This window comes from Nuphar pumila, chromosome 9, assembly GCF_984573655.1.
Source record: "Nuphar pumila chromosome 9, dmNupPumi1.hap1.1, whole genome shotgun sequence".
Classification (NCBI taxonomy): Eukaryota; Viridiplantae; Streptophyta; class Magnoliopsida; order Nymphaeales; family Nymphaeaceae; genus Nuphar; species Nuphar pumila.
This window is the reverse complement of record NC_143257.1, coordinates 123988746-124060834: the sequence shown is the minus strand read 5'-3', so window position 1 is coordinate 124060834 and position 72089 is coordinate 123988746. Positions and strand designations below refer to the sequence as shown.

General features: G+C 37.9%; 4 protein-coding genes across 8 annotated transcripts; all 4 read left to right on the top strand.

The window, feature by feature from the left end:
* Nucleotides 1-11900: 11900 nt before the first annotated feature.
* LOC149829254 (ETO1-like protein 1) lies at nt 11901-18685 on the top strand. Its single transcript, XM_090018004.1, has 5 exons — nt 11901-12754; nt 13335-15053; nt 15167-15458; nt 17201-17510; nt 18218-18685. The coding sequence occupies exons 1-5, from the start codon at nt 12636-12638 to the stop codon at nt 18436-18438; spliced, it is 2661 nt and encodes an 886-aa protein (XP_089874130.1). The 5' UTR covers nt 11901-12635; the 3' UTR covers nt 18439-18685.
* Nucleotides 18686-34913: 16228 nt separating this feature from the next.
* Nucleotides 34914-38737, top strand: LOC149829253 (heat stress transcription factor A-2b-like). 2 transcript variants are annotated; one of them, XM_090017996.1, is made up of 2 exons: nt 34914-35901; nt 37906-38737. In XM_090017996.1, the coding sequence occupies exons 1-2, from the start codon at nt 35599-35601 to the stop codon at nt 38620-38622; spliced, it is 1020 nt and encodes a 339-aa protein (XP_089874122.1). In that variant the 5' UTR covers nt 34914-35598; the 3' UTR covers nt 38623-38737. The 2 variants fall into 2 exon arrangements, with proteins under 2 accessions (XP_089874122.1, XP_089874121.1); XM_090017995.1 differs by lacking the exon at nt 34914-35901 and adding an exon at nt 36070-36283.
* Nucleotides 38738-43545: 4808 nt separating this feature from the next.
* LOC149829252 (uncharacterized) lies at nt 43546-55668 on the top strand. Of its 4 annotated transcripts, none has more exons than XM_090018002.1 (18): nt 43546-44029; nt 45427-45663; nt 46671-46737; nt 46834-46963; nt 47053-47194; nt 48594-48842; nt 48929-49013; nt 49566-49668; nt 51054-51179; nt 51271-51384; nt 51727-51845; nt 51997-52084; nt 52196-52288; nt 52448-52537; nt 52667-52786; nt 52954-53045; nt 53259-53316; nt 55381-55668. In XM_090018002.1, the coding sequence occupies exons 1-18, from the start codon at nt 43843-43845 to the stop codon at nt 55432-55434; spliced, it is 2154 nt and encodes a 717-aa protein (XP_089874128.1). In that variant the 5' UTR covers nt 43546-43842; the 3' UTR covers nt 55435-55668. The 4 variants fall into 4 exon arrangements, 3 of the variants coding, with proteins under 3 accessions (XP_089874128.1, XP_089874126.1, XP_089874127.1); XM_090018000.1 differs by having other exon boundaries at nt 53259-53322; XM_090018001.1 differs by having other exon boundaries at nt 43725-44029; nt 46674-46737; nt 53259-53322.
* Nucleotides 55669-69094: 13426 nt separating this feature from the next.
* On the top strand, nt 69095-71258 carry LOC149829251 (protein indeterminate-domain 7-like). Its single transcript, XM_090018003.1, has 3 exons — nt 69095-69388; nt 69489-69885; nt 70279-71258. The coding sequence occupies exons 1-3, from the start codon at nt 69229-69231 to the stop codon at nt 71057-71059; spliced, it is 1338 nt and encodes a 445-aa protein (XP_089874129.1). The 5' UTR covers nt 69095-69228; the 3' UTR covers nt 71060-71258.
* The last annotated feature ends 831 nt before the right edge of the window (nt 71259-72089 follow it).

Below are 72089 nucleotides of genomic sequence, written 5' to 3'. Positions count from 1 at the left end.
TTTACACATCCACGCATGTGTATATGTATGTACCGAACACACATATAGACAATATGGATGCACTTTAACGAAACTATTTTGTAACTATCTATTTTGGATAACACTTTATACAAAGAAATATATAGGGTTAAAGATTGGTAATGACGCCATTACGTACAAACACCTCAGATCTCCCCATAAGCAGGTTTTTTTACTCAATCCAACCTCATGGATGGATTCATGTTTAAAATAGTGAGAACCAGCTTTTGGATCATGTTTTTCCATGAAAAAACATAATTTTATGACCCAGGAAAGTATCACAAATTGTAGGCCATCGGTTTTTGAAACCTTTTAAAATCCTAAGTGTTATAATTGAATTATTCAAAAGCCTATTCCTACTAAGTTAAACATATAAATCATATCCGTAAGGTTGGTTTTATGAAAAACAACAAAAGGATGAAAAAAAAGGAGCGTTTGCAGGTAATGGCTACATGACCAAATGTGGCCCCATACAAACCTTGTAACAATAATATTGATCCAACACCATGTCACCGTTAGAACCATCTTTGATCATGTTTGCACAAGCTCATGCATTGTCATTTGATCTGAATAAACATAGAAAAAAAAAGTTGCAAATTAACCAGCAAGCTTCCTTAAGCATGCAGTAGCCATATTGTGCTCATACTTGGCTGCATTAGTGAAGGTATCCCAAATGCTATGGCATCTCCTAACTTCTTTATTAGCACCCTCATAATGAACAAAAGAAATTTTGTTCTCCTTGGCAAAAAAAATATTGCTTAAAAACAACTTAAGTTGATACAATAAAGCCAAACCTGGTATGATGCAGTTGCATAAAAATGGGGCTACCATGGTTAAAACTTATAAGAGTTAAATCCAAGCACCACCCCATATAAGAAGGGGGAGATAGAAATATTGGTAAATTTATAGGAGATGGATAGTGGTTTATTTTAATAGGATCATGCGGTAATTTATTTGATAGAAAGACATTTCAAAGGGAATGAGAGAAAAGGAAACGTTTTTTCTTTTTTGAGAGAGAAAAGGAAATGTTTTTTTCAATGGGAGTTGGAGAAGATTGGCTTGTGTGTACATGTGAGAGATAGGGATTGCAGTGGATGGAAGAAAAATGGAGCCCCGCCTCATTTGGACCGGAGATGGAGGATATGAAACTGGGATGGAGGTTAAAATCAAAACCCATGCCGGGATGGAGGTGGGAATAGACTTGCACTTTTTTCCGATCCGCCCTACTTCGCCCCTGATCCCTTTTAGAAAAATAACTAAAATGTCTTTAAGAATGGCAGTGGACTGGGACCGAGGATGGAGGACATGAAATGGGGATGGAGGCCGAGATGGAGGGCAAAATTTTGAGATGGCACAGGGGGGTGAAGTCCTTTTTCCAGCACAAGGTGAATTGCACTAACCCCCCTTTAGTGATTTAGGAGAGATTTTACTAAAAACCTACTTCATAGAAAATTTTTAATGTGAATCATTATGAGAGTTTTTAGTAGTCATGAAGTTTTTCTGGTTGTTTGTTTTATAAAAAAATTGCCAAATGCCATGTAAGTAACACGTTGACTTGCTTGAAAAAAATGTAAGCATGTTTGAAGAAATTTTTAATTATATATCAAGACCATCGCTTATAAAGATGTCATTTAAAAAAAATTTTGTAGAGGGAAAACTTTTTAGCCACTTGTATCCATGCTTCTGCTTTTATAATATATATATATATATATATATATATATATATATATATATATATATATATATATATATATATATATATATATATATATATATATATATATATATATATATATAGAGATAGATAGATAGATAGATAGATAGATAGATAGATAGATATAGATATATGGGTTAATATTTGGTGTTTTCCAAGGCACCAAATTATATGAAATTATTGAGCTATATTCAGGAAGGTTTGTTTGCTAAGGATTGGCCTTGGATCATGTTATTTAGATTCAATATGATTTTTTGAGTCATGATATTTTAGTGCATTGTAGTTCACTTTTTAAGCCATTAAAAAACCTGCTTATGTGTCACAATCATATGATTCAAAACTCAATTTTTACTAAATAAACATTATAAATCACATCCACAAGATTTAATTTACAAAAACAGAAAAACCTGAAGTGTATGATTTTTAGCTCAATGGTTCCGTATAATTTGTGTCGCATTGTACCATGTTTGCAGCACAAAATAGCCCTCTTTACGAAAGCACAAAAAAAAGGCTGAAATCACGGTGGCAGTGAGGGTCTCAAAATGCACCAAACTATTCTAATGATCACACCAAACTCGTACCTAAGTTAATCATTCTTCCACCTAACTAAATGCAATCCTTAATTTAATGGGCCCATCCTTTATATGCATCTGAAAATAATCCGTTAGAACAAAAACAATAGCAATAAACACAGGAAAGAAAAAACAGCTTGTCATTTTTCAAACAAGTAGGAATATGAATGCTTCCAGTTTGTCAAAACTGAATCCTCTCACATGTTGAAGTATGCTTGCGTTGAAGAACTTATAAACAAAATTATTTGCCACAAATATTTGTTATTTTCTTTCAGTATCATCACTACCACAAGGTCTCAGATCATCTGGTAGGGGCAACATGTGAATATCACCAAGTTGACAAGACATCACAAGTTTGAAACCCATGAGTAGTGTCCCTTGCCACAAGGTCGAAGCTAGGTGTACTCTCCCTTAAGCGTGTTTTACCAACCGGAGGCCAGCCAATGTGCGATGGAGAATTTTCCCTTGGACTATCCAAAAAAAATGAAAAATGTTATCGATGAACAGGTGGTTTACTTCTTGATTATTATCTATGCAACAAATTTCCATGATTTTCTTCTCATGTGTAGTAAAGGTTATTAATAAAACATCTCCATGTATTTATAATTTTAAATTGTTTTTGTTGAACTTTTTTTACTACCCGATCTGCAACTATCATGATGCAAGAAATGCATTACAACATGTTTTCTTGTAGGTTGGTTAATTTTTAGGTTGGCCTGAAGTTCACCTAATATTAGGCCATGTTACTTACATTACTTGGAGCCATCATGCATGGGTGCAATGCCATCTAGGGCATTGTTGGAGTGAGCTAGCAAACAGGCTTAAATGGACCAGACATACACTCAACTCACTCACTAAGTAAGTTGTGTTCATCACAGTTTGTTTAACAGTACATATAGGCTTAGAACTGATAGACCTGTTATTTCCTTGTCTCTAGGGCTGGTAAACCAACAGAGTAGCTTGTGACTCGGCTCGGTTCAGCTTGTCACAAACTTGTTCGTGATCGGTTCATATATTTGGCGAGCTGAGCTACGAGCAGCTCATTTAGCTTAAACAAGTCGAGCCCCAATACAAGGTGTTCAGCTCAGCTTGAAGTGCTCCTATAGATAATATATATATACTTTTATGGATAATACATATTTTGTGCAATATATAAAAGAAAGAATGCATTATATATATATGAGGATGAATGAAAAATATATACATAAAATATATACTATTAAGTGTAATTTATAAAAAATTATATATATTTTCAAGGGCTCAAATCGGCTAAACATGAACACGAGCCTGTCCACGAGCTCAATCCACTAGTAAACGAGCCCAGCCCGAACATTTTCTGTTGGGTCGTTTACCAGCCCTACTTGTCTCCAATTCTTTTCATAACCTTTTATAAATACAAATGTTTCTATGGTTTCTTCCAATTATGCCTTAGCTCCTCTCGAGAAGAAAGCTGCTCACCACTTGGATATAATTCTTGTAAATTGGAACATAAACCACGATTGAAATATACAAGATGAAAAAAGAAAAAAAATGGGTTTTTCCATATTGGTCCCTAACTTATTAGCCAAAAGACAAATTCATCCCTGCCTCGTGCCTATTTGCAGAACCATCCTCACCTTTATTCAAGAAACTTAGGACAACTACATCCTGCAGTCAAACAGCCACTGAACTAACCATGGTCATTGATAGACCATGGTTAATGATCATCAGAATGACCAAATTACCCCCCCCCCTTTTAATTCTAAAGACTTCCCAGTTTCCATGACTCTCTCTCTCTCTCTCTCTCTATATATATATATATATATATATATATATATATATATATATATAGATAGATAGATAGATAGATAGATAGATAGATAGATAGATAGATACATTTTACTGACCCTTCTTTTTATCTAATTGCTCTCTTCATTCTTTCCCAACCTAAACATTTGAAACACAAAAGAAAACATGAATTGCTGAACATTGGTGGTAAAACAAGGGATGATAGCCTGTTATAGCAGCCTGTATCTACTATTTCTTCTTCAAACAGTCTCGTGCTTGCCTCCTTTATTTTATCGGGAAGTTGAAATTTCATAAAGATTACTTGACAACCATAGATCCCAGTAACATTTAAATCTAAAAATTTTACAAGAATCGAATATCAAAACCTTGCTTCAGTCAAAGTTGCCCTAATCTGTCACAAACAGGAAGCCCTTGAGGGCGAAATGGGCATTTACATAAAGAATGGAAGTTTTCGTCACCTCGGATCTTTTTGGTAGGGTTATTAATAAGATGAGGATGATTATGGAAATGGGGTAAGGCAGGGATGAATTTGTCTAATGGGCTAATAAGACAAGGACCAATATGGAAAAAAAATGCAGATTTTGCTACCAAACGATGTGCCTACATCCACCATAATCTTGAAAGCTCGCTTTGAAAGCATGAAAACCATACGGTTCTTTCACGTTTCCAAAACCTTATGAGAAACTCACTTGCAAATGGTAGAAAACGTGCTTTGTTTTTACCCCAAAATGAAATCAAACCATAATTATATCCTTGAGATTGATGTATTCTCTATTGGTTTATTGTTGATTCTACTTTGATAAATTGAAAATGATCATGAAAGTTATTTTTTCTCTCACTAAGGACTTTTTTTTTAATATTTACACGGAGAAACCACCCCTAGGATCATAGACCTGGCCGCGCTGAGTCTGTCTGCCATACTTACTATCATTGTCCTAGCAGCATAAAACTCCCTGAGCTTACCCCTTGCCACCAGGGAATCGCCATATCACTACTAGCAACAGGTTGAACTTCGAAAAATCTGACAGGTATTGCCAAATTATTGGCTAATTCCACCCACTTTGTTTATTTTACATAGGTATGTCAACAGATGGGAATTAGATCCTATGTCCGTCTGAATCAGTTTACAATTAATCAGATTTAGCAAGGCAAGTTGAAACCAATCAATAATCAGATCCAGATTGCATCCGAATCTGAGTTGGATTCCAAATGGAATCTGATTCTGACAGATTATCTGACCCAATTACATACAAAATATATTCGATTAGGGTAACTAAAATATGTTTAACAACCAAATATGTTTACTGGTATGAACCAAAATTGTCAAATGTTTTGTTGCTTTTTTCAAAAAAAATATTTTATGAATGTGATCTAGACGCTTGATTTTATAGAAAGAGACTCTTGGGTCATCCACTTGCGACGTATAAGAAGAATCTTTTAAGGTTTGAAAAACAATGGCTTAGAATTTTTATAAATATTCAAGCATAAAAAATCATAATTCTTGATCCAATTACAATGATCTAACAGTAATTTCCTAGCAAATGGACCACGCCGAATGCATCTTCAAGGTTAGATTTGCAAAAACAACCTATGAAATTCTTGGTTCATACCAGTAAACATATTCCAGTTTCCCTCCGATTAGGTAATGGGGGTACATATTCAGTATTACCTTTTTTTTATCCAACTCTAAATCAGATTAGGTTAGATCCGACAAGGTCCGCTTCAGAAATTCCTAGATCCAACCCATTTACATCCCTAAATCTATATTAAATCTGTTAGGATATTGGTAGAATTCAGATTTAGACCAAAATGTCAAGACCTGGTTGAGAGAGAGAGAGAGATGTGTGTGTGTGTGATAAAACTTGTCATTATATGACTGCACTAATCGAGTTTCAGAGCTTGATCAACCTCTCCTTTATTATGTTTAATGAGCTTGAGCTTCTGTTCAAGCTCGGTGAGTCCACCCCCCTACCTAAAAGCATTCACTTGACCCTTGTTTAGTTTAATAAAGTAACTAAAATGCCCTCATTATTGATTTGTTTAGCAAAAGGCCGTAAGATAACATGGTTCTATAAAATGCAAAACAATACCAAGGCATGTTTGCTTTGATCACATGTGATGATAAACAGTCATAGCTGACAGAGTAGTTGCAGTGATCGTTGATCACAATGTCAATTTTGTGACCAACTTTCACAATATTCAAAGTTGAAACAATCAAAGTTGTCAATCACAATAACTTGTACTTTTCTCATGCTTCACTGACCTTGAAAAAATTTGTGTTTGTGATTTACAATCACAAGATCTTAAGAAAATCCAAGAATCCAGGGCATTTAACATGACCCAGACTTTTTATTCAAATGGGTTTGAAATGCATTAAAAAAAAAAAACAGTTGAGAGTGCTAATGCCAAAGTTGGGCAGCCTTTGTAAATGACTGATAAGTCAGGTAGCTTTATGTAAATTACTCAACAAAATCACATGAATGTTTTGTTTATGCATCAACAGCCAACTTATATAGTTCTTTTTGTGGGATAAACAACTTATGCAGTTAATAAATTCCTTTCTGTATATATATATATATATATATATATATATATATATAGAGAGAGAGAGAGAGAGAGAGTAATGCGTTTCATCTGCCCACTTTCTGGTTTTGCCCCATTCTACTCCCTCAAAAATCATAGTTTTTTGTGTTTTTTCTCACATCTAACACTATAAATGAGATCTATAGGTTTTGTTTAGTGGGAACCGACTTCTGAATCATCGGAATCTGTGATGTATACAAGTTTTTCTGCTGATCTAAAATCAATGGATATGAAGGTATCAGTTTTTTTTGGCTTATAAAAATATATTTTTTCCTCAAAAAATATGATCTAAGGGTCGATTCTCACTCAATTGAACATGCTAAACACATCTAACGATTCAAATCTATCATAAAACACTCAAAACCTATGGTGTTGGACGAGAAATGGGGCCTAATATGTTCAGTTCTCTATATGTGGGTAGGTGAGAAATTGATGTGTTAAATGGGCTTTTCTGCTCTCTTTTTTTTGTAGTTTTGACCTCATAAATGTGTTGGGTATGATTGATTTATGAGGAATCCACACTTGGGTCATGTGTTTTCTATGAAAAAAAATGATATTTGGAGCTTAAAAAATGTACAAAGATTTTGGACCGTTGAATTTTTGAACCTGAGATGATCCTTATAAAATTGAGCACATAGATCACATTTGTACGGTCCAAATTTAAAAATAGAACTGAAAAAGATCCTGAAAAAACCCATTTAACACATATCATTTAGCATATTTCATTTAGCCCCTACCCATTAGTCAGATATGACCGAACGTTTTAACTCCAATAATGTTGGCCTCAAGTTGGGATGAACAGTGGCTGTCCTGGTTAGCTACTAGTTCTAGTACTTGGACGAATCCTATGTGGGGTGATGCACAAACAACTGACATGACATGTAGATGGGACAAGACTTGATAGTGATGCTGTCCAGATGATATTAGACATGATTCATTATTAGCACTAATAAAACAGATTAATAATATGGGAACTGATTGAAGCACGGTTGCTAAGGACAAGCATGGTAGCCGTGTCATTGTGACCAAGATCATGAGCACCACAATTGTTACATTTTGGAGTATGGCATGTCAATAGAGTGTTTAGTGAACCCCCAATGTCATGTGGGGGGGGATTCATGAGCTTCATCCAGTTCACATCATAGTACATAGAAAATATCGCCGATATTTTAAATTTTTGTCGTGATATTTTTCATATATATGATATTATAACATATTGTTTATATTTTAATGAAGAAACTGGGCCTGGTCGAGTGACCTAGCTGCACTGGGTTATCCTGCAGAGCTCACATTCACAAACCCAGCTGCATAAAACTCCATGGTCAAGACCCCCACGGCCCCACCCTCATGGCCAACTTGCTTAGGCTTGCACACAAGCGCCACCTCCTCAGGGTTTCCAACTCATGACATATGATAAGAACCACTCCCAAATTCTACCTCTTAAGCTAGAAGGATGCCCTTGGAGATATTATTATTATACCAAACAAATGCATAATTTTTTAAAACATTACATGTTTCAAACATATTGCATTTTTAACTGGATAATATGTCGTAAAAAACATTTTTTCCTGGTTTTCTATTTGTATTTGTATATATATTTTCAAAACATCATGAGATTTTCCCTCGCTGATGTTTTCTCGAGAATGAGATACGTACTACATAGTGACAAATATCGTGAGATTTATGAAAATCTCACAATAATATCATGAGAAATTACCTGAAAGTTTAAACGGCAATTTCTCGCAATATTTTCAAAATATCGGGATATTTATGAAAAAACATAAATACCATAAATTAAACGCGATATTTATGTTTTAAACGGTTATTTATCACTAAAAACCCATGTATTTTTATTTTTAAATAATTTTTATTAATATTTTCTTATAAAAAATAAATTTTATAATTTTTTATTGCCAAGATTTTGCCCAAAAATGTGAGATTTATGAAAAAAATTCAATTTCTCATGAGTTTTTGAAAAATGAGATTTTGCCAATAAAAATGGTTGTCACTACGTGTGACTATGGCTCATGTCCAAACTTAAATTGTCCATATAGATGATCTTTTTTTTTCTTATTTTCTTTATTTTTTTAAGAACCCATTTAGATGATCTTTTTTCTTCTTCTTCTTCTTTTTTAAGAACCTTGTAGTTGATCTTTTTATCTGTTTTTCTTTTTCTTTTTTATTTTTTTTAAAGAACCCCTATAGATGATCTATAGGTTTTCCTGATATCCCGTTGGAGCATAGGACCGACCAATTGTACTGCTAACTTTTGGTTTTCATACAAGGAAAATTTTTTATTGGGACACCAATTGGCTGTGTAAAGATTATAAAGATGTGGAGGCAAGATATGATGCATCAAGTGGACTTAAGTGGGTGAAATCTAGATGCTCAAGGTATTGATGTTTTGCCTGCCTTTTTGAAGTAGTGCTTTGCCACAAGGATGTGTCCTTTAAGCACGTGGGTTTTTACTTCATAGGGAAGGTTTATTGCCCTAAAATGTATCAAACTTATCATAGTTGATTTTCTAGCCCTAAAGGGGGTTAGCTTAGTGGGTGGGGCCTTGGCTGCTAAAAGGACAGTCAAGGTTCGATTCTCATGAGCATCGCCCTTCTGCGCAAGCCAACGTGTAGCATAGGCCATGGAGGCAGGGGTTCTAGCCTCGGAGCCACAACCAGGTCTGTGTCTGGGTGCGGTTACTTCGGGTTACAAATAATTGTGCAATTGTATGGACGCCATTTAAGAGGTGTTTGATTGCATGGACAGCAGTATCGACAAGTTGCTGCTGTTTGCACCGGTACAAACGGTGAACACACAGGATGCCCGGAAGATGGTGTTCTGCACGCTCGGTGAGATACTTTTAGGTGTCGTGCGATGTTCTACCCCTTCTCTTGCAACAGTGGTATTCAGAACACGTGGGACAAACAAACTCAAAATAAAGGTCCAAACACCTGGAACAAAAACTCAGCTTATTAAAAACTGTTCTGCACCTGAACATCAGTGGCCAGATAAAACTGTTCTGCACAGTCCTGCCCACTCAGTCAAACGGGTTAGGATTTGCTGTTTAGAATCTAGATAACCCTGTTGCGTGGTTATTAAAAATCAACTATTGAAAAATCTACCCGTATCCATGTGTTAGATACTTAGATGGCATCGAGGTAGATCTTGGATCCTATGTCACAATGACGCAATATTTAGAGGGTGTATCACAGTGACACGAGTCGGACACCCTACCACAATGCATTTTTATACATTAACATATCAAAAATAGTTCTTTTATTTTTTTGATAAAAAGTAAACTCTATTTTTATTAAAACAAGTTAAATAAAAAGCTTAGGGTGACGAGGAATACACCCCCCAGCTGTACAAGAAGATCGGGACAGGCAAAGATGGGTGGCAACGAACCCAAATCGGTCGCCGGAGATTTCCGGGTAACCAAGCCAAAAACATCTAACAGAATATGAGCAAGCAATGAGGAGGTTCTAAACCGCCTACCAAAAGGCGAACAACCAGCATCTCCAAGCAAAATACCACATGCTGCCCCTAAAACAGCAGGTATGGGGTCGTACCCGTATCTTTGTGATATAGTTTTTTTCGGGTACGTTGGAAGGGTTAAAAAAAAAAGGGTGCTTTGAAATTGTTAAATAGGCTGAGGGTTTTTACGTCATCTGGTAGCTTGGTGTGAAAGAGAGAGCCGTATCCATAAACCGTAACGTCGAGTGGTGGGGCCCACGCACCCATGTGCGTTCAACGGCCATAATTTTTATAATAAATTAAGTCCGTTATGGTCTGCCCTTCTTTGAGCCTCAATTTTCACCAACTTGCCACTCTGCATAAGATCACCTCCACAAATTTTTTTCATTTTTTTTATTTTGAAAAAATTCACCACGTTTTGATGTGGCATTGCATTGCACATGATGTTTGATTGACCGTTCCCATTATTATTCTCATTAAAATATAATAAGGCGTACTAAAAGGTGGTAGTTCAGTAAATTTAAATTTGGAATTGGGTATGTATTATTTTATAGAGAATATAATTCTTGGTAACAATGCAATAAAAGTGAAATAGAAATGACTTGGTAAGGTCTAGTCCACTGATTCAACAGTGTGAACCAACCATATGGTTTGTGCAAGTCATCATTTGATGGAACATTGCAGGTTCGAAACCCACCGGAATATGGGTGATTGAATAACTGCTTGGTAGTATGAACAGGCCTGGCTAAAGGCTGTTTGGAAAAGGGAGGGGACCCTAATTCCCTCCGCTTTGTTATGGAAAAAAATAAAAAAATCAACAGTGTGAATCCTAGATAGACCCTTGCTATCAAGTCGATTAAGACCCCTCAGCTAAATTAACAATACGATTATCTAATTCATTATAATTGGACCGAATCATGAGCTATAATAGGATTCGGACCAACTTATGCCATGAGTTGGACCAGGCTAGTGAATAACTCAAAAAAAGCTGTCTAATGCTGCCCAACCGTATAATTTATCCTTTAAAGATATGGTATGGACTTTTTTCAATCCCTATCTAGGGAGTAAAGATTGATGCACATAATGTGGCTGCACTTATCCACCATATCACAAAGACACGGATACAAATTGTGACAAAGACATGGGTATAAACTGTGATTGGTACGAGTTTGAGATGTGAGTTAGCAAAAAAATTGAAAATTAGGACACGAGGACATGGGTTTTTTATTATTTAATTGATAAAAATTTAATGTTTGATGTTTTATTATATACAAATATTAAACCTAAAAATAAAATATTACCAATGTGAAGCGGGCTGGGTCTGGGCTGACTCAAATAAAACAATTCTTACACAAAACAATCATAGAATGTGATTTGGTGCAATTAATTACCTTTTGTTTAATTAATACAATTAATTAACTAAAAGTAATTAACATGTTTCATGTACCCAAGTTATTATGTGATTTCTAATTTTCATAAAAAATTATTTTATTTTATTTTATTATTTTTTTACAACTCAGGCCCATCGAGCGGGCTCGAGCCCAGCCCGCTAATATACCGGGCCAGGTTTCAGAACCCTAAATTCCTGGCTCAAACCCGACCCATGGCGGGCTGCCCGGCCCGTTGCCCACCCTAATTACAGGAGAACTGTCCTCACAACACTACTTGTGAGGTCAGTCCTCGCCAGATCATTCTTCATGAATAACAATAAAGTGCTCCACATTTATTTTATTGTTTTTTATTTCAATGCTACCAATGCACACATATGTGTTGGTTTCTTTATTGCCTTTAGGAATCTTGTCATATGCAACAATGGTTTCCTTCCTTCCCCAGCAATAATGAGGGTGTCAGAGATTTCTGTTATCTTCTCTGCGGTTCTCTTCTCTTTTAATGGAATAAAAGGTTGTGTGGCTCACTGATTCACACAGTGTTGACCCATGGGGCTCAGTGGTAGAATATTTTGAGACGACTTCCTCTCTCTCTGCCTCTCAAAGATTTCTCATTTTTCTTATGAACTTAGAACCGTTTGGAGACAGTGAAGGTTTTTTTTCTTTTTTTCTCTGATACCCATTTGTTTTTCTGTATAATAGCTCCATTTCCCAATAGTGGTGTTTTTCTTTTTTGTGGGTATAGCTTGTGCGTTTTTAATCTTAGCCCTTTTTTTTGAAACTTTTTCCCCCAAGAGTCATGGTTTATGTGTTAACATAGAGGGTCTTTTTTCTTTTTCTCTTTTTATTCCTTTCTCTAGTGGGTTGTAGTTTTAGAAATCAAGGAGGGTGTTTTTTTCTTTTCTCTTTTGTTGGTGTAAAAGTTTATACAGATTTTGTTTGGGGTTATGGGTGTCTTGATATCTTTTGTGAGCTCCATTTTTTTGTTGGTGAGAAGATTCTAGAGATTTACAGTGGGAGGGTGAGGGTACACATCTTGTGTGGAATCCAGAGTGAGATTTTGGAGAGTTGGATCAAGCAGGGAGCTTCCTTTTTGGTGGTATGAGAAAGCCTTTCTTTTCAGACTCATGTAAAGAGCCTCAACTCCATGCCCTCAACCCACAATCATGGCTTCAGGTTGAAAGAGGGAAGCTCACCAAGCTCTCTACATACTCCTGCAAGTAAGTTTTGCCTCTCTCTCTCTCTCATCATTTGGATATTTTGCTTTTGTTTGTTTTCTCTGATTTTATGTGGCACGCAATAATCAATATTTGGGTTAGTTTCTATTTGGGCATTCGGTTTATATTCAGGCTCATTTTGGTTGGTATCTGTAGATTCATTAGGATCTTTTGCTTTTATTTGTTTTCTCCATTTATGTGGCACGCAATAATCAATATTTGGGCTAGTTTCTATTTGGGCATTCTGTTTACATTCAGTGTCATTTTGGTTGGTATCTGTGGATAGTTCTGTGCCCATGTTAGGGATATATATTTTAGTTTTATGGGCATCTGATTCTTATTGAAGTTGGTGTTTCCTAGTGCAAAAATTATTATTTGGAACCCATTTTTCTTTTTCCCCTAATCTCTTTATGAAGATTTGCCTTTAATAGGGGTTTAATTCTATAATTTAGTTTGGAATGTATTTGGGTTCGTTACTTTATGAGCAATTGGCCTTGGTAGTTTATGGTTTGTGCTTCAATTAAGTTCAACTTCTTTCTCGTTTGATTCACATGGTTAAAGATTATGTGTTTGGTTGTCATAGCGAACCCCTCGTCAAGGTAGCAGAACCATCAGTTCTTCCATATTTTAAGCCGCTCGATTACGCTGAGGTCCTAGCTCAGATTCATGAAGAGCTCGAGTATTCTTCCGTGCATGAAAGGGCAAGCCTCTACTTGCTGCAGTTTCAGGTGTTTCGGGGTCTAGGGGAGGTGAAATTGCTTCGACGAAGCCTTAGGTCTGCTTGGCAGAATGCCAGCACCGTACATGAAAGGCTGGTCTTCGGTGCTTGGTTGAAGTATGAGAAGCAAGGGGAAGAACTGATTGCTGATTTGCTTGCCTCTTGTGGGAAATGTACTCAGGAGTTTGGGTACTTGGATATTGCGTCTTCACAGCTTGATTTTGGAGCTCAAGCTTCTCAAGACATGGAGACCCATGATTGTAGCACTATAGGTGTTTCTGATTCTGTCATATTCATAATAGGAGATGAGAAGGTAGAGTGTGATCGCCAAAAGATGGCAGCTCTATCGATTCCTTTCCATACCATGCTTAATGGGTGTTTCACAGAATCATCACAACAAGAAATTGATTTATCTGAGAATGGTATCTCGCCAATGAGTATGAGTGCAATTGGTGAGTTTAGCCAAACAAATGATTTGATGGACTTGCCTGCAGATGCTATACTTGAAATATTGAGTTTCGCAAACAAATTTTGTTGTGAAAAGCTTAAGGATGTTTGTGACAGGAAACTTGCTGCCATGGTTTGCAGCAGGCAGGATGCAATTGACCTTATGGAGTATGCTTTGCATGAGAACTCCCCAGTGGTTGCTGCTTCATGTCTGCAAGTGTTTCTACATGATCTTCCGGACTGCTTGAATGATGAGCAGGTCACTAGAATTTTCTGTGATGCAGATGCACATCAAAGATCGATCATGGTCGGTCACGCTTCATTTTCTCTCTTCTGTTTTCTTAGTGAGGTTGCAATGAACAGCAACCCTGCTTCAGATTTTACTGTTAGGTTCTTGGAAAGACTAGTAGAGTGTGCAAGTGATATTAGACATAAACAATTGGCACTTCATCAGCTTGGATGCATAAGGCTGTTGAGAAAAGAGTATGACAAAGCAGGGCATCTCTTTGATGCAGCTTACCAAGCTGGACATGTTTATTCCGTTGCTGGTTTAGCTAGAGTCAGTTTTAAACAGGGGAATCAACTTTCATCATATGAGAAAATCAGCTCAGTGATTGCCTCACATAATCCTCTGGGGTGGATGTACCAGGAAAGGTCTTTGTACTGTGATGGTGAAAAGAGGTGTCTGGATCTTCAGAAAGCAACAGAGTTGGACCCGACTCTTATTTACCCTTACATGTATAGAGCTGCCACTCTGATGAGAGAACAAAATATGCAAGCTGCATTGGAAGAAATAAACCGAATTCTAGGATTTAAATTGTCTTTGGAATGCTTGGAGCTCCGGTTTTGCTTCTCTCTCTTAATTGAGGATTACAGGGCTGCATTGTCAGATATTCAGGCAATCCTTACTTTGAATCCCCAATATAGGATGTTTGAGGGTCGTGTGGCTGCTTCCCAGCTGCACACCCTCGTTCAAGAGCATGTCAAGCCATGGACAACTGCTGATTGTTGGTTGCAACTTTATGACCGGTGGTCCTCAGTTGATGACATTGGTTCATTGTCTGTAATATACCAGATGCTGGAGTCTGATCCCGTAAAAGGTGTTCTGTACTTCAGACAGTCCCTGCTTCTGCTTAGGTACACTTTTGCGCTTTCTTCTCTGTGAGAATGACCTACATTTGAACTCATCATGTGCTTTCTTGTAGTTGTGTATTAGTTAGTTAATTGTTTTTTCCTTTTTGCCAAATCAGGTTAAACTGTCCTGAAGCAGCCATGCGGAGTCTCCAACTAGCACGCAAGCATGCAGCTAGTGAACCAGAGTGTCTTGTTTATGAGGGTTGGATTTTGTATGACACTGGCCATTGTGAAGAAGGGCTTCGCAAGGCAGAGGAATCACTTAAACTTCAGAGGTCATTTGAGGCATTTTTTCTTAAAGCATATGCTTTGGCAGATTGTAGCTCTGATCCTTCATACTCCATTAAGGTTGTGTCACTTCTTGAAGATGCTTTGAAGTGTCCTTCAGATAGGCTTCGAAAGGGACAGGTAGGTTATTCTCTCCCTGTCGTGCTGTTAACTGAACATATAAGCACACGCATACAAGCATAGACTGCTGTTGTTTGATGTTTCCAATTCATGGTTTGAGAGACTAGTCATATGATTTTATTTATCCTTTTGACTCAGTAGAAAAAAAGATGTGATGATCTCACTATCATCGGGCTCAACTTCATCTTTTTTTTTTTTGTTAAATTGCAAGCATTTATTTCATATTCTGTGTAATATGTAGTTCAGTTATTAAGGAATTTTTGTCTTGCAGCCTTTAAGGTCTCCAAATACAAATCAAGTTGTAAACTTGTTACTAGCTAAAGAAATATTCCAATACGTTTATCCACTTTGAGTAATTGATTCCTGAAATTTTCATCCATGAAAATGTTAGTATATTCCCGAATATCATATGGTTAATTTTTATAAGTAGATAACAAGTGATGCTCTCTCTTTCACTATTTGTCCATCAAGCATGTAACCACACTTGAATCTTTAATTTCCTTCAGATATTGTAGAACGAGTATCAGTAATTTAGTGATCAATTGCTTTGAAGCAACAGTAACTTTCACTGGCAGTAAGGTTTAGGTCTACTAGTTGGTGTCATATAAAGGGAATGAATGCTTCTGATTTCTGTGTTGCAATACATGCATCTTATCTAGGTGATAGACTTGGTTTTCTTAGCTGCTTTCTGGAGAACACTTCTTATTCCTGCCTTTTCTGAGGGATCTGAAACCTTCCTTTTCCAGACAGCCTCTTTGACAATGATTCAAATTTTAAAGCAAGCGAGAGGAAAATTCAATAGTAAATAAATGCTTTTTCAGTACAATTATCATGGTCAAAATGCTCTTGAGAAATATGTCATGATCTAAGAAAAAGAAGAAGTGCAAAATACATCATAATAACAGATATATTTTCAATAGTTAAAATTAGCCCCTTTTGGGTCAATCTAACATTTCCTTTCAAACTCACTTGATGGGATCACTGTTTGATCCTCTGTACAACCCCTGAGTCAACAAAATCTGTCAGTGTGAGAGAATGATGCTATACACCATAATTGCTCATTAGATTTTACTCAAGGTTTCAATCATTTTCCAACCCTCTTTGTGACTCTTTGTATGCCGTATTTATTTGTCTAAAAGGTTTATCATAATAGTGAAAATGATAGGATTATGTAGAACTTGCGGTTACAGATTGACAAGTGGGTTCATACTTTCACTTCTAGTTATACTCAAACGAAATGATTCAGAAAGGAAATATCTAGAGATTCCAGGAGTTGTTTTTGCAAAAAAAATCTTAGGAGAATATTACAAAATATTTTGAAAATATGAAAACTATTAATTTAGAGAAAAAAGAAGTTTAATGATTGCAATGTAGGACCTCCTTTAGGTGTAAATTTAGGCATCTTGTCATTTTATTTGGAAAAGGATTAGATTTTTGCATACTTGGGTATGCTGATCATCTTGAAGTACCCATGTATGCAACATGATGCTGTTTTTATTTCTTTTGGTGGATCTACCCACGTACGCAGTATGAATTTCAGTCCATGATTTTCTCATGTGACTGATACAAAAGCAATTTTAGAGTCCAACCACTGATACACATAGGTGTCACAAGGTTCATAAATATCTTGAGAATTGTTTCACTCCCCTAGTTTTGTGCTTGTTAACTGCATTTATAGTTTGTAGTAGTTCTTGTTAGGAATTCCTGAAATGTATTCTACTTATCTTGAACTCTATGGGCAGGCTCTTAACAATCTTGGTAGTGTCTATGTGGAGTGTGGGAAGCTGGATATGGCCACTGATTGTTATATTAATGCCCTCAAGATCCGTCATACCCGGGCTCACCAAGGGCTTGCTCGTGTGCATTACCTTAAGAACAACAGAGAAGCAGCGTTTGAGGAAATGACAAAGTTGATTGAGAAGGCTAAGAACAATGCTTCAGCATATGAGAAGAGGTCTGAATATTGTGATCGTGATCTTACAAAGGAGGATCTGAAAATGGTCACCCAGTTAGACCCCCTGCGGGTATACCCATACAGATACAGAGCTGCAGGTTGGGCAAATGTTTTTTCCCCATTTCTTTATTCTCAAATGATAGTTGGCATGTTTAAACCTTTCCCTTAATCTATCCTTCAAATATACACACTAAAATCATGCTAAAATGTTGATTGGTAGAAATATACCTGCATAAATTCTGCGTTTTGTGCCTTTATTGGCTTATATAGATGAACCTTTGGTTAGTATTTGAAATTCTGACCAATTTTCTTATGTTGTCTTGCTGATTAATCATCCTGATCAGCATGACAAAATGAAAGCAGATGAATGCTGTTGATTGTCAAACATTAGCTCTTTGAGTTTGTATATCCATGACCTTCTGTTTACTGTACTAATAAGTTGTGTATTTATTGAAGCGCCTGCACATGCAACACCTATGACTGTCGGTTGTCCTGTATGTGTTGCTTAGAGAGTTATCGTGTGTGTGTGTGTGCACGCACATGGGCACTTATGTGCCCTGCACTCATTCACACGTGTGTTTGTGCGTGTCTGTGTGCACTCTCTCATGTGCCTATACTTATTCTTGCGCATATCCATACAATCTCACAAGGGTTGTATATAAATTATCCTTTGATATTAGTTGCACCATTTCCTTCAGAAAAAAAGAAGATATTAGTTGTACCATGGTGTACTTAATATTCTTTAGAATATTGGTCTTGTCCTTTTTGCTGTATCAGTAATTAACGCCTGCTCCATGTTGGACAGTATTGATGGACAACCATCAAGAGAAAGAAGCAATTGCCGAGTTGACAAGGGCAATTGCATTCAAAGCTGATCTCCATCTTCTGCACTTGCGTGCTGCCTTCCATGAGAGTATCGGAGATGTTTCCGGCGCACTCCGTGACTGTAGGGCCGCACTTTCTTTGGATCCAAACCACCCAGAGATTATGGAGCTCCACAGCCGTGTACACAGTCAGGAGCCATGAAGCCTGCCCTCCCCAATCCCATGGTCTGTAATTATGTACACAAATTGAAAGAAAAATTAACATCTAATGTTAATGTATGTAAGCAATTCATGGATAGTACAGTGTCCCTCTTCTTCATATTTATTTGGTGAAATATTAGGTTTACCCCTTGAGTATAAAAATTGACATGTTGTCTTAGTTTGCACTTTGAGAACAGAAAATGTTAGATACTGAGTCTTTCAAGAAAGACAATTAGATTTACTAGCAATTGGAATTGATTGTGAGTAGATTTTTTCCTTTTAATTGGTCAAGAACTTGTTGAGCTTGCCAGGAAGCAGGGTGGCCCTACTTGGCCAAAGTTTGGTAACCTAAGATTGTCACTTCCCCAGCATGTCATGTGCCAAGATTTCTTTCATCAATGATGGGGAATAAAATAAGAATTTTTGCATGGTTAAGGCTCACTTTCTTTAATAATCAGAAATATGCAAGACTAATTGCAAAAGAAGCCTTCTGCAACACAAATATCAAAAGAATGCAGCCTAGCCAACCCTACACCGACAACCTATCAGCTTAACCATGTGTGATTACTTGTTGAAGGAATTACTAACCAAAAAGGAAATTACATGGTAGAGAAAGACATTTGTTTTTCTTTATTTTCTTTTTTACATATGAAAATTGAAGAAAAGAAAGTTTGTTTTTTTCTGCCAGAGTTGGTAGTTATATGCTGGCATAAAAATTTACCTACTGAAATGAGTGAAATGGACTAGTGGACTTCGACCGCTAAACGATAAGGCATACGGCTTCATCATTCTCTTTGTATTCCCTTTGAATACGATAAGATGAACATATTTCTTATGTAATGCAATTTTGCAACATTAAATTACTTCAAGATTTCTCCACCTTGTTGCATACTAGCAAATATATATATATATATATATATATATATATATATATATATATATATATATATATATATATATATATATATATATATATATATATATATATATATAGAGAGAGAGAGAGAGAGAGAGAGAGAGAGAGAGAGAGAGAGATCTTCAAGTTATTTTGAACTATATTGGGATAGTTCAAGAACCAACAATTGGCCTTTACATGGCCTTCTTCTTACGGCAATAACATGTTGGAACACCTCCAGTCCGATTCTGATTAAGAACTCCTAATGGTTGCATGTTAGATAAGTGTGAAATACCCCTGCCCCCTTGATTGTTCCCACAACCATGGCAAAGGCCCTCCTCGAAAGCCTTGATGACCTCATCCTCGACCAATGCCATTATTGAGGACATTACTAAAAGTTCTTGCATCCTTATTTTGGTCCTTCAAATCACCCAAAGACAACTCATAGTGCAAAAGCTTGGATATAAGCTCATCAAACTTTGGTAAGGAGGGAAGAACAGGCAAAGTAGTGAAGAAAACTTGAAACTTCGGTCCAAGTTCACTTAGTGCCTGTTGAACTTTCTCCTTTTCCTCTATATCATACCACCATGGCAAGTTGGTCCATTATAGACTTCAACTTGTTGAGATAGTCAAGAACGCTCATGGCTTGAAACTCCTCTTTTAGATAGATAATTTTGGTTTCTGAAATTTGCGAGTAAGTCTAAGCCAATCTTTTTCAAAGTTTCATTGCAATACAATCATCTGGTATGCCTATGAGAACCTCTTATGAAAGTGGAGAGGTGATGTAGGCAACCAAGGCCTAATCAATCTTCATCCAGACATATTTTGTATTGTAAATGATAGATGATGAAATGACAACCCTTTTATCATCATTTTCTTCACATGATATGAACTCTGATGGGATCTTGATTGATCCATTCAAGTGCCCTACAAGATCCTGACTTCCGATAAATGGTGAAATCTGTATCATCAAGTCAGAAAATTGGAATGGGTTAATTTCTTGGACACAAGCTGAGGTAGGAAAGTGAAAGATAAGTTTGGATGAGGGTTTGGATCCATAGGAACGGTGAATATCATGTAACAGAAGACGAAAGTTATACAAGAAACAATGAGGAATCCGAAAAACAAAACCAACAGACACAATCAGATTTCACAGACACGACTCACGGGCTTTTACTGATTCGACAGACACAATCACGGATTCCACAAGGACAATAAGGGCATGTTCACTTCCTCATGGGCATGAGAGAGTGATTCTAATTTTCAAGGAGCAACCGAACATGAGATCACAAATCACAGGGGCCCACGTGTTGTATCAGATCAGATCAATGGAAACAGTAAAAAACAAAGAATTTGGGTTAAGAAAAACATATAGATCCATCTATATTCTACAAAGAAAGAAGAAAGAAACGGATTTGGGTCAAGAAAAACTAATAGGAACAAGAAGAAGATAGGAATAAGAAGAACAGAGAAAAGAATTATAAATAGGAAAAAATAATTACAAATAGCATCAATAAATAGAGATGAAAAGGAAAGCAAATACATCAAATCCATGAAAATTTTCTGAAAAATATCTTCTCCTCCTTTTATGCAAAGTAACTCAATTTGAACCAAAGGGTCTGATAGGAGCAGCTAGAGCAGGTCACCTTGTGTTGGGACGTTGCAGGTTCAAAACCCAATGGTATAGTTGTATAACTGGTATGGGTCTGCCTAACTCCAGCTTGCCTTTAAAAAAAAAACCTTAGGTCCCATTTGCCCACTAGGAAGTATGCTTATCTTCGGCCTTGCAGTGAAGGACACACACCCATGGGTTTCGAACTAGTGACATCCCGTCAACTTGGCGATGTTCACGAGTCCCTGCTAAAATGTTGTCTCATATCAATAAGGTTGTTATTGGATATTTCTTTTTTAAAGTTCCGTTTCCATTCATCTTACACGCCCAAACTTATGTGTTTTAAAAGTTCCAATTTAAAGTTTAAATAGATGACTTAAAGATAGTGGAGCTTTACCATTCGTCTATCAGTTTAATAGATGATCGTCATTGCTTTCACCGTGTTTGAAAAATCCAACAATAGCATATCATTCTGCAGGCTTAGGGCGTGTTTGGTTGGACCGTTGGAAGTTCATTCCACAGAAAATCACCATGTTTGGTAATTTCATCTGTTTGGTAATTGCAACATGTGAAAGGCAGATATTGATCTGACAATTTTTCTGCATACCATTATTTTTTATAAAGTGTCACATTATATGCAGGGTTGCTGCATGGTGGGCATGCTGCAACCTGACTGACAGCTATCTTTCTTGGCATTTCTCAAGATAGGTGTGATTTCTATCTTATGAAATGTTGAGATGGATGGTTAGCAGTAGTGGAGCTGCATGCTAAGCATGAAGTGTCCGCTGCATAAAAAATGACATTTTTTATATTTTTATGCAGCGATACTGCAGGATGCAGATGCCACTAACAGCCACCAATCTCAACATTTCTCGAGATGGAGATCAGATTTTTGAGTTGTTTGGACATTGCTTGTGAAGCGATGACAGAGAGACCAATATGGCTTCTCTGGGTACTGTTTGGTAACTGGCAAGTCAGGGTGGAATTTGGCATGGTTCCTGGTGTGTTCCCAAAAGAGCGGATGGGAATCATGGGTTGACAATCCTCAATGGGTCGGATGTGGGTCAGGTCATGCTTGACTTGAAAGTTGAAACTGTGTCAAGTGGGTCGGTTACGGTTTTGGATCCAGCTTAGAGCTTACACTGAAATCTCAGGCTTGTTGCCCGGTCCTACCGACGAGGCTTAGGCCTATCATTCTCTCGCCCTGCACAGTTCAGTCAAAATGGACCCGGATTGGGTTGGGCCATAGTCAGACCATTAGAAATGAGTGGACAGCCCCCAGGCCTCCCATGGGCCGTGCCATTTCCTGCCTAGGCTGAGGGCTTTGAGCCCTGGCTCCGTTTGATGGGGCCAGCCCATTGCCCACCTCTACTGGTCAGGGTCTGGCTGGGTTCCAAAAAGCTGGCCCAGACCTGCCCAGTCTGGTGGCCCTACCCACTTGTCATAGGTAATGTCCAATAAGTGAAAATATATTTTTTTTCAAGAGCATCCTCGTAAAACGACACAAAAAGCTTAAAAGAGGCCATTTTTTTATGCAGCAGAGCTTCATGCTTAGCTCCACTGCTGACCATCCATCTCAACATTTCTCTAGATGAACAGAACACTCATCTTGAGAAATGCCAAGTTGGATAGTTGTCACTTGTCAGGCAGGTCGCTGCATGGTAGGCATGCAGCGACGCTGGATATATTGTGAAGTCAATACGAAAATTCTATCGTTATAATGTTTTAACTTTCGGACGCTCTCTTCCCACACCGAAGGAAGGAGCCCAGGGGTAGCATATATGAAAGCAAAATATTTTAAATTAAATATTGTTTTTACAATGTTAAATTAAATGACAATAGAAGAAAAGCCAAAAATTAAACAGCCTGCCTTGACACTATTCTTTCCCAACATTTTAATGTTGAACTTTGTGCTTTCTTTCTCTCTTTTTTCAAAGTTAAAGGAATGAACCGTTTCCATGTTTATTGTGTGTCATTTTTTTTATCTTTGCACGGACTGCATCTCTCTCTCTAGGGATGTTAATGGATCAGATTTTATCCAATATCTACCCAAATTTGATTTTGTTTAGTCAGATTTGTTAAGCAAAAACCATATCCAATTATAATTGGATGTGGATATGGCGTTGAGTTTTCGCAACCAAATCCAATGGATATGTGGATTTGATGAATATCCAAATCTGATTACTTGTAAAAAAACAGATTTGGTATGAGCTTCTCACCATCTGAGCCCAAATCAGAATTTGAATCCGTTTAGGCATTTGATTAGTCAAATATGGTATTGGCCACATTTGATCTTAATCCGAACTGTTTACATCTCTCTCCAGGGGGTGTAACCAGGTCGTGTTCAGGTCAGGTCTTAACAGACCAGATTTTGAATGGAGTCTAAAAGGAAGACCCAAACCTAACCCAATCTCTTTCAGGTTAGGAAATGCCTAGAAACAATGGACCCATATGGGTTAACCGCTTTGGGTATGCATTGAGTCATGTATATTCGGTTTGGATCTTTAATAGACCCATTTTGGTTTGTGTCCTATTCGTCTGAAAAAGGTAGACCCATATGGGTTAACAAGTTTGGGTATTATAGGTTCGGGTTTTGATATGATTGGTATTCTAGACCTAATTACTCAATAAAAATATGTAAAATAATAAAATCATTTAATGCCAACATATGAATATAAAAAAAAATGTATTGGTTTTGATGCCAACCAATCAGAAACTATAAAAGAACAATGATGTGTCATATTCAATATGTATCAAATTTAATGAGTTTTTGAGTAATGTTTTGAGATTCACTTCAACCTCATCTCAAATTTAAAGAGTTCTGAATTGGACTCGGCGAGTGAAATGGTTCAAGTAGGTACACTACAAGAAAATCATGGATTAGCAACGGCTTATACCCATCGTTAATCCGTCGCTAAGCCGTCGCTAAACAGTTTAGCGATGGATAGAGGCCATCGCGAATTTTTGCTCGCTAATTAGCGAAAAAACTTATTTGTCGTTAATTTCGTCGCTAATTTGCGACAGATTAGCGACGGACATTATCCGTCGCTAAATTTTAAAAAAAAATGATCCCTGTCGGGCGGTATTCCGGCAGCAATAAGCCGGACTTATACCGCACCCGACAGGCATCGTCGTCCTCCGTGAGCCGATGCTCTCCGGCGTCGCCGTCCTCCATGAACCGGCGCCATCATCTTCTGTGAACCGGCGTCGCCGTCATCCTCCGTGAACCAGCGTCGCCGCCCTCCGTGAACCGGCGTTGTCGTCCTCCGTGAACCGGTGCCGACATCCTCCAGCGATCGCCGACCGTCCTCCGGCGTCGCCGTCCTCCGTGAACCGTCCTCCGTGAATCGGTGCTCTCCGGCGTCGCCGTCCTCCATGAACCGGCGCCGTCATCTTCCGTGAACCGGCATTGCCGTCATCCTTCGTGATTAACCAGCGTCGCCGTCCTCCGTGAACCGACGTCTTCGTCCTCTGTGAACCTACGCCGACGTCCTCCAGCTATCACCGACCGTCCTCCGGCGTCGCCGTCCTCCACTCTCATATACATGCTCTCCAACGCACTCTCCGACGTCGACGTCCTCCGAAGAAGTCGGTTTAAATCGAGTGCGATCGATTTAAATTTCGAAAGGGAGAGAGGAAAAATTTCGCGCTCGGTTTAAATCGAAAATTAGCGACGGAAAAATTCCGTCGCTAAATCCCTCGCTAAAATGTTTTTCTGGTATTGAGAATTAGCGACGAAACAATTGTTGTCGTTAATCCGTCGCTAATTAGCGACGGATTAGCTAGAGAAAACTTTCATCGCTAATCCGTCGCTACTTAGCGACGGATTCATGAAGAATGTTTTTTCTAGCTAATCCGTCGCTAATTTGCGACGGAAAAAATCCGTCGCAAATTTCCATCGCTAATTAACATTTTTCTTGTAGTGGTAGTCAGGTCAGGTATGGGTCATTTTGGTTTCGAGAGTATAATCGGGTCAGGTTTGGATCATTTCGGTTTTAAAATATTGAAAACCATTTGGGTTCAGGTACATAATCGGGTCAGGTCTGTTTGGGTTCATGTTTTTATTTACAATATCTAAGACCCAACCCGTTTTCACTACGGGTCTAAATTTTACCCAAACCCACGAGTCCACCAATATGGGTTTGTGTCAGGAACATATATATATATATATATATATATATATATATATATATATATATATATATATATATATATATATATATATATATATATATATATATATATATATATATATATAGTTGTTTTTTGTTTGTTTTGCTCCTACTTGTTTCTTGTTCTCTTTGGGTTCAACGCTGTTGACCCTTTCTGTGGCTATGTTGAAATCCTGTTTAGGCTCTCTCTCTTTCACACGCACACAGTGGCAGGTCCATCTTGGCCACATTGCCCTTGACTCTTTTCCCTTTCACCACCTGACCCACTCTGTCTAGGTGTGTATAACCAGGTCAGCTTTCCAATTGGATCTTTCCATGACAGTTTTTAAACGGGCATAAAATGAGACCCAATCTGAACTGGACCCAAATTGATTTGGGTACAAGTCCAAGTAAGGCATGACTGAATTTCTGGAGTTATACAAGTTAACAGGTTCGATATAAATCAAGTATGAACAGAACAGGAATCAGATAGATCTGTTTTAAATCAGATCTACAAATTGGACCAACAGCGAACCAATTTGATGTGGGTTTAGGTTCAAGTTTGGATATGATTAAAATTGTAGATCTGTGACTTAACGGGTTCAGGTAGAAATTGGGTTGGATATAGGTCCAATTAAATTTGGTTTGACTTGGATTTGGATGTGACAAATTTCAATGGGAGCAGGTTTTAAATGAACCCATTTTTTAATTGAGTTATTATCTTCTACCAAGATAATGGCAAACTTCAGCATAAACACTATAAATTGAATAGCCTATAAGAATCACAATCCTAAAGCATGTAGAAATTTATAGATGAATACCAAAGGGGCTCCGCTTGTCTGGTAGGAGCAGCTAGTGCACGTTACCTTGTGTTGGGGGCGTTGCAGGCTCAAAACCAAATGGTATAGCTGTGTAACTGGTAGGGGGTCTGCCTAACCCCAGCTTGCCTTTAAAAAAAAAAATCATAGATGAAAATATTTGAGGTTTATTTGGATTTTAGTATAAGAACATAAAATGATATTTTCAGTAAGGAAAGACAAGAAAGTAATACTAATACTTACTGGATATTCTCCATGAATAGGAAGGTTTTCTTTTTTTTAATATATACGCATAAAATCAATCAGATTGGGTTCCTGGCAGAAATGGGTCTGAGTAAGAGATGTTGATACCAGATCCAGACCTGGGTCTGAACGGACTTACCAATTTGCCAGATTAAGATTAGATAAACCAGACTTGGCTCATATTACCCAATAAAATAATATTTTGCATATTTTTTACATTAAATTTTTACTTATCTTAATTGGCACTCGAGTTGGATCGGGTCTGGTATGAAATTTCATAAACCATATACAGACCATATATTAATCGGACCCTATAGGTTCAATCCAAACTCTTCGCTATATCTCTTTCTTTAATACCAAACTCAGATCCTATTAGACCTGGTATGAGTCAGGATCAGGTCATACCTGACCCGTTGACACCCCTAGAGGGGGTGAGACTTATATGCATGCTTCATAACTAGGAGTGTCAATGGGTCGGGTTTGACTCCGAACCAAACCCCATAGGGTTTGGTGATAAAGAAGAAGGTCCGATTAGAATCCAGGTCAGACCCTAAGAGTCCTATTAGTATATGGAGTCGAGTATGGTTCGTTAAATTTCATATTAGACTAGTGCCCGACCTAAGTTTCAATTAAGATTTGTGATTTTTCAATGTAAATGAGATAAAAAAGATAGTCTTTATATTGACTGAGTCGGATTCATGCAATCCCTATGGGTGTGTTTGATTGCTTGTGGAAGATTAGACGAAATAGCATAACATAATAGATAGAACACATGTTTTGTCTATTCTGTTGTAATATGTTCACCGTTTGTTTCGACTGAACAAGATGTAACACCCCAAAATTCAGGACTTAGTAACTTTTAGAAATTTTTTGAAAGCTTTTGAAATCATTCATTTATCAGAGTTTTTAAATAATAATTCAGTGAAAAACGGTATTTGAAATAGCAAGTTAATGGACTTTGGGTGCATTACATAGCAAACTATCTTTCACAACAGATTTGAAGCTCCATACATAGATAGAAATATAAATTTTTAATAGTTTTAAGACTTATACAAAGAAGAGATTTTCAAAAAAACATTTATGTAAATTTATTGAAATGTCTTTAGAAGCAAAGCGTTATGGAAAGAGTCTCATCTTGACCTCATCGTGTCATCGTAGTCCGAAACAACACCTGACCATAAAATGGGTCAGTTTCACAAAAAACTGACAGGTACACAAGAGAGACAATATGAAACTGAAATAAGCAATTATAACAAGAAATAAGTTATATCTAGCATGTGCAATAGACTATACAAATGAATAAGTATTTCTATTATGAATAATTGAGTATGCAAACAATTAAAGGTCTTCAATTAACTATAAAATCAATTGAGCTATCAAGTATCACAAGGTAAGAGTTCATTTATCACAAGTAATATACAATTTCACGACAAATAATTACCTCAATCATAAGGTGCAAGCAATTGCACAACAAGCACTTTATAAGTTGCACGCGGTAAGCAATTATACGACAACAATTATATAAATTATCAAATGTAAGCAGCTTATAAGACAAGTTGCTACATTAGTCATAGTTGTAAATTATTCGTATATTACGAGTTGTAAGCAATCACATTTGTCATAAAATGTAAACAGTTCATAGATTACGAGTTGTAAGTAGTTGCACAACAAACAATTCTACTGATGAGTCAAGAAGTGATGTGAACATGATAATTATTGTTTCGATATTAGTTGACCTTGCGAGTACGCACAAGGCACAATCCGTAAAAAAAGTTGAGACTAATCTGGGGGTTTATTATGTCATATGTTTTAGATAACTCGGATGGTTGACTGAGTTCGCTCCTAAGGGGACGGCCAATGACCAAGAGGGAATTTTTCAAAGGCCACTCGTTCAAAGGATGCATTCAACTTCTGCAAAAATACCCGAAGCTACTTTTTGTAGTTCATTTTTTCTAACTCTTATGACTGGAAAAGCTGAGTCTTTTGCTCAAAATAGCCATTAATAGCTTGTCCATCAGAGTTTTTGTATCATTCATCATCTCTCTTGATGAAGTCAGCAGATCGAATGGGCACGACGGGGGTTTCTTAATCGCCGCTCCATTCTACATGCCCTGGTATGCTAGACTCACTCGAGCAACTTGTCTGTGAAGGCGAAACCATCACCATTAGGTGATTTATACGCACTATTGTGTGTTCGAAGCAACCACACACCTCTCATCCTACTCACTGCATCACGCAACGCACCTGTTCAAAAGTATAACTACGATGAGAGGGGTCAACTTATTGTGAGGGTAAAAACATTACCATTTTGTAGTCTCAAACACGTGCCATTACACATTCAAGGTAGACATAGACCTCTCATCCTACTCATCGTAGCACGTAATGTACCTATTCAAAAGTACAACTACTATGAGAGGGGTATGGATTTCTCAAAAGAAATCCCCAACACATTGTTTTACCAAAAATACATGGTGTAACCATTCAAGTTCAAACTTGACATGCTCTGGTCCTTTAGTCTGTCACGAGCCTCTTGCCTGATAGGCGATCATCAACATTACATATGTGCTAAAACATATTTCGAGGTTATCACAAACTTCTCATCCTACTCCTCATAGTCCAAACATACCGCACATATCTAAAAGTAAAGCTACGAAGAGAGGGGCATAGATTTTTTTATAAAAATCATCAACAATAAGCTCGCAAAGGAGGTGACAAGATGACCTAATAAAGTCTCATAACATAAGTGATGTAGCAATGATCTAGTGATGGTGCAGGTTTCTCAATAGAACCCTCGCCCAACCCATGCGCATGCCCCTAAATAGAGTTATCCAAGTTGTATCGGGAACGAACCCAAGTTGTAAAATTTTTCTTCAAAATATATCGATTTGAGAGATCCATCCGCTATCTTGCAAATGACTTTTAAAAACTGTTTTATAAAACTATACATTTTGAAAATAGATTTGCGCTTAAAACTCATCTTTTTTGGAGTACCGAAGTGCATAAGTGTACATCGTGTCTTTTAAAATAAATGCACTAAATGGAATACACTCAAAGCTGCACTTATGTGAAAGACAACAAAAAGCGAGCTCGTGCACAATACAATGCATTGACAAAGTGCAATCGATCCCAAAAGTGCAATTCTGCATGTAGTGCTCAAAACCTCGTAGGTAGTGCACAAGGTACAAAACTGTACCTCAGCTAAACAATCATGCAAGTAAGTACATATGCAAGGCAATGCACAAGGTACAAAACTGCACTTCAGCCAAACAAACATGCAAGCAAGTGAATACACAAGGCAGTGCATGAGGTATGAAACCGTACCTCGGCTAAACAAATAAGCAAATAAATACGCAAGGCATTACACAAGGTACGAAACCTCACCTCGACTAAACAACCATACAAGCAAGTAATACACAAGGCAATGCACGAGGTATGAAACCGCACATCGGCTAGACAAACATATAAATACACAAGGTAGTGCACAAGGTACAAAACCGTACCTCGACTAAACAAACAAGCAAGTAAATACGCAAGGCTGAGGAGCATCAACAACGTAAAAACCAAAAAGGATAAAAAGAAAACTCTATGCACATTAAGCGTGGTGACAAAGCGAAAACAGGAATAGAAAGGCAGAAAATAAAAGCGAATGTAAAAGTCTGGGCACATAAAGCGCAGAGGCAAAATAAAGACAGAAAGTAAATGTAAAACAAAAGCCTGAGCACATAAAGCGTTGCGGCAACAAAAGGCAATAAAGACAGAAAATAAAAAGGATAAGGATCATAAAACTGCGTCCTTGAGTTAAATGCGTACATATATAGATATATGTATGCATATTGTCCTTAATCATTTCTTTTCTCATTTTAAGTTTTAATTACTTAATTTAGTTCATTTATTGTCCTTTGCACAACTTTTCCTTACCTTGGGGAGTCGCGGTGCTACGTAAGTCTTCAAGTGTAAGTAATATACGAATGAGCTCGGGCCATGAAGCACGAGCATGTTTCGTCGTGCAACCTACGAGTGAAAAGATATTAGCACAAACTTATTTTGAAAAAGGAAGAAGGCCTGCATGCTTCCTGCCAAAAATGCAAAGGCAGGGAATGCCCTTGCCTGACAGAAAGGGGCAGAGGCAATGAATGCCCCTGCCTACCTGAGCAACAGAGGCATGAGCCACCCTGCCAGACAGGAAATGGAAAGGTCAGGGAGCCCGACTCTCTGCCAGCAGAAACAGCTGAGGTAGGGGCATAGCCCCTGCCAGGCAGGAAGCGACAAGGGCAAGGAGCCTTGCTCCTTGCCTACCGAGACAAAGGCGGCAGGGGCAAGCCCTTGCCAACACGATCCTAGGGGAGGCTAGGGTTTGCCCCTACCTAACAAACTCAGGTGCAAGCATGGGGGAAACCCCCGCAGGAATGGGGAGTCGACAGGGGCTAACCCCTGTCGAAAGGACTCATAGGCAGGGGCTTTTGCCCCTACTTGCTCTAAGAATAGCCGACTGGGGTGATCCTCTGCCGAAAAATGGTAAGCATACCGCAGCAGGGACTCGGCTCCTGCCTAAAAACTGGTTGGTAGAGGCTAGCCCTCTGGCTGACCGAGACTAAGACAGGGAGGGGTTGATCCCCTACCTTACCAAGAGGCGTGGGTGGTAGGGGCAGCACCCCTGCCATCCTACTCACAACTAAGGCAGGCGACAGGAGCTTCGTGCCTGCCGGCCTTAAAAATATGGATCAGGCAGTAGGTTGTCTCCCCTGTCAGAGAAATCAGACAGGCGGCAGAGGTGTCACCTCTGCCAGCCTGCCAAGGAAAGTAGGCGGCGACCCTGTCACCTGACCGAACTAGAAAAGGGGAGTGGAAGACTGAAGGAGAAAAAGAAACGAAGAAGATCGATACCTGTAGCCGGCGAAGGGTGATGGATGTCGGCGTCAACAACCCCTGTGACAAGTAGAAAGAGAAAAGAGGGAGGAAAAAGAGATATCGCGGTCATCCGTGATGGTGGTCGATCAGAGGAAAAGGAGGTAGCAGGGAGAAATAGGGTTGACAGCTCTTTCGCCAGTGGTGAGGGTTGCCAGAGACAATGGTCGCCAGGAAAAATGAGGAGTACGGGGGGTAATGGAGACAGGGAGAGCGAGTACCAAAGGAGGTGGCTGGCTAGGTGTAGCCGATGGCGAGGCTGGGGGTTGGTGTCGCCAGCGTGCGTCTTCGACGAGCAGAGGGAGCGACAGACGCCTGTTGGGGCTTCCTACTAGCGTACATAGGGGGAGTGAGAGTCACATAGATTGGGAGAGGGACGAGCATAGACGAAGAAGAAGAGGTTGGCGAAAGGGGGCTCTGGCGAGGCCGCAGATGGAGGGAGCTGGCTCACCGGAGCTCCGGTGAGGGGGAGAGGAGGAGAGAGAGGGTGGCGAAGTTTGCCCCTCGCCCCACTCAGCCTGCATCTTTTAAATATGCAGGCTCGGATGTTCAAAAACCCGGGTCGTAGGTTTGGGTCCGGATCTGATCCAGGTCTGATACGGCAGACCAACCTTGGCACGTGTCCGACACAAATTTTTTTCAGGCCTTACACAAGAAGTTGTGTTACTTATGCCCAACATTTGATTTTTAAGTTGTGAGTACAACTTGAGCACATATGGATAATGAGTCGGATAAATTCATTTTAAATTGTATGATTCGATTTGCCCCCACCATATGAGTGTTTTAACATGTTTATTATGGATTTTAGCTCCGGATATGGATCTAAATTTTTTTTTATTTTAAATTTAAGTAATTTGAGAAAAAATAAGAATTGATATTTTTTGATATATAAATGCTTTAATCAGTGTCATATTGGATCTAATTATAAAAGTTTATCAAAAAAATATGGATTTTAGCCTCGAATATGGATCTCAAACTGGATCCAAATACAAAAAATTTGTTTAAATTTTATGTAATTTAAGAAAAAATAAGAATTTATATTTTATTATATACAAATGCAAAAACTATAAATAAATCATGAAACACTCAAATACAAGAAGATAAATAGTAAATACTCCATAAATAAACCAAAAAACTCTAAACTACATGAAAAATAAATCCTAAAAAATTAAAAAACTATAAATAAATTATAAAATTAAATATAAAAATCCCTAATTCAAAGCTTAATGAAAAAATCAAAGAAAAATAATTCTAATCAAATTAACTATAAAAAGCCTTAATTAAAGAAATTTGACTCAAAGCCCTAATCAAAGAAAAAAAATCTAATCAGATAAAAAATTTCTTAACAAATTAAATATCAAAAGCCCTAATTAAAGATATTTAATTCAAGAAAATCAAAGATAAAAAAACCTTAATCAAATCAAAGGAAAACCAAGCCCTAATAAGTAAAAAAAAAAAAAACTTAATCAAAGCCCTAATCAACCTTTATCAAAACCCTAATAAGAAAAGAAGAAAAATATAAGAGAGAGAGAAGGGAAGAAAGACAAGGAAGAGAGAGAGGAAGAGAGGAACAGAAAAGCAAAAAAAGAAGAAAAAGTGAGGAGAGAGAGAGAGAGAGAGACGGTCTTGCCATTGTCCTCGCTGCCCAGACAATGACCTTGCTTTTTTCTTTAGCATCTCCGTCATCCTGTTCTCGACATAACAGGGGGAGGGTTGGAACAGTGATTCACCTAGGAACGCACCCTCCGCACGTTCGTCGCAGCCAATGCTTGATCTTCGCAGATAGGGCCTAGGTGTGGTTTTACTCATGGTGCATCCCATCAAACCCAGATCCGGACTTGATATCCAGGTCCAAACCAAATCTGACCCATTGACTCTCTTATTGTCATAGCCAAAGGACAAAGGTCGACACAGAATGACTATGAGATGCGTGCATGCTAGAGGGCAAAATCTTGTATTTCACATGCCCGTTTAGTTGACGAATCCTTTTTTTTTTCTTTTAATTGTTCGATGACAACCACCATTGTGTTTTGGGCATCTCATGTGTAGGCTGAGAGGTGCCACGCTGACCATGATCATTTTTGGGTGTCTATGATGTAAAATTCCTGGGAGTACCTTTTCCCTTTACACTTGAAAGTCTTCTCACAACTTTATTCTTACAACATTTTTTTTCCTATGACAAGAAACACTTTCTGAGAATCGAATCACTTAGCGTTTGGAAGCGAGAAAGATGTAAGAAAAATGATGCAAAATGAAAAATCCTTACCAATGAATTTTTCCAAAAAGTATAATTTTTGATAGAAAACATCTTTCCAAGGGGAGGTGGAGGAATATTTTCTACCAATTTTTTTTTTATATTCTTCATCACATCTCGTCATCACCACCACCATTTATCTCACAACCGCCCACCACCATCACTACCACCACCCTCATCTCTCTCATTTTTTCACATTTTTCTACTCATGTTTTTCTCATGCTACACAAACAAGAAAAAAAGGTTTGGTCTATGAGAGTTTTTTATATGAGAAGTTTTTCAAACAAAATGTTTTGGTTTGTTTGTATGGCATGAAAAAAACAAAGAGAGAAAATGTGAAAAAATGAGTGAGATGAGGAGGGTGGTGGTGGTGTTGAGATGGGTGGTGGGGAGTGTAAAAAAAAAAAACGGTAGCAAAAATTCCTCTCTCATGGAGGAATGTTTCTTATCAAAAAATGTACTTTTTAGTAAAACTCTCTCAGCAAAAAAGACCATCTTGTTTGAAAGGGTTGGAAAATCCGTAAGGATTTTTCATTTTTCATCACTTTTCTTACATCTTTCTCGCTTCCAAACGTGCCATTAATAAGCTCACCCCACATCCAAGTAAACCCCTGGTGGGGTCACCGACACTCAAGCGGGTCAATCCCTTATGAAGTCCACTAGTTAAAGGCACCTGCACACCCAGAGTATCTAGCTAGTGACATTCTTCAGCTTAAACACCTTAAGCTGACCCACCTAGCCAGGCACAAATGACCAGTTGCAGATAACGAGATTCAATACAACTTCAGATCTTATTTAAGGATTCATTTTTTGAAAATCAAGTATTATGATTCAATTAGATGTCCAACCAAACCTGATCCATTGGAAAACCTAGATGTCATCTATTTACATGTAAAAAAAATGCAATCGGATCCGATTTTGATTCAGATCAACTTTAGATACGATTTAAAATGGTAATTCAATTCTGACTCGAATCTGAACCATATCCAGAAATAACATGTCGGACTCGGATCGGATATTCAAGCATGTTCGATTCATTTTCAGCCCGTGTTCGGATACCTGACCCTGTTGACAGACCAGTTGCTTAAATAAATAAAAAACCAAAAGATCAAGCTCCAACCATGTAAATGCAGCAAGTTTTAAAGCAAAGTGATAAGGGTATTTTACCGAGAAATCCTTTCAACGTGGCAGCTAAATGGCTCGTAGATTTGCTTTACAACTGTCACCTGTATAAATATATTATTTGTTTTCTTTGTTAATAACTCCAGTGACTTTTTGGTGAACCCAAAAGTCAAGTTCAACGTCATGACAGACAGATTTACATACATTGGGTTAACATAAAGTGAAGGAGATCTTTGATTCATTAGAAACGCGGCAAGAATTCTTGGCTTGATTATTAGGTGTTTATGCTTATCGTCCGCCACTATTTTAGTAGTGGTTTGCTGCCCCCTCGGAAAGCTCTGTTGACATGAACCAGCGACCATTAGAGAAATTTCCAGAAGGTTCTTCGAAGGTGCATCTCATCCAAAATTATCTTCCACGATTGAAAGTCTAGAACCTTCCTTCACCAACCCATTTAATCCCTCCATGCCTCTCCCTTCGCTCTTGCTTCGATTTTTCTTATCTAGAACCCTTTCTTCTTCCTTACCATAAAAAAATCCGTTTTCTCTCACTAGAAACTGCCTTTTTTGCCTTCGTTTCAACCCATACGCACCATAAGATGGCCACCCATAGCTTCATTTCTCTCAAATACTTTTTCTTAACCAGAACAGCTTGACCGTTACCATAAAAAATCGGGTTTCTCTCCCTAGAAATTGCCTTTCCTGCCTTCATTTCATTCCATACCCTTAATCTCTCTCTCTCTCTCTCTCCAGTGAAGATTAAAAGTTTTCTTTCATCTTTTCTGGTTTCCCATTTTTTTTGTCTACTTTCTCTCTCTAACCCATTGATTTCGTTGCTTCTCCTCCTTGTTTTCTTTGTAAACATTAAAATTCCTTTTTCCGTCTTTTTTGGGTGTCGACTGTTTCATCTCTCTCTCTCTCTAGCCTCTTTGCTCTTCGCAGAAGGCACAGGTTCTTTCGTCTATATTCTGGGTTTCAATTTTCTCTCTAACCTACAAAAAATTATGCTATCGGCCTCAGGATTTTCAGCAATTTGGACTCTTTTGTTCTTTTTGGCTCAATCCGGCGTTTCTCTCTCTAACCCGCTATTCCGTGTTTAGCCCTTTTGCTTTTGTGCAAAGAGTGAGAGCAGTCTCTTTGATCATTTTTTTTGTAGGGAATCATGAAGCCACATGATCCTTCGGTCACTTCAGTAAAGGAGGAGATAAATGAAGAGGCACCATCTTCCTCCAACCCCAATTTCTTCCCTCTGCCGTTGCATGGTCTGCATGACCCGAGTCCACCTCCATTTCTGAACAAAACTTATGACATGGTGGACGACCCCAGTACGGACGAGATGGTCTCGTGGTCCGCAACGGGGAATAGCTTCATTGTTTGGGACTCTCACAGGCTTTCCATGGAATTGCTGCCCAGATTCTTCAAGCACAACAACTTCTCCAGTTTTGTTAGGCAGCTCAACACATATGTAAGTAATCTCAGTTTCGGATTCTGAGTTTTTTTCCTAGGATTTTAGTTTCCATATGGGTATTTTTTGGACGACGAGTCTCAATGTTGTTTTGGTGGATTCCTTATTTGGTGTTACAGAGTATAGGTTTTTTAAACCAGCAAGATTCGGCAAGTAGAATTATTTTTTAAGTCGAGAATTTCACCAAATTCTTGAACCAGGAAGTAACTGGAAAAAATGAAGAAAATGGTTCGACTTCCTGGAGCATGATTCTTGGAAAAAAAGTGGTAGGAAATTTGAAGATTAAAGCACCGGTATTGAAGCAGAAGAGACCCACCAAGTGTTTGATTAGAAGCACCAAAGTTCGGTTTTGATGAGTTCAGCAACTTTTGATTACCACTTGGTAGATAGCAGTTTTTTATGGACTCTTTTGTATTCATTGATTTTTATGTTTTCTTGTTTCCCCATTTTGTTTGTCGTTCTCCACAATCTCTGTTGACCCCTTCCTAATCTCAGAAAATGATAACATTAAGTGTTCTTTTGTTTTTTTTGGCCGTATTTGCATCAAATACGTGGGATTTTATGATGTCATGTAACAGGTTGTGAGCTCTATGTTTTGTCAGAAAAAAGAGGAAAAAGCCCACATTTAAATATTTTGCTCTTTATATGCCTAGTCAAGAATAACCTCATTCTGTTCTATTTTCCTATTAGGATGGTGGACTCACGTCAGATCAAAGAAACGAGATTAGTTGAAGCCACCAACCTGGTGATGTAATTGATATGCTTATTGTTTGTTATATGCGATCACGCTTATGCAAATATGGCTCCAACTTAAACTGGGGTGTAAAACTCACTCTTGGAAACATAGGATTTGAACCTTGAATGTGTAGAGAGGGTATGGTTGTGGTTAGTTTAGGTTAAGTATCAACCAACTATCTGCTCCAAACTTCCCAAATATGAGAAATCAATATTCTGTGGTAGCTGTTGGACTCCCAATCATTTTCAGATTAGTGAAATTCAGAAACTAGTGAATCTTTACTGAGCTCTTCTATTTTAAAGGTAACATTTATGGAATTTTTTACTTCACAAATAAATGGTATAAAACTGAATATTAGGAATGACACTCATGAAAATCCTGGGGGATGTCATGCTGACACAATTAAAAAGGTGTGAGACCGAGGTTGCGGGACAAAGAAGTGGAAGTGGGAAACAATACCAGAAGCAGAAACGAAAAGTGATGCATTTTAAAATGTGTAGGAAGTGGGAAGACGAGGAATAAAAAAAAAGAAATATAAGAATTGAATGAGAATCAATATGAAACACAAATAAATCTAAAATAAATGTGACTATTCTTTAGTATAAGAATTAAATTAACAAAATCTAAAAATAATACAATTTAGCGAAAACACATAGAAGTGAGTGAGAAGAGAGAGGAAACACATAAAACTTATAAAAAGTAGGGTGAGAGAAGAAAGAAAAATAGATGAAATATGTGAAAAGCATAGGAGAAACGTGTGAGAAGTGAAATTCTCATCGGAAGTGAGGAGTATCGTACTTCAGAAGCGAGTTTTCGGGAAGCAGGCTTCTCACCTATCTAAGAAGCTTCTGGTAACTTTGTGTGTGACCTGTTGTTTTCACATAATTTTCCATCAAGAACAGTATATAAGAGGACATAAACAGGACAGTAAAATGGACTATTGAAGTATCCTTGTGAAACGGGAGGGACTTCAACTGTTCTGGTGTTTTAAGGATATACCACTGAAATGATCATTCTATTTGGAATTCCTGTTTTTTCTCCTACAAAACCTTCCTCTAGGAGTTCATAGGACAAACCAAGAATTTCTATATGTTAAAAGGATTCTGAAGAACTCTCTCTCTCTCTCTCTCTCTCTCTCTTGTTAGTTTTTTAATGACTTGAAGCTTATACTGCACTTGGTTAGACTACTTTGTGATTCCCTGGCTGCTTTTAGGTTTCTTCTTGCAGCTTTACTCATCTGAAAATTGGGTATTGCTTTTGTCTCTCAGGGTTTCAGAAAGGTTGACCCAGACAGATGGGAGTTTGCAAATGAAGGGTTTCTTAGAGGGCAGAAGCATCTACTAATCAACGTAAAGAGGAGGAAGCCACCTTCCCAGATAGTTCAGCAGCACGCAGTTGGGGCATGTGTTGAAGTTGGGCATTTTGGTTTGGAAGGAGAGATAGACAGGCTGAAGAGGGACAAGGCTGTGTTGATGGCAGATCTGGTTAAACTGAGGCAACAACAGCAGAACACCAGACAGTATCTTGGAGCCATGGAGTTGAGGCTCCAGGGAACAGAGCAAAAGCAGCAGCAGATGATGACCTTCTTGGCTAGAGCAATGCAGAACCCCACCTTTGTAATGCAGATGCTGCAGCAGAATGAGAAAAGAAAGGAACTTGAAGAAGCTATTAGCAAGAAGAGGAGAAGGCCTATTGAGGGGAGGCCAGAAGAAGATGAAGAAAAGGATCTGAATGATGCATTTACAGGGTTTGAAGGGCAGGAAGAAGTTGAAATAGGGATGGTTTCTGGTGGTATTGAAGATAGGTATGAGTTTGATTTGTCTGAGCTAGAGAGACTTGAAACAGAGCTGAAGGATGAGATCACAAGGGAAATAGAAGAAGAGGGAGTGGATGTTGAGGAAGGGAGCTCTGGCTTGGACTTTTTTGACGAGCTGTGGAGTGCGAACGTGAAGATTGAACAACAATCTAATGTCGATAGTATGTAAGCAGTGATGCAGATGTGAAATTGTTGACAGAAAAACTGGGCTTCTTGGGTTCCAGCCCCAAGTAACTATGCTAATGTACAAAGTGGTGGTTAACGTTTTGTAGTTCCAAATTTCACGAATCCGGGCAGTTTTCATCTTTTTTTTCTTATTAGGAAGTGCCTCTCTCTCTCTAATGAATGTTTAGAGTTTGTTGCTATTGAAGTGTGGATTTGTTTGTCCATAGGGGTTCTCAAACTGGGTTTTGGATCAAATTATATTGGAATTCACCATTGATGGTGATTTTCAATTATTTTGCACCGGACGCCAAATTGTTGCTATTGAAGTGTGGATTTGTTTGTCCATAGGCACTAGACGCCGGATTTTCAATTGTTTTGCACTAGACGCCAAATCCCTCAATAGGGATCCGGCCCTTCATCCACCAAGATGGGTGGTGACTCCTGATCCCATCTCCTCAAATTGGCTGAAGAGGACTGGATTGTACCCGTGAAATAAGCCTTACTCTTGTTTCTTTTCCTTTTTCTACTAGTCTTGAATGGATTCTTGTTTAGGAAAATACAGGCTTTTACTGGGTGTTGTCCTCAGGGCCTTGTGGCAATCTCAGTTGTAGGTTGCCTGTTCGCTCAAGCAGAGAGCAAAGTGAAACATTGACGCAGTGGAGATGGATTAAGATGCAAAAATTCAAAATGGATGGAACTGGTGGTTTTGTGGGTGGGGAGACATGGCAACTGGTTTGAGGGACCAGGGATTAATGGAGTGGGAGTTTTAGAAGCATACTTCAAAGAAGAAGGTATATTTTCCCTTTCACTATTTAGTTTTTCCTCTTTGGAATTGCTTGCTTGTGCTGATTTGTTCATTCGTAATGTGAACTGGGGTTGTAAGATTTGTGCTGATTTGTCCACTGTTTATTAAGAGGCAAGTTTGTTGGACTTTATCTGTTGAGCCAGCTCTGTTGTACAATTTGATCATGGCTTGACTAATTAACTAAGATGGATAGTGCAAGTGATTTTGTTCATATAATTTTGTGATCTATGGAGTACTGGTTGTTACTGGCGTTGCCTAAACGCACAGGGTTGACAGAAACATTCTGCTTTAAGTCACTTGAATAAGCTAGTTCCAATGAGAAGATTGGATTTTCAATGTGCTCTTGTACCAAGCAATGGGCATACAAGTACAACTAAATAACACAGACCCTGAATTTTGTATCCGAGTGAGCAATAGAGTGAATTCCAAGCATTCAAACGTGAAAGGGTAAGATGCGGGGCATCAGTTGTGTATAAAAAAGTATACACATTCTATAAGAATTCACATTATATGCAGCGTCACTGCATGGTGGGCATGCAGCGGCCTGTTTGACAGCCACCCATCTTGGCATTCTTCGAGATGGGTGTGGTCTTAACATTTCTCAAGATGGGTGTGGTCTTAACATTTCTCAAGATGGGTGTGGAGCTGCATGCTAAGCATGCAGCGCTATTGCATAAAAAATGACCTCAAAATATAATTAGAACTTGTATCCTATAGTTAAATGAATTTGAAAACTTTTGATAAGAACACTCAGCAGTATCATTCCAGCTGACACCTCCAACTGAAGGGCCAAATGGTACCTTATCATGGGGTCATGGACTTAATAATAGATGTCAAAATATCCGAACTTGTATCCTATAGATAAGTGCATGGGGTCATGGACTTAATAATAGATGTCAAAAGAAAGGGGAAATTATTTATTATTTTTGTAGATTTTATCATCAAAGCGTAAATTTTGAATGAAAAAACCCAACTTTTTAATATGAGAAATGCATTCGTGATGTCAACAGATTTATTTTCATGATGGGAATGTCAAACTTGCAGTTTTAAGAAGCAAGTTTCTCATAAAGTTTTAGAAGGATGAAAAAAGTTATATGGTTTTTTGTGATTGAAGTGAGCTTCCGAGGTTTAAGAAGCTTTTAATAATTATGGTTTTGACACATACAAATATTGAAAAACTATAACAACTTGAGAACAGATCAAGATGGGATCTCTCAGATTGTTTTTTACACATAAACTTGGTAAAAATGTATCCAAGTTTTTTAGCCCAGTTAGTTTCGGAATCTTTATGGCCAGTAACTCAAATTCTTAAGAGATGTGAAGTTTTGGATTTTCCTTGATCTTGTTTAGGGATGAGTTTATCCGATATCCGACCCAATTGGATTACTTATGTTGCATGTGGTAGGATGCAGATATGGTTTTGATTTTTTATTACCGGATCTGACAAATATCCGAATTTGATGGCTATCTGAATCTACTTACGTATAAAAAGTGCATTTGGTACGAGTTTTTCGTTGTCCGAATCCATTTAGCCAACATCCGATCTGAATCCAAACCGTTTAAATCCCTAATGTCACTTCTCTTTGACCATGCGATGAAGGTTTCACTTTGATGCATTGTGAGATTCTTCATACATGGTTTTTTCATCCAGCCTCCAACATAGAAAGTGGGTGTGAGAAGTGATGCATGAAGTGCAGTATTTGACAAATGCCTTAGCTTGCAAAGCATTTAAAAAACATCAATGGTAATTGATGATTAAAGCAAGTACAGAAGCAATGCCAAAAAAACAAATCTATTTTTGCTAAAATGCATCTTTAAGATTTTTGCCCAAAAAAATTACTATACAGGTTTTCTATAATAAAAATAATTAAAAAATGGTTCTATTAGCACGAAAATGTTGGAAATAAAAAAAATGGTCCTTTTAGCACAAAAAAGTCTATTTTGGAAAATTAATGAAAGTTTGATTCCATATTCAAGGAAGCAAACTTTTCCAGGGCTGATGCAATGAAGGAACAAAACTAACAGAATAAACGTTCTGTCTATTCTTTAATAACTGTACCAAATTCAAAATTTATTTTGATTGGACAAGAAGTTTTGTTCTTTGTATCCAGCATTGGTTGTTATGTTGTGTGGATAACTTGAACACATTTGGATAATGGGTCCCATAACTTCATTTTGGATTCTGCCTAACCATATGAGTGCTTTTTTAACATGTTTATTATGGATTTTAACTTCAAATACCAATCTCAGATTGGATCTAAATGAAGAAGAGAAAGAAGAAAAGTGGAACGGGGGGAGAGAGAGCTGACCTCGGAATGGGAGGGTCGGGGAAGGCCCCCCACCTTTTTTTTTGTTTAAAAAGCATTCCCCCATCCTATTCTTTTAGTAACTGGGTAGAATGATGAAAACCCATTCCTGTCCGCCACGTCTCTAGTTTGTTTTGGCAGGCATGATTTATGGACACGCCATCCCAAATCACATCCGTCACACGTCTTCAAATATGCTCGAAAGGACAGAGACAGCCAAGAACACTTTTTATGAGGTACACTTGTCACACCCCCAACTCATTGTAACTATTGATAGATCCAAGGCTATTTAGGGATATTTTGAACGGGAATAAATAAGAGTTTTTTGGAATTTTCTTCATTCTAAACTTTTTGCTTATTTATCATAAAAAATCTCTATATCTCTTTTTTTTTTTCCTTTTCATCTTATTTGTTCCAAATTGAGAGAAAAATCGACACCAATTGTGCCTCAATATAAACACAAACAGGATAGACATCCTTTGTAAAAGAAGAATAGTACTAACGAAGGTACGGATCTATTGAGGTGGAAATCAAAGGTGAAAGGTGTATCATCTCAATCTCACTGGGTAAATGCATTCAACATGGTTTGCTAATGATTGGACCTTGGATTGTGTTCTTCAGATGTAAAAACATAATTTTTTGGGTCATCAAATTTTGTTAGATTCCAAGCCTTTGAAACCCTACTTACATGTAAGTTGCAGTCACATGATTTTAAAACTCATTTCTTACTAAACAAATTATGTAGATCACTTATGTAAGGGTTCAATCTATTATAAAAAATAAAAAAATATACAAAATGTAATTTCTACTCAATAGTTTCATACCTTTATTATGCCAAATATTTACTCGACATTTTAATAAGAAAAAAACTATGCTACAATATAGAGTGCCATACTTTCTAGCAAAAGCTCATAAGCTTCATTTTATCAATCAAACTCCATAGATGCATTCAACATGGTTAGGTTAATATTTGATGCAAATGTTTGCATGTACAAATGCCATTAGATCATATAGTTGCAAGCTGTTTTGATCCAATTGGACTTCATATTCAACATGATCCAAATGCTAAGAATCAACATTTGGATAGTGCCTTTTTTACCACAATTTTATGTGTGGTAAAAATATTTTCCATTATGGGCTGTTAACTTTTGAAGCCCTCCCAAGTCATTAAGGTCTAAGTGTCAATTTCCACTAAACAAAACACGCGTATCACATCTCATCTATGATGTTATATTAAAACAACAAAAAATAATTGAGAAAAAAATAAAGGTATGGGCTCGACTCATTTGGTGAGGGCAACTTGTGAATGTCACCAAGTTGACAGGACTTCACAAGTTTGAAACCCACGGGTGGCGTCCCTTGCCGCAAGGTCAAAGGTGAGTGTACTCCTAGGTGGGTAGGGAAGATCTCAAGGGTTTATCAACTGAAGGCCAGGCAATGTGCAATTCATGATGTTTTTTTTTTCTTTTGAATTATAAAAAAAATGACTGTTTGCAAATATTAAGCAGACATAATTCATGGATTAGAAAGCACAAATTAGATTGAGTGGTTCCAATGTAAAAGCTCTGGTTTTTTATTCACATCCTAATGTATTTATGACCATTGAGTTATGAAGGCTTAAACAATCTACCTACACAACTCAATCGGATGATCTAAAGCTTGTTTTTTGACTAAACACTCCATGTAGATAGGATCGCTCACCAAAAAAAAGAAGAAAAAGAAAAAGATTGCTTCTACTCGAGGGTACAGTGCAGTCGCGTGTAGCCAATATTGTCCCTTTTAATAATATTTATTTGCATTTTTCGTAATTTTCTCTTTCTCCTTCTCTCGGAAGCTTCCGCCACGTCCTGATGAAGTAATCGATCGGAAGAGAACGAAGAAGCGAAGACTCAAAACCCTAAATCTCTCTCTCTCTCTCTCTCTCTCTCGCGCGCGCGCGCTTCGAACCCTCGTTCCTTCTTCTTCTTCTTGTTCTTCTCTGTGCACTTCTAGGGTTTAGTGTTTTCTGGTGTGGATGAGTCTTGGGAACTCGCGGCGGAGGAGGATCTGCGAACCGTAGCTTCCTTCAGTCGGAGAGAAGCGGGTGGGGGGCGATTCGGAGAGGGGAAAGGGCATGGGAGGCGTCCCGTCCACTCCCAGGAGAGCCGCGCGGCTGCGCGACGACGCGGAGCGCCTCCTCGGCGTCTTCATCGGAGAGAAGTCGGTCCCGCTCTCGTCCGATTTCTGGCAGGAGATGCTCCAGATGCCCTTGACCGTCCCGTGGCCGCAGGACAGGATCCTCAATGCCTGCCACTCTCTAGGTCAGTTGTCCATCCCTCTGTTTTGGACGATTTTCCAGAAAGGTTTTGATAACTCCCTCCAAAATGCTTAATAGAATTGAGCTGCATTCATGTATGCATCACCGTAGATTTCTCGATGAGTATGACGATTGCATTTCTGATGGATTTGGAGAGCCCTCGTTTCTACTGTAATGAAATACTTCTTGCGCGAATTCACAATCGTGTGTACCGAAGTCAAACATCGCCATCTCGGGCTCTCTTCACTTCCGCAACCGGAATTTCATTGAGGTTGGACTGTGATTTGGGAGTTTTAGCTGTAAAACGGGTTCATTGTGGTTAGAATGGAAACATTATTGGCGACGTTTGGGGGTTAACTCTCTTCTTGTTTGCTGGGTAGTACTCGGGACTTGGCAGGACATCTGTGTTCAGTAATTGATCAATTTACACAATGAAGGTCAAGAAAAGAGAAGTAGAGATAGTAGAATATTAGAAAGAATGGTTTAGATGAGCTATCAATGGGCTTATTCGTCGGCCAGAGTGTTACTTGAAGTTCACTAACCAAATTGGAAAAACAACTTGGACCTGCACATTCTTTTTACGACCATAAATAGATCTTACCGCCAAATTACAGAAACTAGAAGCCCCACATAGATCTCTGTGCACATGATACCTGTTCAACTTTTTGGTTATAGGTGAAGAAATTATTATTAGTTAAATTTCCCTCACTGTCACCTAAAAAACGGGGTCAGGTGATGTGTTGTGCACATGAAAGTATATTCATTTTATACATAGATGCGATAATGAATGAGTGGTGCAGGTCGTGCGTGATAACTAGAAAGAGTAAAATTGTTGCCATTGCACAATTGGTAGCTAATATTTAGTAGAATTGGGTTTATTGTCCGTTCCCTTTGTCTGCTCCAGTCTTCCAGTCAGTGGACCAGTTATGTTGGTCATGTGATGGCCTATGTGCTTCTTTGCTAAAGTGTTTGGAAGTGTTTTTGTTGATGTTTTAATTTTCTTTCTCAGTGAAAACTCTGGATTTGATCATGCCTAACTTTCTTGATTTTCCCACTTTTAAAATAGTGGGATGGGCATTTTTTGGAAGGATCTTGAAGTTTAATGATAATGGAAGCTGTTAACATCTATCATGTTATCCTCTTGATTGTGATGAGTATTACATTTTCTTGTCCATAATATCTGTGAGCTATTCTTATTGAATGCGCTGATGGCCTGTTGTACAATTAAAAGAAAATCTTACCTCTATTCATTATCTTTAATCATTACACCATTACATAATCTAATAGAATTGGTTTTCTTGTGTTTTTGCATTATTTGGTTTGCCATTGTTTTTGGTTCGTTAAGTTTGATTCTTTGAATGCTCATGGAGGTCCATTGTTGTTTCCTTTGTTCCTATGCAGCACAAAATAACTACTACACGAGACATCTTGCCAAGATTATGATAATTCTGGTTTGGTGTTTACAAGAATTAACAGCTGCAGGTGCAGGGCCATCCACTCTTTACTTGAAAGCTATAAATGCAGCACATATATCATCTATTTTCTTGAAGTACTTGATTGAAAATGCTAAGAGTGACAACTTCGATGAGCTAGATCTCAACCTTGAGGAAGAAGAAATGCACAAATTTTTTCTAAATGGTAATTGGTCACTTCGTCATTAATTTTGAAAGCACCCTCTCTCTCTCTCTTTTGTGTGTATTTTTGTGCATGCGTATGTGCATGTGTATTCACCATTGTGGCATACTCCAGTGCTTGTACAGTAGTGGCAGAGGGCCAGTAGGGGCATAGTGTCTGCAATCAGATCCATGACCTTGCAGTGACTCATCCTTGGAGAACTAATGAAAAGTGTAACATAATGTTTTTCGTATTTTTGGTTTTCTGTTGGCTAGCCATGGACGGCATCAGGTGAAATATCATCCTGTGGACTATCACTTATGGCACTTTAGTTGCTAGGAATACATAAATATAAACCTCCCACTAATGCTCAGAGGCCAAGAATGAATGACATAAAGGAACTACATGTTTGGCCATTATTTATCCAGATTACAATTAGAACTGTACTGGAAGCTTTTCCAGCTCGTATAGAGACCATTTTGCTCTAAACTAATAGTATTTGTCAGTGCAAGCATGCTAGAAGTGGTATATCATGAATGACATTCATCTTTGAGAAATACTATCTTTGAGAGATACGATGCATTATAAAAACCCTCATTTTACCCTAAATGTCTTATGAAACTTTTTAATGTCAAAATATGGCCTAACTTTGTATAAGCGGGAAACTCCATCAGTGGCATGATTTTATTATCTGGGAAGACCACATCACCACCTTCTCTTGTGATAAGATGATCAAAGTGATACACTTAAAATATTTCTTTCCTTATCTCTGGCTCATTTGGCATTTCAGAAGGTGCTTTCCATGTGAATTAGAGTATCTATCCCAGTATTTTTCTCTTCCTCTGGGACTTTCATGCTTTTAGGGTTCCCATACGTCAAATAATACTGTTTTAGGTTTAAATGCTTGAAAACAAACCATGCTTATGTTTGTTCCAAATTATCCTGAGTTCTATTTTTTCCTTCTTCAGATATCCTGTGTTTTATTCTCAGGAGTTTAACTGTGCGAGCTTATGGTTATGGTTTGTTTACAGCAGATCAGAGTATTGGAATTTTCATAATAAGGGGTTTGCTTAGCTTTATCAGCGTGTCAGAAATAAGGTATATCTTGATTGTTCTCTCGAAGAAATATCCTCTCCTGCTTTTACTAGTTCCTATTTGTGCTTTGCTGATAATTTTACTGTACTTCATTGCAAGTTCCCATTCATGTCTCCTCCATCATGAGGTGCTTAACTTGATGCTCGTGGCTATGTCAACCCAGCTTCGCTTTGGGCCTTCTCCCAGGCCAAAAGATGTTCATCCATTCATTGATGCTGCAATGGTTCAAGTAATGATCCAGAATTCTGAAATTTCCTAATTGTGAATTTTGTAACTCTTAGGTAGTTTTGCTTGATTCTGTGATCTTTCTTTTTGCAGGAAAATGCCTTAGTTGGTTCTGTTGTTCGCAAGTTGTTGCTTACTTACATTACAAGGCCTCGTGTGCCTTTAGTTTCTACATCTTATCCGTCCATATCTGGAAGCCAATCTGGTGTTCTACAAAAATTTGGTTCTGCAGCTGGTATGTACATTTTCATGCAGTATAATTTCTCAGTGATCAACAAGAACTATAATATTTCACTTATTTGATAGTATCCTTTTTTACTTCTATTGCACAAGATATTTTGGCATAAAAGAGAGAACATTTCTCAGAAATAGTCTGTAAAATTATCAAAGACTGTATAATATTTAGCCTTTGGCCTTTTAGATAAACTGCTGAGATGAGTCATGGATAATTGCACCAAGAATATGCCAGGATCTTCCAGAGGTTTTCAATGCTACAACTCTTTTCTACAAAATGGCTTTATGGGTCATGATTCCAGTTGATGTACCTGAAATAGATCTGCATACCTCTTCTGAAGTTAACCTGCCCTTGATCCTGTTAAATGGTCCTTGGGATGTAGGTCTATGCCTTCAAGCAGTCTCCTTTTCATCTGTCTTCACATAGTCTCCTTTTTCAATTGAATGGTTGGTTAAGCTAATATCAGGTTGTGACTCATTGCTTCCTGTTCTGTTTCTTTGAATTTCACTTTCACTCTTTCAGATGCAGCTCCATCACCTATAATAGGAAAATTTATTATCTGGTTATGCTCCTCTTTTATTCAAGGTCCTTGGCTGCTGGAGTTGATGTATGATGTTATGGATGAGAAGGAGAGGATGCAACACTGATATTTGTTATAGGCTTCTGAGATTATGTGTGAAAAAGCTCCTATAGCTTGTCCATATATTATGTTGTAGTTTTGTTATCTGCATGTGATTTAAGGAATACAGTTAGCCATATTAACATAGAGGTGTGGGAGTTCTGGGGTTAAAAGTATGTGACTGAGGCAGGAAAGTTTATTGAATCTGTGGTCACTAAACATAAAAGAAATATTTCTCTTAGTATTAAATATTTTTTCCTTCTTTATTCCGTTCAAATTGGATAAATATTTCCATTCCATGATGGTAAAAGAATAAGTGGATCAAATATCTGATGAGAAAGGAAGTCAACAAACAGAAGAAGACATAATGGAGAAGTTTAAAATAAAGAAAAAATAGCAGTTTCCATCGAGAAGAAAAAACATCAGTTTCCATTATGAGAAACACTGGTCATCACTTCTTGCTTGTAATGGCAAGCACAAGGGCCTTGCAATTTATAATATAAGGGATTAACATCATACTTTATATAATTTATTTCTCTGCTTTTGTTCATTTGTAGTTCATACTTCACACTTCGTACTTTCAGTTACACTGTTACATGCTTTAGTGTGTCAAAATGCAATATTTGGTTCTACATCTTGGGTATTACTTGATACATTTCAGACCGCATGCATTTTAATCTGTGTTTGGCCTTGCATATTTTCTTAATGAGCATATGAGTTTAACAATTTTTGTATTTTGAGCATAAACTGAAACAAACTGATGGTAGTTGCTGCTTGCAGCAACTTTTGTTCTGTTGCCATATTACACATTCAACTATCTTGTCAGTTCTAGCGGTGAAGGTTCAAGTTCTTTGGCGGATAACAGTCTTCTCATCTTACTTATTCTCATTCATTATCGGAAGCATGTTATTTTCGATGAATCCTCCCTGTTTGAAGAGAATACTAATGCTAATGGCTATCTTAAGGAGAATTCATATTTTCATGAGAACCCCTACTGCAGGGCCCTAGAGAATGCGAGGGACACTGAATGTAAGATCATGCCTTCTAGTGGTTACACTTTTAAGCCCTTCATGTTATTGGACATACTGCAATTTTAACTCAGCTTCATATTGCAGTTGAGCGGGTAGATGTGGAGGGTAATGCACAAACTGGACCAGTTGTTAGACTGCCTTTCGCTTCTCTATTTGACACTCTTGGAGTGTAAGTGTTTATCTCTTTCTTGGTGTTCCAGCCCCTCTTTTTTGTCAATCTTAAAGCAGGTGCCCTTCTCTTTAATTCTTGGGCTGCAAATATCTCCACTAGAACGGTTTCTGCGTTCTAACATACCACATCAGAATTTCTTAGTATTATAGATTATATCATGTTATATGGTATTTAGGTTTCTAGGGCTATACGCAATGCCTAGGCACATTGGAGAGTTGATGCCTAGGTACTTCCTAGCACCTTTGAGTCTTTGACTGCATAACTGAGGAACAGTACTTGATTAATATGCAAATGCATACTTGGTCACTAGTACCAATGGACAAAGATATTCTTCATGCCTGCATACATGAAAAATAGTTGGTATGTCCCACAAATTTGTAGAAAATCATGATGGTCCACCTATTGGTGCCTTTATGAGTTGTATTTGTCCTCTTGGTGATTGTGTTTGCTGAACTTTCTGAGCTAGGCTTGAGTGGTCATTTGTGTCACGAAATGCATATAAATTTTCAGTAGCAACAGAAATAAAAGTATTTTCTCTTACTGATGCAGGTACTTGTTTGATGAGAGCTCCGTCTTACTTCTCTATTCATTGGTGCATGGAAATTCTGATTTTTTGGAGTATGTTTTGGTGCGGACTGATTTGGATACCTTGGTATGTATCTGCACAGGTTGTGTATCCATGTTTAGCTTTGAAACTGCTGGTACTCTGTTTTATTTTGTAAATATATGTTGGGAAATGCCTAGCTTCTCTGGATGAGTTAGAAAACCTGTATTATTTGCATTCATTCTTTGAATAGATTATTTCATTTTTTTATAATATAACATGATATTCATTTTGATTTTGTCCCATGAAGTCGTTGTAATGAAGTATGCAGAAATATAAAGAATGCTTAAAGCTTTCACAATGTCCTACAATGGACAAGAGAGAGAACAAGAGAGAAGTCCACTATGGGACAATACAACAAGCCTTAAAGGCAACACATAAAAATGAATATGAGCTTTATTAGAGAGGAGCTCTAAAGCCTTAGAATACAAGAGGTGGAAGCCCCTATTTATACAAATAAAAAGTGAAAAAGGGGAGCACCATTGGGGGCTCCCCATAGAGTCGTTGGGAGCCCCTGACGGCTCTATGTGGGGCCCCTTATGCGTGGAATAAAAATGAAATAAAAAAAAAATACAAAAAATGAAAATAAAATTATCTAAAATAAATAGTTGTTTCTAAAATAAATTATGAAAAGACAAAAATACCCCTATCGGGTATATATATATATATATATATATATATATATATATATATAGGAATACATGTATTTTAACAGTCGTGTAGGTTTACAATGTACTTGATTTGAAATTTTTGTGGCTTTAGGTTGAGTATCTATCTTCTAGCTGCTGATGAGTCCTAAATTGGTTTCAAGTTTCAACAACTTAAATAGCTCATTTATGGTTACATACTATGCCATCCTGGGGTTTGGCATTGATTGTATTTCCTATTGAAGGAAAATGCTTGCTTTCGTTTTTGAAGTTGCTTATGTCTAGGTAATTAGAGTTTGGCCCTTTGAAAGTTCTTGCCCTTACTTTCTGTGGGAGTTGAACTAATAAGGAATTTCTGGGCATGTTGACTGAAGATAGTTGTCCCCTAAATTTTAGTTGTGTATGACATGGGAAAATGCAGGTGCTTGTTTGATGTCTGGTGCTCCCTAGAAGCACCATAATGAGCTACTGTAACTAGGTGGCTCTTCATGGTCCTAAGTGGCTGGAAGGATATTTTTAGGGTGAGTTAGTGTGATATCGTCGCTGTCTGTTGAGTTGTAGGTCTTCTTGAGTTCCTTTTCCATTTTTCTTTCTTAAGGAACTTAAGCTAGTGTAACCTCATCCCTGATGCACGTGTGTGCACACACATGCACAGGCTGCACACAATTTACTGCCATCTCATATTATTGCATTTGTTTTGTGTTCAAAATATTGTTCTACCTAGCAGTTCTAGCTTGCATAGCACAATGATCTGATTATTGTATCTGTGTTCAATTTTATGGATAGCTGATGCCTGTACTAGAGATGCTATATGATGCTTCAAAGAGGACCTCTAATCAGATATACATGCTGTTGATAATCCTTCTCATACTAAGTCAAGATTCATCTTTCAATGCCAGCATCCATAAGCTGGTAAGAGTTGATTCGTCATTTCACTGGTGTTATCTTTTATGTGCATTTTTTCCTTGATTTATTGTTTATTAGATTTTGGATTCTTTTTCAGATACTTCCAAACGTTCCTTGGTATAGAGAGCGCCTTTTGCATCATACATCTCTTGGTTCTCTGATGGTTGTGATACTCATTAGAACAGTAAAGTACAATCTATCAAAACTGCGGGTATGTTGCAGAACCATGTGATATCTTCATCTGCATGTGTTTTTCTGCTTTTGCTAAGTTGTTCCTGAGTAGCTCAACTTTATTACTGAGCAATTGTACGTAAGAAAACACAGAAAAACTCCCATGCAGTTCATACAACTTTTCCATTTCATAAGGGCTCATACATCTTTTCCATGCCAAAAAGGCAAATTTAGTACACATGTAAACATAAAACATATGTTTTTTCATTTTTAAATTTTAACTTTATATCAGTTTAGAACTTCTGAGGTTTTGTTCACACAAGCCTATAATCAAATTGTTTTTGTTGTTAGGTGTTGTTTGTGATGTGTTAACGTTTTTCAGGATGTCTATCTTCACACAAACTGTCTTGCAACTTTGGCAAACATGGCTCCGCATGTCCACCACTTGAGTGCATATGCTTCACAAAGGCTGGTTAGCCTTTTTGATATGCTTTCACGAAAGTACGCTACAGTTCATTTTTTTCTTTTACTCAGAACTTTGCTAATTTGATAAGTGAAGTAGGGAAGTCTAGATGGTTCTACTTTTCAGAAGCAATCTTGCTTTTCTGAGAAAGGTCCTCAGAATATTTGATATTTTGCATTCTTCCTGCAGGTACATGAAATTAGCAGAGACCAGAAATGACAAGATTCTTAAGATTGAAACTGACCTTGTTGTAGGAAACAACATAGCAGAAGATACGGTATGGCTCATAATCTTTATATTGCTGATTTTGGTTTGAATCCATCATCATATGAAATCTTTGAATGGACATTTTACATGTTTATAATAAGTGAATTTTCATTTTGTGCAGTCATCAGAGCTACACATCTACACAGATTTCCTAAGAATTGTTTTGGAAATCTTAAATGCAATTCTTTCGTATGCTTTGCCTCGAAATCCTGAGGTATTGTACAAATATTAGCTGCCATTTTTTTCAATCTCATGTGCAAGATTGATGAGTCACTGCCTAGGTCAAGGTGTGATGATGATGATAAAAATAATGGTATAACTGATTTTGTTTCGTCTGATACTTGACATCCCTCATATTTTTTCTTTGGAGCAGATTGTTTATGCAATAATGCACCGGCAGGAGGTCTTTCAGCCTTTCAAGAATCATCCACAGTTTACTGAACTTCTTGAAAACATTTATACGGTAGTAACTCCCTTCGTTTGATAAATTCCTGTGGTTCAAGTTCTCAAGGTCTGCCAAATCTGTTACACAATTTCTATTTGAATATATTCTTGAGACTGATCGTTTTTTCTGAAATATTCTTTGCTTTAGGTATTGGATTTCTTCAATAGTCGCATGGATGCACAAAATACTGATGGTGGATGGTCTGTTGAGAAGGTATTACAAATCATAATCATTAATTGTCGATCTTGGCGGGGTGAAGGAATGAAGGTAAAGTAATGTAAGGTGCAGTTGGTATTCCTCCTCAAGCTGTGGCCTTTTTGACATCTTTTGATATCTAATCTTTCCCAGTTTATCTTGCCATAATTGCTTGAAAAATCAGTGATAGCAAGTGATCATTTCTTTTTGCAAAGTTGTAATTGGCTGGATTTGAACAGATGTTTACACAGTTAAGATTTACATACGAACAAGAGCATCATCCAGAGGAGTTTTTCATTCCATATGTATGGCAGCTAGTTTTTTCTAACAGGTTTGTTCCAGAGATTTTTTCTTTGCTTTAGTGCTAGCCTTTTTTTATCTCCTTGTTTTTGTCAACATGAACCTGTTTTTTAACTATGGCTAATTTTGGTTTTTATCCGACCTTGGTCTCTTGTTGCTAATCTTTTTTTCTTTTTATCAAATGAACATGCTTAAATATTTGTAGTTGATTTCTTCTTTTATGTGTGCTTTGGAACTTCTGCAGTGGAGTCAGTTTTAACCCCAGCTCTATACACTTGTTTCCTGTGGACTTGCGTTCAGAAGTAAGTGTAAGTATCCAAGTTTGTCATGTTATTAGCATTTCTTTCATTTAATTTTTTTCAGTTAGTGTCTTGTTCTTGTTGTTTGATATCAGAGTTTTCTTAACATCTCATTGCTTTTGTACTGCGAAAGTGCTGTTTTTTCATGTCAGCCTTCTAATCTGCTGCTAAGTTCTAAAATTTCTCTATCTTTTATTTGTTAGTGGTGTTTTTATTGTATAAGTTTGAATTATTTTCGATCCCATGGAAGTATATTTTTCATGCGTATTTGTTGGTTCTCTTGTGTGAACAATCAAAATAATTTCCTGAAGTGTAAATACCCTGCAGACAACAGAGTTAGGATGAAAAATTACTGATTGAATTAATGCCTAGAGTACATAATTCTAAAAAGTCTAACAGATCCCCCATACATAATGATGAAAAGCATTTAATTTGGCACTCCCTTCAAACTCAAGGTGTCTGAGATAAACTTTGAGAGTTTGAAGTTGCAGGTATGATCTCATGAAGAAATCTACATGCTGCTCAGAAGAAGATGAGCTAAAGTGGCAATCAACTACTCAACACAGTGGGAATCCACTTCTACATATTTAATCTCAAGTTAAAGGTTTTCATGATGTAGTCAGTGCTCCCATTAGTATAAAGGAACTGATCTAGAATGATCTATAGAATTAAAACACACAAGGTTGGGTGGGAAACAAAGCTGATCAACTTTGAAAAGGGTCTAAGCTGTATTTTCATTTTTAACTTCCTAGTGAGCTGGGCAAGATGTTAATGACCTTTGCTCTGTCAGAAAAGGGTCATGTCAAGATACAAGAAATGGTTATTGATCTTCTTGATCTAAATGATACATTAATGGTTACAGAATGGCAATAAGTGGTGTGGGCATGTTTGCGTCTGCATATGTATGTGCATGCGTGTGTGATTGCGGTTGTGCGTGTGTGAACAACATGCACTGCATAGAATATTTTGAACCTTTCCCTTTTTAGAAGATATTGGAAATGGAAGTGATTAATTGACTTATTTTGAGTTTGTAAAAATGCCCTGGGCAAATACTACAACCAGCTTTGGGGTTTGGCAGTTTTCCCCAGAACTTTCTTCTTTCACTCTTTGTTATTCCTAAAATGCCCCACTTTGCAGAAAATGGCAGAAGCACAATGTTGACTTGAACTGATATTTCAAAGAGAGCACCGGATCTTGCATGAATGTGCACATCCAATTCTAAAACACCAGATTTGTTCACATCTTCAATATGACCCTTTGAGATCTCGGTTTCCCACATTTTACATACCATGTGCAGTTTTTCTTGTCAATTTGTAAAATCTTCTTCAAAGATATATAAAGTTTTGCCCATAACAGGTTCAAATATTGCATCTACTGAAGATAACATTGCAAACTATTGCTAAAATACTCAGCATTATGGGCTTCAAATAAGCTGCCAAGTTATGGAGCCATCAAATCTCTTCCAAAATGTCATCTTTCTGCTTACTTCGACTTATATGACCATGTAAAGTCGTGTTCAGCTTCCAATGACTTATTAAGAGAGTAATTTCTCATTAATTCATTAATCTTAGCTACAGATATGCTTGTAAACATAATAATTAATTATTAAAGTGCTTGCAGTAGTTAATAAGATACACATCTCCACGTAGAAAGGTGATGCTTGAGATACCACTCTGATTGCTAATAGATCTGGATATATTGTTTCGTTTCCATGCTGTCTGTTGGAACGTCCCTAGGTGATCCTATATGGCATGCCTTAAAAAAAGTTGTCAATAGTTTATTAATTGCTGGCTCTCAGAAAAAGTGATGACAAACTATGGCTTCCATTTAATTTAGCATCCTTTTAATTATTAAAAAAGTATCCTTATGTTACAAAGAGAAAAAAAATGTCAATCAGTGATGTACATTATCATTGTTTATGGTAACCGCTTGGCGTTTTACATCACTCTGCCTCTTAATATGGAATCCTCGGCCATACTTCTATACAGTCTAAAGTTTACTATGAAATAAAATGGCATTTTGTATTAGATGTTATTTACAAACAATCATTGTTTATGCATGAAACAGGAAGTTTATGCTGAAGAGGCTGCAGAGACTAATGAAGGTGAGCAAATTGTGTAGGATGGCCGTGGTCGACGTGTGCCTTTTCCATCTATTCCACGTGTCTGGTGTTTGATGGTGCTTAGTGAGCGGAGGCGGTGTATATATATACTATAGTGGGAAGTATATGTTCATTCTTTATGTTATGTAAATTGATTGCAAAAGCTCTATTAAAGGCACCGTTTTTTCCCTTTAGCTTCAGATAAATGAATACAAACTGGTAAAATATTGAATAAGAATTACCACAAAATCTAATCTGGTTTCAAGCTCTAATCACATTCCCTTTCTGTAACCATAATTTGTAATGCATAACAAATAATGAAAGAGAGAGAGAGAGCTATGGATACAATTCAAATGCACTAGCGGGGCCTGCCATTGGCTATTCAGGTGTGCAAGTATAGGACAACCGTTCAAAGTATGTCGAAAGCAAAGGTATGAAACAGCTTTTTCTTTTAAATAGATATACACTGATTATTGTAATAAGTTAGCTGAAGTCTATGCAGTTATTTAGCTTCTTAGCTGCTTTTGATATACACTGATTCTTGTAATAAGTTGGTCGATGTCTATGCAGTTTAGCTTCGTGGCTGCTTTCTGTCTCAAGTATTTAGTAATACATTCTTATGTTACTGGTTTATTATTGGCTTCTTGTTGGATATCATAAACAAAAGTTAACACACATCGCTGCCTTCTGTCAAATGCGTTGAACTCGATTCTAGCAGCATTTCAAACCTTCGGTTGTTTGGACAGAATCTGGTGGAATTGGAAGCCAAAATTCTCTTTTCCCTGGTTTCTAATGAAAGAATGCCACAAGTTCAGGCTTGCCAATATTGCCTTGTATCGTTTTTAAAGAAGACAGATATTTGTTGTCCGAGTCACCGAGGAGCCACTGAGGTCTACTTGGAAGTGTACAATCATCTGGTAGCTAGCTTAAGAGTGGTGGTCTTGAAAAGAGAAGTGATATAGCAGGTTCCAAGTCGATCTAAAAATGATCATATAGGGTGTTGTACTAGAAGGGGTCTGTCCAGTGTCTTACTACTTTCTCTCTGCAATATATACAAATCAACATGGTATCCTCGTGTTTGTAAAAAGGCTGGACCTTTTTTGAATTTTTTTGGATGATGTTGCTCGTGTCTGTCGGTTTTGCCCATAAATCACAAACCAGCTGTCGCCAATTCATTTTCCATTGGAAAATATGGTGATGATTCAGGAAAAAGATGTTCAAAGACTCTAATTAAGCACTCTTGCCTGTGCATGATCGATCCTACTTTCTATTTGTTTTTGATTTTGTCTGAAAGCATTTGTTTTCAGAGTAGTGGTTGGTGAACTAGAGAGTATCATTTTTAGAAAGAATACACAGGATTGAATTTGTCTGTCATGATATAAGAGTTTTATTCATAAATTGCTGAACCTAAGTTTGCTGTTAACAGGTTTGGAGAGGAAAAGAAAATTGAATTGATATCTATTTATGAAGGCACCGCTTTCGTGCTGTTTAGTGCGAAGCACTGGCATGTTTACTTTGTTCAGGAAATAGAAATGAGTGATATTGTTTATCTTTAAGATAAGCCTTGGGTGTCATATATGTCTAAAGTTCTAAAGTGGGTGATAATATTCCTTTCTAGTTGTTTAGATAACCTGTTGAAGAAAAAGAAGCATAAAGCAAGAAGTGTAATACAGATAACGTCATCCTTCACATGATTGGAAACCCTGTGGTCCAAGAATTTGCATTTCCTGTGATAACAAGTATCCTTTTCTCTGTAGGGACAACCACATGACCAAAATGTGATTGCGGATATCATAGAGGGGAACTTTTCTGTTCCCTTTCATTAGTTTGACTAAGATCATTAATAGATACATGTGAATTAGACTAAGATCATTGATAGTTATTGCATTGGCTCTAGCCACCAAAGTGGGTCTGTTGGCCATCAATTCTGAAACTCAACATTTCATACCGAGGAAGTAGGTGATGATTTACCACCGAGTTGGTATCCCATGTGGTAAGGGGGGTCCTGTGTCAAGTTGAAGGCCCAGAATCGAATCCCTCTGCCACATGGGGCGGCTGTTGTTCTGGTAGGGGTCCGCCTAGCCCCAGCTTCCCTTTAAAAAAAAAAGGTAGGTGATGATTTGGTTATAGGAATCCAAGTTGGCTGGCTAAAATTGACATATTTTTGGAAGAGTCCAAGTTGATCGCGGTGCGTGACACACATGGCACAATTCTATACATGCTCGGGACCCATAAGTGATATGTGACGTGTTTGTCTGAAGAAGCTTGGACCCATTCTTTCTGTACATTTGATGAATCAGAGGATGCTTGAGAATTGTACTGGAGCCCACCATTAACTATTGAATCTGAGGGTTGTCCAACTTTTATCATCCAGTTCTCAAAGTTCATAACCTAGATGGGTTTTGGATCTGAAAATCTGTAAGTTCCAAAACCCAAAATGTTTTCATGTCATTCTTGATAGTCATGAATGTGGCAAATCTGCATTTTGACTGCTGATAGTGAGGGCCATTTCTCCAGGATACTGCCCCCAACATGCTTGATGAGATACCTACCATATCTCACATTGGAAAATATATCTAATTATTGTATGATCGCAATGGATTTGGTTTGCCCTAGTTCGTTCTAGACTTATAAGGATTGCTGGACTGGGGCTAGGGATGCACACTGATCGGATTCAGATTGTCTAAATACATAGGAAAATTGGAACCAAATCGGGTTGGAACAGCCAAAAACCATAAAAGTGGCATACTGGATTCATTCGGAATGCATCCCTAACTGGGACAAGCTAGATTTAACCTTGTCCAGCTTGAATGTTTATGAAGATCAACCTAATCCTTGGTCAAGTTGGGCCCAGGGGAAAACAACACATGATTTCAGTGTTGTGAGAGGCGTATGCCTCAGTACCTGAAGCGTATGCCTCAGAGGCGAGGCACACGCTTCTTCCTATTTTTCTTTCAGCTTTGAGAAGGCTTGTGAGAAGATAGTTCCTCTTTTTTTTATGTTTCTTATATGTTATAAATTCAGATGGTACCACTATCAGCGTGAAAATAGAGACGTGAAACAATGGCTGTTCATGGACCTGTTAAGCGTAGGTTAATTGTAAGCAGTGATGACGATGATGATGTTCCTCTGGTATTCAAGAGAACCAACACACTATCTAAAACAAAACAATCAGATCCATCGATGAGTAAGCCGCCTCAGAAAAAGCCTGCACCTGATATAAGGGCTCCTAAACCCCAAAACTCAAGTTTGTAAATGGATAAAGGTGCATCGTCTACGAAGATAGTGATAAAGAAGACACTTACTGCAGGCTCACAGGCTTCAACTCAAATATCTGCTCGGTCATATTCAAACCATTCGTCAAATCAAACCTTAATAAGCAACAACAAGTGGACGGTTTTGATTCAGATGATGACAAACCATTGAATTTCAGAAGACCAGTAGTTCCAAAGGTGGTTGCTAAACCTAAGCCTGATGATTTAAAGGATCTGGAAAAGGAAAAGATAAGTTCAAAGGCATCATCTGAAGATTCTGAAGATGATAAACCATTGGCTTTGAGGGCAACAATGAAGTCTTTAAATCCTGTTGGTATTTCTATTAAAACGGAGTCAGATGAGGACAAGAAGCCTTTAGCTTTTAAGTTTCAGCAAAATGGTTCTGGCAAAGGTTTAAACGGTCAATTTCCTTCAAAGGTTAATTTTCTTATGATTTTGTACTAAAATAACTAAAAGCTAGTAGTTCTTATTTAAAATTTTTATTATTTTTATTAATATTATATATTTTATTATTTTGATCATGAAGCTTATGCTTCAATGCCTTGAGGCTTACGTCTCGCTTCATAACATGCTCAACGCCTCGCTTAGCCTCATCGCATTTAACAACCTTGCATGGTTTTGCATGCCTGTGTGTGCATGCGTGCACACACATTCATTCAACCTGACTAGTCAGTGTCAAACGAGGCTTGGTTGAATTGTTCTTTGTTCTTAAAACTCAAACCAGACATTTCCTTGGGTTGGATACTCGAAACCCATTAAGCTAATCAGTCCAGTGTCCTTCCCTAGTTATAAATGCTAAACAGGTCAAGCTGGACGCCCATCTAAGACAGTTTGAACATGGATGTCCCACAACATCAAATACGCTTACAGATTTGGATAATGTCAACATCCATAAGACCCTCATACGAGTTCAAACATATCTTATAGAGAACTGAACATGTTAGGCCCACTTTTATCGTTCTGCCCTGTTAGGCCCTGTAGTTTGAAGTGTTTTATGATAGCTTTGAACCGTTAGATGTGTTTAGCATGCTCAATTCATTGGGAATCAACTCTTGAATCATGTTTTTCAACAAAAAATGTGATTTTATGAGCTGGAAAAAACTGATGCTTTCATAGCCATTGATTTTGTATCACCAAAAAAACCTGTATGCAGGTCGGATTCCGGTGATCCAAAAGCCGGTTTTCACTAAACAAAACCTATAGATCACATCTATGGTGTTAGATGTGAGAAAAACTGCAATTTTTTTTTGAAAGGGCCTAATGAGAAAAGAGGCAGCACCAGCGCATTACTCTATCTTATCTATTGAAATGTTTACAAATAATGAAATAAAATGTGCAGGTCCATGTCATAGATGAGTTGGAGTGGAAGGGCAAATTGACGTGGCGTGCTAGAACGGCAAAGGACTCATGCCCATATCAACTCTTATTTGACGAATGTGGATGTTGATCAACCTTAGCCTGACCCACACCTTATCTTTGTCCCATCAAGATGGGGAATAGTCCCCCCATGTGAATAGACCCTATGACCATCTATAAAACCATGTTTTCATATTTTCCACTCAAGTTTTCCTCCTTACTTTCTATATATATATATATATATATATATATATATATATATATATATATATATATATATATATATATATATATATATATATATATATATATATATATATATATATCTAGAGAGAGAGAGAGAGAGAGAGAGAGAGAGAGAGAGAGAGAGGAAAAAATTTTGGACTTTGATAAATGAAGTCAAAACTGAAAACAACGAAGAGAAATAGGGGATTTTTTTTTGCGAGAAATAGGGGATTGTTGGTACTTAGTAGATGAAGCAAATCGTGGTGTATAGTATGAGTGTAACTGTTATGGAGTAAATGAAGATTAACTTTTTAAGTAGGATTTAGCTCTATCGCTCCCCTAGACTAGGTCAGTAACATACACTGTCTGATGTGTTGACGAACGTAAGGAGATCTTTTCATGGAGGCAGATGAGGGAGCAATTATGAGCTTTCAGTTCAACTCTTTATTTTTTTTCCTGAAAATTGTAAATGAAATCACCCATATACATGCATAGAAGCCCTTGGAATTGGCATGTAGTCATCATGAGATTGGATATCTTAGCACATTTCATATACCTCAAGAATAGTGTAGCTTCAACATGCAGATGATCCTACCAGTTTATTGCGACTCATGGAATCAGGGATGAGGAACCGATTTAGGACTGAAGTAGTAGCAATCGTGTTTCAATCTAGTTATATTATACACTCTTCCCTTCTGTTTTCCACAAACAAGGGAAAAATATTTATCATGATTCTCAAGTATTATATACAAACTACTAATATACGAACCGCTTACTAATTGGGAATTTTGAGTACTTTTGTGTGTGTGTGTGTGTGTGTGTGGTACTCTTGTTTCTATGTATCTAGCCACCAAATGATAGTTCCAACTGTACAAATGTGTTTAGCATGGTTTATTATTATGTTAAAAGGTTTTATCATGTTTAATATACTACAAGATTTATTTTTGAGATGATAAAAAATCAATTTCATAAAAATAAAGGTTGTTTAGAAATGATATAAAACATCATACTTGAGTAAACTTTTAACACGTGAAAATAGTAAACAGAACATTTTAACCATCATCTAAAGGTCACATGTTGAATTTTGGGCTTAGATCTGTGAAAATTTAGTACCGTAAACCACAACAGTACCAAGATGAGTAATGCATCTCTATGAACCAACCAATCTACGAGCCAACGCCCATGTTTATGAAAGATAATTGGTTCTTTTAAACTTGGTCTTGAAAGACGTATCACATCATCACATGGACAGACTGATTGGTCTTTGTATAATACCAAGTGATGTTGAAGCCGTACTCCAGATCCATCAATCAAGGCCCTTCTTTGAAGTCCGGAATCACAACCAAAAGTCCCGTAACCCACTCCAACCAATCATCTAGCACCACCCAATATCCACCTTCCTCTCTCTAGGTTGACAGCTGGTTGGATCCCACCCCATATATGACATTAGATCGAGATCTGTACTCACTTAGTGGAACCAATAGGCGTCTTATTTGATTGATTTTGGTAGGATCAAATCCCAACCAGATCCATATCAATATCCAGATCCATTAGTGCATTCTTACCTGTATCTCACAAAAAATCTGACTCAAACTGATCCCGTTTTCTGGACAAACTGGAATATACCCGATTGGTTCTGACCTAAGTCATGCAATGCCAGATCTGATCCAGCTACGAAGACTGAAAAGGCGGTCAATTAAGTGGACTCTTCTGGCAGATCCATACCACTACACCAGCAGCACTGGGCCCACCAACTGGGGCAGCCAGCGGAGACCATCTGATCCATGTCTGACACTTTATTTATTGATATGGATCTTAAAGCATGATCCAAAATGGTATTCAGATTGGATTCCGGTTTTACATTTTGATCATCTTCAGATGCAGATCAGAGTTGAATCAGTATTCTATATCAGATTAATGTTCATATTCCAATTATCAGTTTGCACATTTCCCAGATCCAGGATCACCATATACATTTCAATCCGGTTCAGTTTTACATCTTTAGATTCTGTTCAGGTTCGGACTTGGATTCAGATCAAGTGCACAAAATTCAGATTCAGATCAGGAATAATTTAGCCCGTATCCAATCCGTTTGCAGCCTATACCAATTTTCCTTTTACCAAACAACCTTGGTGGTTTTTTTTTTTTTTCAGATAATGTAGGAAAAAGAATCCCTCCATCACCGACCGCAGATTGATTGCTTATTTAGGAGTACACCCAGCTTCGACCTTGCCGGCAAGGAACACCACCCTTTGCATTTCAAATTTGTGACGTCCCATTGATTTGATGACATTGACAAGTCACCCCTACCAGATGAGCGAAACCTTGTATATATATAGGAAAATTGGAATATGTTAATCAACCAAATATATTTGCTGATATGAATCAAGATATTTGTAGTTTTTTTGGCAAATCTAAACCTACGGATGCATTCAGCGTGCGTGGTCCATTTGCTAGGAAATAACTTTTTGATCACCATAATCGGATCAAAAAAATATGATTTTTTATTTTTGAATATTTATAAAAAATTTAAGCTATTGATTTTCAATCCTTAAAAGATCCTTCTTATTCATCGTAATTGGATTATCCTAGAGTCTGTTTCTATAAAACCAAGCATCTAAATCACATCTGTATAGTGTGAGACTTTCAAAAAAATAAAAAAACTTATGAAAATCTTGCTTACTATATATATATATATATATATATATATATATATATATATATATATCTTGGTCCAAAAACTGATCTTTATACTTTGGAGCCCTAGGTGCGGATGCATTTTTTTGGCAAAAAATGCTGAAACAGCATAAAAAATGGCTTTAGCGCTTAAAGTTCTCTTTAAAAAGGACGGGTGCATCCTTTATAGGCTTTAGTGGCACTCGGAAAGTGCCAGTAATTCCTTTTCAACATGAAAAAACCAGGATTTTTCTGATAACCGTCCATCGCGCCTTATGATGGATGGCCAACGTGAATTCCTAGGTAGCTGTGCACCTAAGGATTCCAAAGTATAGAGATCAGTATTTGGAGGATAAGTTGGTGAAAATAAAGAAAATGTGGTACTGTCGTTTTCACAAACCCAAGGTTGGCTGCCTACAGCGCGTGTATATTTGACCAAGGAACTAGTGTTGATATTTTGGCCTAATTGGAGAGGAGTGAACACTGAATGGCCGCAATTGTTGTATTGATTTCTTTTCATTCTACATATGCTTATCATGACAAAGAAAATGTCTTCTAAATCGCAAACATGCATGCACTTGAGTAACAAGAAGACAATGAGAGAAGGAAAAGCAAACGAGAAAGCAACCATGGTTTCAACTAGGTCAAATAATGAAATATTAAATAAATTTTAATGAAATTCCGCCCCCCATGAATCCTTAGGCATTGGACAAGCCTACAAGGAGTGGGCAACCAAATTGATTGAACGATCACCAACAAGAGAGAGAGAGAGAGAGAGCCTAAAGAAGATCAACATTAATACTCATGAAGATCAACAAAATGTTGAACCCATGAACCAAACAAAATAAAAAACAAAACTAAAATATAGAAAAAACAAAAGCTAAAGAAAAAGAAACTACAGACAGCTAGCAACAAACAACAAAGCCAGCTCAACCAGGATCCGCTGGATTAGAAGAAACCACCGTTGAGTGAACGTTGTTCAGATGAAAGGAGAGGTCTCTAAGATGCATACGTAAAATCGCATATACGTCAACCAAAATTTTATGGATAAGATGATTAAGGATGACCGGAATTTGACGAAAAGTAGCATCATTGCGTGCCATCCAAACAAACCACCAAGTAGTAAGCAACCATGTCTTCCATATCAGTCTCCACCGCTTGCATCATCTAATTTCAATAGGGCCCAGGAGCAGATCAAGCGCAAAAGACTCCTCTTTGACAATTACGTTCGGAGATCTCCACGTCTTATTAAATAGGGCCACAAAGATTGGGCATGACCAAAATAAATGAAAAGTAGTTTCTTCAGCAGCTTGACACAACACACATCAACTTGGAAACTGAAAGCCCAACTTCTTTAAATAACTGTGAGTCTGAACCCTATCATGCAAAATTAACCAAGCCAAGACCTGAGATCTTGGTGAAGGGCCCTTACCCCATAACGCACACTCAGGAAACCAATCTGCCCCTGGGGAGAGCAACGATCTATACACTTTGTGGGTGTGGAACGCACCATTTGGTGCAATAGCCCATTGCAACCACTGATCATAATTTCCAGCATCCCCAGTTTGATCTCTGAAGGACGATAAGGCTCTCAGCCACATGCTTTGCAAGTGCGAGATCGACAACCCCCGGGTTCCATGGTGAAAATGAGATGAATCAGGAGCACCATATTTAGCATGAAGCAAGCGAGCACATGGAGAGCCTGGTTGATAGGTCATCCAACATTGATTGGCCACAAGAGAAATACTCTTCTGTCTTGGAGCAAAAACACCTAGGCCAGCCATACGCCTAAGTAACACCACCGTTCACCAACCAACCAAATGACACTTACTCTTAAGTTGACACCCAGACCAAAGAAAATTCGTCATTAAACGACAATTTTGCTTCTCCACGCCCACAAACATCATGAACATTGACATGAGAAATTCGGGGATAGAAGAAAGAACAAGTCTGATTAAAGTCCAACGGCCAGCAATAGAGAGAGAGAGAGAGAGAGAGAGAGAGAGAGAGAGAGAGAGAGAGAGCCGAATGAGGATCAACATTATCACTCATGAAGATCAACAAAATGTTGAACCCATGAACCGAACAAAATAGAAAACAAAACTAAAATATAGAAAAACAAAAGGAAAAGGAAAAGAAAAAGAAACTACAGTCAGCTAGCAACAAACAACAAAGCCAAGCTCAACCAGGATCCTCTGAATAAGAAGGAACCACCGATGAGTGAACGTTGTTCAGACGGAAGGAGAGGTCTCTAAGATGCATACGTAGAATCGCGTATACATCAACCAAGATTTTATGGACAAGATTGTTAAGGATGACCGGAATTTGACGGAAAGTAGCATCATTGCGTGCCATCCAAACAAACCACCAAGTAGTAAGCAACCATGTCTTCCAGATCAGTCTCCATCGCTTGCAACGTCTAATTTCAATAGGGCCTAGGAGCAGATCAAGCGCAAAAGACTCCTCTTTGACAATTACGTTCAGAGATCTCCACGTGCTATTAAATAGGGCCACGAAGATTGGGCAGGACCAGAATAAATGAAAAGTAGTTTCTTCAGCAGCTTGACACAACACACACCAACTTGGAAACTGAAAGCCCAACTTTTTTAAATAACTGTGAGTCTGAACCCTATCATGAAAAATTAACCAAGCCAAGACCCGAGATCTTGGGGTAGGGCCCTTACCCCATAACGCATACTCAGGGAACCAATCTGCCCCTGGGGGGAGCAACGATCTATACACTTTGTGTGTGTGTGTGTGTGTGTGTGTGTGTGAGAGAGAGAGAGAGAGAGAGAGAGAGAGAGAGAGAGAGAGAGAGAGAGAGAGAGAGAGAGAGAGAGATTGTGTGCATGGATCCGGTTTGTTCGGTTCTGTTCTGAATCCAAGCAAATCATTGTCCAATCTTGAGATGATGAGGGTTTTATGATCAGATTGTGTATGGCTGATCATGATAGGAGCCAAAAGCAGACCTATATTTGTTTTAATCTGTTGATATTGGGTCCAGATTACATTGGATCTACACAACCGACAAGGATCAACAACTTTGGTTTCAGACGCAAACTGAATAGGTGACTGCCATATCATAAGCAGAACCAGGCTAGAATCATCTTTCTCCCACAAACGTAACCAGATTAAGATAACCTCTCTCTCTCTCTCTCTCTCTCTCTCTCTCTCTCTCCACCGAACAGGTGTCTGACACATCATAAGCAGAACCAGATGAGGATCATCTCTCTCTCTCTCTTCGGGGGGAATAAAAAAAGGTAAAAAAGGAAAAGAAGAGAGCTCTAAAATTCTCCATGGTGGGGTTAATCCTGTGCACTTTCTGCCCGCACACATATGCACCAGATCAAAAGGGAGTGAGATACAACAGAATTAACAATACATAAATAAAAGGGGAAGAATCAAATATAGGTTTTGTGGCTTTTGTTTGCAATCTATAAATATTGCAACTAATGAAAGGAAAAATTTTGTTATTCTTGATGCAACAAGAACAGCCTCGAGTTTCTTCATGTGTGAAAAAGCAGGCAAATTAATTAAAAAGAAACAAATTGAATTTATGTTTGTGTGTGTGTGTGTGTGTGAGAGAGAGAGAGAGAGAGAGAGAGAGAGAGAGAGAGCCGAAAGATCAACATTACCAATCACGAAGATCAACCAAATGTTGAACCCATGAACCGAACAATATAGAAAATAAAACAAAAAATAAAAAAATAAAAAGCTAAAGAAAAAGAAACCACAGACAAATAACAACCGACAACAAAGCCAAGCTCAACCAAGATCCGTTGGATTAGAAGAAACCACCGATGAGTGAACGTTGTTAAGAGGGAATGAGAGGTCTCTAAGATGCATATATAAAATCGCATATACATCAACCAAGATTTTATGGATAAGATTATTAAGGACGACCGAAATTTGACGAAAAATAGCATCATTGCGTGCCATCCAAACAAATCACCAAGTATTAAGCAACCACGTCTTCGAGATCAGTCTCCTCAGCTTGCAATGTCTAATTCCAATAGGGCCTAAGAGCAGATCAAACGCAAAAGACTCCTCTTTAACAATTACGTCCAGAGATCTTCATGTTCTATTAAATAGGGCCATAAAGATTGGGCAGGACCAAAATAAATGAGAAATAGTTTCTTCAGCAGCTTGACAAAGCACACACCAACTAGAAAACTGAAAGCCCAACTTCTTTAAATAACTGTGAGTCTGAATCCTATCATGCAAAATTAACAAACCCAAGACCCAAGATCTTGGGGAAGGGCCCTTAGCCCATAACGCACTCAGAGAACCACTCTGCCGTGGGGAGAACAACGATCTATACACTTTGTGGGTGAGGAACACACCATTTGGCGCAATCGCCCGTTACAACCACAGATCGTAGAGAGAGAGAGATTACTGTAGTGGTGTTTAACGAGCTACACATGGGAGGAATCGAAAGACAAAGGAGCATATCATACAGCTTAAAAATTAATAAATTAATTAAGTGGATTTTTTATTTTGGAAATTAGCAATTCCTATTATAATTTGTTTTGCTGGTCTAAATGATGCAAGCAAAACAAAAGTAATTGGTTATTGCGCATTGTGGCTTAACAAAAGTTGAGGGATGAGATTTTGGTATTCATAAAAACCCACGAAACAAAGAAAAACCACGATGTGAATGGAAAACATTTTGCTCAGTGCAAAAATAAGGGGAAATAAACTATTTTAATTTAAAAGGACATAAAATCTTTCTTCAGTCAAGAAAGGACCTGGTTCCTCAATATAAATAAAGAGTTTCATATTTAGGATTAAAAAACTAATTATGTTCATATATTTACACAAAACAGTATTAGGAGAAAATTGTGTATTTGCACATCTTAGGAGTAAAGAAATTTGAAAATATTTAGTTTTAAATTCACATGGAAGAGTGCCAAAAAAATGAAAGAAAAAGAACCACTAAAAACATAAGAGAGAAAGAATTGAGCTTTCCCTAAAATGTAAGTCCTAGGTTTTTTCAACAAAAATGAGCCTGAAGACATAAAGGTAACCTCGAGTTACTGATTAATACATGAAAGCTAATAAAGCATATTAAAATAAAAGAGCTTTTACAACATCGTAAAAAAAAGGAAAAGCAATGCTGAGAATAGGAAAAGTAAATTAGAAAAGAAAGCCTGCGGTGTATTTTTGACATATAGGTTTAGCATAGAGAGAGTCTAACTGCATCTCTAAAAGTCAATCAATGAATCAATCATGTATTGTATTGAAAAGTTATATAAGTATGGGCAGTGCTGCAGCTGCGTTTACTTAGACCCTTTTAACCCTCTAAAACCTTAAAATTCATTCCCACTCAAATCAAGGTCCTTTTAGACCACTCTCTACCCTTAACACCAATGAGGAGAGGAAAAGACAGAATGTCCCACGTCATAATTCAAAAGAAAATGTTAGAATGAATCTGGATGATTCCTCTCTTAAGCCAGGCCTCATCTGCTCTGCTTTTCAGTATTCCCTCTCCTTTTTATGCCTTGTAGGTTTTTCTTTTCTCCCCTCTACTTTTGCTAATTCGGTATTTTGCCGACCTTGGATCTCAGTCTCCCATATAATCATCACAATATCTCTCACATCTACCCTTCTAATTGTAGCACACCACCATCTTCTTCAGTACCCAATTCCTGTTTTCTCTGTTTTCCGTCTTTAGAAAGAGAATTAAGGCTCTCTGTAAGCTCACTATTCTATAAAAGAGTGAGTTTGTGATATTTTTCTTGAAGAGGGACACCTTTTCCATGGGCAGAGAAAAGATGGTATTCATGATTTAAGGTCAAGTCGTTGTAGTTTTTTTGGTTTGCAGACCCTCTCAGACAAGCAATCCAGAGTGGGATAGCGACTCTTTCTGAGAACCACTCAACATAATCCCTCCCCTTCACGCGATCCGATTCCCTTCATGCTCTTTTGCTTCAACGAATGATGGTCTTGGTCTTGCTGAAGCCCACCAGATTCTGAAAGTACACCAGAGGGAGAGAGGGAAAGAAAATGATGTCTTCCTGGCCCTCAAGTTCTGATTTTCATGGATAGGAGAGGATTTGAGCTTCAAAAAGGAGATGGGTACACTTGAACTCCTCAAACTAGTGGTTGAATTGTAAAAAATTTCCTCTCTCTCTCTCTCTCTCTCTCTCTTTCTTTGTAGCCTGCCCACCACCACCATATCCAGTTCAATTTCAGAAGAGGCCAGTGTTTTCTTCTAGTAACATTAGTGGTAAAGATTGAATTGTAAAAATTTCCTCTCTCATCATCACCACCACTACCACCATGTCCAGTTCAATTTCTGAAGAGGGCAGCGTTTCTTCTGGTAACATTAATACCAAAGCAGAATTCTGGGTTGGAGCTCAGACCCCCAATTTCACAGCAATCACTCCTCTCTCCCACCAACAGCCTGTGAAAAGGAAAAAAAATCTCCCTGGCAACCCAGGTTGGTTGGAACTTCACCTCTCTCTTTTATGTTTGGTTCACTCCAATCCTATGATTATCTCATTTCTAATCCTTTTGATTTTAACTGTGGGGCTGCGCAGATCCTGATGCAGAAGTTATTTCTCTATCTCCAAAGACTCTCATGGCTACCAACAGGTTCATATGTGAGATTTGCAACAAGGGGTTCCAGAGAGATCAGAATCTCCAGCTCCACAAAAGAGGCCACAATCTGCCATGGAAGCTGAGGCAGAGAACAAGCAAAGAGATGAGAAAGAGGGTTTATGTGTGCCCAGAACCATCCTGCATCCACCATGAGCCCTCCAGGGCTCTGGGTGACCTCACAGGCATCAAGAAGCATTTCTTCAGAAAGCATGGGGAGAAGAAGTGGAAATGTGAGAAGTGCTCAAAGAGATACGCGGTCCAGTCTGACTGGAAGGCTCATTCAAAGACATGTGGGACAAAGGAGTACAGATGTGATTGTGGAACCCTTTTCTCTAGGTACCCACGATTACTATATACAAAAACACTGATTAGTTTCCTCAAAAAATGTTCCTTTTGTTGGGACGTCTGGAATGACACGCAATGGTTTTCATCCCATTCCTCACTGAATTCTTCCTTCTAGCTCTCTCTCTCTCTCACACACACACACAACATAAATGCAGTTTTCATAAGTTTGGGCTCTTTCTTTTCCTTTTTGGCGTCGAAGAAATGCGTATATATGTTTGATAAATAGGAGTTATTTTTTTCTTTGTTATGCTTTGTTTCCTATGTTCACATTTCTGATATATACAGTTACAGCGTGTCACAACTATTATTGTTCTCTCTCTCTCTCTCTCATGATTCAGATGCTGATCACTGTTTCTCTGTCTTTTTGTTTTTGTTTTGGCACAGGAAGGACAGTTTCATAACCCACAGGGCTTTCTGCGACGCCCTGGCAGAAGAAAGTGCAAGATTCTCAGCACACTTGAACCCTCTCATACCTCACTCAACCCTACCACCCACAAGACAACCTCCCTTTCCCAGCTTCCCATCTTTCACCCAAGATCCTACCCTCTTCCCCAAATGGGACACCCCCCAGATCCACCCCCAAGAACCACTAGACAAAAAGCCAGACCCTACTTCCCTCCTAGACCACACTCCCCACAAACCCACCTTCTTCGCAGACTTCCCACACCAAGACATCCAACAAGCACCGCTCATGACCAACCCGTTTAGCCTCTCCTTCCCTCCCCTCCTCCCTCACATGACAGCAACTGCTTTGCTGCAGAAGGCAGCAGAGATGGGTGCAACTCTAAGCAACCAATCTAACAATCTTTTGGCAGTTGAGCACTTCAGTACTACCAAGGATGAGGCTTCACCAGAGTGCATGCAGGAGCTAGAAAAATCACAGAATCATGATATGGAGGAGAGGATGACAGAGATGTTCTCAGCTCTAGCACAAGAAGGGCATGGTGGGACAATTGGGGATGTGGTGAACTGTGATGATGGGTTTGGCTTACATGCAATGTTGGCTGAGAAGGAAGGGTACAAGAGCCAGTTCACAAGGGATTTCTTGGGGGGTTACATGGAGAATATTGGTGTGAGTGCTTATGAGCGTGACCACTCCCTGAGGAGACCTGATCTTGCTGGCTTCCGATTCTCCTCTCCTGCTACTCACTCATGGGAAAGTTGATAGTTTGGCGCACATTTTTATTACCATGTTCATTTTTACTTTTTTTCCCTACTACCATCTTGTATTTGTTTATTTTGTAGTAGAGGGAGTTGATAGTTGGCACACAATTCTACAATTCTATCATCATTTTCCTTTCTCTCTCTTTTTTTCCTTACTACCATCTTTATATTAAGTTATATGCAGGGAAATTTGCATTTGTGAATTAGTCTTTTTTGTGCTTTTGTGTGTACGTGTGCATGTTTTTTTTTTTTAACAAACCTCTAAGGGATAAACATCGGTATAGTAAATTACTTGTTAACTTGAAATGGAATTGTGGAACACTATATTTTTCCAGATAATACAAGATGATTGAGTTTATTTTAAAATGTTAATGATATGAGGTTATCCTTAACATGCCTTTTGAGAGGTACCGTATCAGTAGGGATATACGATGGCATAGACATAAAGGGTATTTTGGTAAATTTTGTCCATGGTAGAGCAAAGACTTGCATGTGAGTGGGGGAAGTACTGAGAAGGAGATCTGAGTGCATGCAAAGGTTTTCTTGGGCGTGAAGGGGTGATGTGTGCACTGCAGTTTTTTCGCTTCTTGAAATTGGTACGAGTTACCTCTTTTAGCCCTGCTTGCAGTAAACCCTAATTCTGCCTCTTTACTGCTAAAAGTTCATCTTTTGTATCGGCTATTTTTTTTCCTTTTGTTTATTTTACTGTTTGAATTGCAGCAACTGGAATTTGGTCAACACTTTCCTTTGGAGAGAGAGGTCTCCAAGGATGGTAAACGAGCGGAAGAGAAGGGCAAGTTTGGGCTGGGCTCGTTTATCAGTAGATTGAGACCTGGCTAGTGTTCGTATTTAGTCGAGCTGAGCTTGAGCTTGAGCTTGGCTCATTTTTTTAATAAGACAATATATATATATATATATATATATATATATATATATATATATATATATATATATATATATATATATATATATATATATATATATATATATATATATATATATATATATATATATATATAAAAAGAAGAGAG

Coding starts and splice junctions, on each gene's coding strand:
- LOC149829254 (XM_090018004.1), top strand. CDS start 12,636: ATGAGAAAGCCTTTCTTTTCAGACTCATGTAAAGAGCCTCAACTCCAT. Junction 15,459..17,200: donor ATAGGCTTCGAAAGGGACAG/GTAGGTTATTCT, acceptor CTCTATGGGCAG/GCTCTTAACAATCTTGGTAG. Junction 17,511..18,217: donor ATACAGATACAGAGCTGCAG/GTTGGGCAAATG, acceptor CATGTTGGACAG/TATTGATGGACAACCATCAA.
- LOC149829253 (XM_090017996.1), top strand. CDS start 35,599: ATGAAGCCACATGATCCTTCGGTCACTTCAGTAAAGGAGGAGATAAAT. Junction 35,902..37,905: donor TTAGGCAGCTCAACACATAT/GTAAGTAATCTC, acceptor TTTGTCTCTCAG/GGTTTCAGAAAGGTTGACCC.
- LOC149829252 (XM_090018000.1), top strand. CDS start 43,843: ATGGGAGGCGTCCCGTCCACTCCCAGGAGAGCCGCGCGGCTGCGCGAC. Junction 46,964..47,052: donor TTGATGCTGCAATGGTTCAA/GTAATGATCCAG, acceptor TTCTTTTTGCAG/GAAAATGCCTTAGTTGGTTC. Junction 49,014..49,565: donor CTATTTGACACTCTTGGAGT/GTAAGTGTTTAT, acceptor TTACTGATGCAG/GTACTTGTTTGATGAGAGCT.
- LOC149829251 (XM_090018003.1), top strand. CDS start 69,229: ATGTCCAGTTCAATTTCTGAAGAGGGCAGCGTTTCTTCTGGTAACATT. Junction 69,389..69,488: donor AAATCTCCCTGGCAACCCAG/GTTGGTTGGAAC, acceptor GGGGCTGCGCAG/ATCCTGATGCAGAAGTTATT. Junction 69,886..70,278: donor TGTGGAACCCTTTTCTCTAG/GTACCCACGATT, acceptor GTTTTGGCACAG/GAAGGACAGTTTCATAACCC.